The 72,089-nt window shown below is 39.9% G+C and overlaps 1 protein-coding gene and 1 long non-coding RNA gene across 2 annotated transcripts; both read left to right on the top strand.

The window, feature by feature from the left end:
* The first annotated feature begins 4,188 nt into the window (after positions 1–4,188).
* On the top strand, positions 4,189–8,054 carry MED10 (mediator complex subunit 10). Its single transcript, XM_074825542.1, has 4 exons — positions 4,189–4,365; positions 4,638–4,721; positions 5,908–6,010; positions 7,126–8,054. Exons 1-4 carry the CDS (start codon positions 4,244–4,246, stop codon positions 7,219–7,221), a joined length of 405 nt encoding a protein of 134 aa, XP_074681643.1. The 5' UTR covers positions 4,189–4,243; the 3' UTR covers positions 7,222–8,054.
* A 26,929-nt stretch (positions 8,055–34,983) lies between these two features.
* Positions 34,984–53,672, top strand: LOC141933384 (uncharacterized). Its single transcript, XR_012626076.1, has 4 exons — positions 34,984–35,087; positions 48,425–48,520; positions 48,719–48,841; positions 49,324–53,672. It is a non-coding gene; the product is annotated as an uncharacterized LOC141933384 (long non-coding RNA).
* The last annotated feature ends 18,417 nt before the right edge of the window (positions 53,673–72,089 follow it).

Here is a 72,089-nt window from a genome sequence, read left to right as displayed (position 1 = left end):
GCTGATCACCGAGTTGATGTTTTCATGGAACTTTCTATTGCGATCCTCGAGTCTTGCTCCTGCATGGTAATGGTCAAGAGTCCATGAATCTTTATATGAAACTAGGATTTTTTTGCTTGCTATGTGTAACGCTTTACATTATCTGTCTGAATTTCTTCCGACACTTTGTTGCCCAGCCACCAAGCCTTTTCAGGTCCTTCTACAATTTCCTACAACCTGTATTCATCTTTACTTCACTAGATAACCTTCTCATAAGCCAATTTTCTCATTTCACCACCTGATCTATTTTCTGGGTCATCTATGAGCACATTGAATGGCACAATTTTCAGCCCAGTTCCCTGTAGAACTCCTCTGGGAAAGACGCTCCCCTGCAAGAATTAAATGTTTGCCCCTATCCTGCATTTCCTATCTGGCAATCAGTTCTTTATTCCGTCTAGGATTTCTTCCCTTATTCCATTGCTTTAGTTCCTTAAAAGGCTTTGGTTAAGGATTTCACCAGAAGCTGATGGGAAATTCAAGTAGATTGTATCAATTAGATCACTCTCATCTACATGCTTGAAAAATTCATTAGAGGTTTACAAAACAGGATTTTCTTTTACGTAATCTGTGCTACTCTTCCCAAATGGGTCATATTGATCCACATGGCCTCTCATTCTATCTTTTATTGCAAACCCTACTTAACTGCTCAGTGCAGATGTCCAGCTTACAAGCCAGTAATTGCCCGCTCCCTGCATGGAAATCCGGGTAGGAGTGCAATATGGTTACTTACATCATGAACCATGAAATTTTCTTTCTAAATCTGTCTGTCTCTATGTACCTATTGATTGACTGAGTTATTTGTAAGACTTCCTTTCTTTTCTTTTTCTTTCCTTCTTTCCTTCTTTCTCTTTCATTGGAACACAAGTTTGTTTTATGTTTTTTCCCCTGAACAGGAAAACAGTATCTAAGTTGGTGATCATGAGAAAAATTGAACAACTGGTAATGTATTTATAGCAATTTTTAATCTTAAAAGCCCTGTACACATTTACCTAACAAAATTAAATAATCTAACCAGCCTAGCAAATATAGCTTTAAGATGAGCTGGATATCTCTACATTTAATGTTCAAATTCCGTTATTTTTTTCTGTCAGATACTTTACCTGAGTTAGATGTGGTAGTGGATGTCTATCAGATTTCAGCCATCACAAGCAAGCTAGAAGTCATGTTTGCTCAGTTCCAACAGTCAAAGGCTTTCCTACAAAGAGTAAAGAGAGGAAGTTTTACCTTAAAGCCCACTTTTGTTACTGAATTTAAAGTGAGTTATTCTGCTCCGTACTTCTGCTGAATGTGTTTTCCCATAAGCAAAGATGGATATAAAGCAACTCTTTTGTTTGAATCTCAACCTCTCGTGCCTGCAGAGCCACATCTGACACAATAGCATGTATTCAGACTGTTCTTTCAAAATTTGGCCCCCCTGTTCTTTATAGTCAGATCTCATCTCGTAAGTGCACAATATTCTACATTCTTCCTTCCTAAGTATTAGAAAAACCTGTTCTGTTCCTCAGACCAAGATCTCTCATGTGATCAGTGCAAAGCACTTGTATTAAAATCTTGTAATCCTGGGACTTCTGCTGTCCAGAGAATGTTCTGCCAACTATGGAAACAGGATGGTCAGCAACTGCTGATCAATAGACCACAGATTTATTTTATCATAGGATGACAATACTTGTCAAGGCCTAGAACTGATTAATTTCTTTTGCAGCCTAGGATTGTTTTTACAATTTCACATTTGTACAGTACTCTATTTTCCTTAATATTTAGTGCTCTTTACAGTCACTTGCTTTTTAACTTTGTGTTAGCATACCTAATCTTATGAACTCCTGAATAGTGCTTTATATTTAGCAAAGACCCAAATTTCTGCTACTGAACTAGCATGGTAACCCAGAACAGAAACTGACCACTGGAGGGTTTTTTACATTTTTGTTGTTGTCACTAATATCATGAATGGAAAAAATATAACTAATAAAAAGGTACATCCAAAAAACTAAGAATTGTTTATTTTGATGCTTCTCATTGTGGAACAGAAATGGTCACAAGTTATAGCTACAAATGCACAAAATACATTAATCTGTTTATTGAATATTGTATCTATTTTAGTTTAGTTCTTATTTCAAACATTCATTCAAATCCTTCATTGCGAATCAATGCATCAGATTCTTATCTGCTGACATTACTGGACGCATCTTCTCAGATTCAACTGAAAACAGACATACTGGAAATAAGCTATTTATAAAACATACAGTTATTGTGATGTGCCACGGGAATTTGAGCATGTCAGATAATCTTCCCACAGGGAAAATGATAGATGGATTATTTAATATAGACTGATATTTTGTCATTCCCCAGATAATGGCATTGTGGTTTTCATTATCATGTGAACCTCTGTCTATTACCGCTTCTATTTCTTACACAGTTTAGAAAAAACACTCATAATTAGCCGATGTAAGATAGGTGGGGAAGATAATGACCCCTTGTCAGATAATCAGTCACTGGTTCCTCCATTTCTGTTTGTGTGGTATGCCAAACTCTGTCTTCCCATTGCTCAAGCAATACTTAATTTTTGCACGAAGTAGAACAGCCACAGGGACTGAAAGGGCCCCACTGCCAAATATATCCTAACCTCTGAGGTCAAGGCTTTTTGTAGGCTCTGATCCTTGCGGATAAAAAAGAGGGATTGAAATCCAGGTATCCTGAACTCCGGGTGACCATTTTCATTACCAGATAAAAGGGAAGTCTGAGGGTTCCCTTTGTGAGAGGGATCAGGCATGGGCTGAGCATATCTACTGATCAGACACAGGGAGTGAGACAGGCAGAAAAATATCTGCTCCTTAGATCTCAGCAGCTACCCATATCCTAGTTGCATGTGTGACCTTTACCCAGAAGTTAGGGCCTTTTGTGCTAAGGACTTCACAGAGATGATCCCTAACCCAGAGCCTGTACTGGCAGGCAGAGTGTGCAGCTGTGGATAACGAGGCAAGTAATTTAATGAGGATTTTGATGGGACACAGTGAAGTGATAGGATAGTCACAGGCAGCCCCACTTAACAGTAAAGGGCAGCATGGGAAAAAGCATGAAGTCACCTTTTTTGACAAGCTTTCAAGAAAGGCATGGGCTCAACACTGCAAATGGATCAGGACTAGAGTTCAACCTTGGTACAGGGTGGGGGCGGTAAGTGAATTAGAGCCAGACACAAGTCTTGAATGGGTCTGAAAATGAGGAACAATTTTATGTCTATGCAACAGAGGAAGGAGAACTACTCAAAAGCAGAAATTCCAGATGATGGTCTAAAAATATAAGCAGTGTGCTAATGTTTGTTGAGGACAGAGAAAAGGATAATTAACAAAAAAAAAAAAAATCAATGAGAGTCAATTATAGCAGTTTTACAGGAGTGGATTGCCATGAAAGACTATGTCTTCAAGAAATCAAGCAGAGAGACACTTCACAATCTGGATGCAGCAGTCCATGTCTGGCAGGCCATAGCAATTAGTAGTGCGTCTTCAAATCTCACCATTTTGAAAGGGGTGCTGGCAGTTTTTTCAAAGATGTTATTCATCACATTCTGTGCTTCCTGCTCCACCAAAAAATTCCTAGAGATGTTATATGGTAACAAAAGAAAGAAAAGTAGTGCCGAGGGCTACTGAATGATCTATAGTGTCAGACTCCAATTATCTAGCATTTCTAAAAGATGCTAATTATAATTTAGTATTTATTACCTTCAGGGTAGAAAGTATTTCTCATCACTTGCAATTACATATTTGATAAATCCAGAACGCCCAAAGCCAACACCGATTTCTGCAACTTAGGGTTTGTAGATCTTATTTTCGCCTCGAATTCATTTCCCGCCCGCTGCGCGACCGCCGAGCCCAGCATCCTTCCGTGAAGTGGGATGCCTGGTTAAAATAAAGCCGTCAGAAACGACAAAACGTGCTCATGCTCAAGGCGGGCGGGCTAAAATTCTCGTGTTGCCTCGGGGTCTTTGTAGAGAATGCGCAAATGCTGAATTTACGCTCCCCTCCCGCCCCGCCGCGACCCCGCTCCCGCCGGCGGGGTGGGAGGGGGCGGGGCTTGTTGCGGAGGGGGGCGTGGTTTGTGGCTGAAGGGCGTGGCTATAGGCGGGGGCAGCCCAGCCGCTCCGCCTCCCTCCTTCCGCGCATGCGCGAGTGGCCGGAAGCGGGGGAGGGCGGACGGCGGCGGTTCAGCGGTAATGGCGGAGAAGTTCGATTCTCTGGAGGAGCACCTGGAGAAGTTCGTAGAGAACATCCGGCAGCTTGGCATTATCGTCAGTGACTTCCAGCCCAGCAGCCAGGCTGGTCTCAACCAGAAATTGTGAGGACGCTGGCTGTTCCGCCACCCCTTTTTCGTTACTGGGCCAGGCCGTGGGGCCTGTCCCGCCACCCCCAGCCTGGTGCCTCAGGGGTACTGGGAGGTCCTGGCCGGTGGATCTGTCACCTTCCTGCCGTAGTGAGACGCGGGAGGAGCGACAGGGGGTTTCGCCGGGGTCTCCCTCGCTGGGTTTCGTGTCGCTGGCCCCGCGGTCGGGATTAGGCTTAGCGCAGTACCGCCGGTTTTGGCTATAACGACCCGTTCTCTCCTTACAGGAATTTCATGGTGACGGGCTTGCAGGATATCGACAAATGCCGGCAGCAGCTTCACGATATCAGCGTGCCCTTGGAAGTTTTTGAGTAAGTAGCTCGGTACCTGGAAGGGAAGGTGCTGTAGTCGCTGTGGTTTGGGGTGGCGTGTCTTTGCAGCATGGATATTTTCCCTGAGGACTGCTTGTTTCTTAAACTCCCATCTTCGAAATGCCTGACAAGAATGTGAGCAAGCAGAAGGAGGTGAAAAGTACCTTCAGCCTGTGAGAAGGTGGAAGGGTAAGAGAAGTGATAAATTATACACCAGCTTTCAGATATCCTTTTTTTTTTCCTTTTTTAAATTTATGTTGACTTTACATATGTAGGCAGTAATACAGATTCTGCTGAATCTAATGATTTAGTAAGCAAGCCTTTGTTTTGAAAATATACTTTTACACTATGTTAGAATCAAGATTTAAAGTCAGGTGAAAGTAAATTAGGCCAGTGGTTAGGTTTAATTTCAGTAGCAGCAATCTTGTTGGCAGAGGATTACAATGTTAAAAGCAAAATCATGATTGTAGAGGGAGAGCTGTACAAGACAGCTTTTACAGTATGGCTAATAAGTTAATTTACTAGTGTTTCTCGTAAGTCCAAATATCACAGATTTGCTATATTCTAGTGGAGTATTGGCTATGAAGGACTTTCTCAGTTGGGCTTTCACTCTATCTGTAAATCTGTGATAACAATCTTAAATTTTCTGTTTTCTTTTTTCAGTGATAGAATTTTCCTTTGTCAGGCACTTACATTGCAAAGCAAAAATACACTTACAGGTTTGCTAATACAGCTGTGTTAATTTTTACTATGGTATGTACACTTCTCCTTATCCTTGAACTGCTGGGTGCCGTATTCCTATGTGCTTATTGCTCACCATGTACTAAGAAAGCAACTTCATAGTTGGTGCCCTTCCAGTTGCTTGGAAAAGGACTCTCTTCGTTCATGTGTACTTATCGTGTGTGAGGAGCTGGGTAGTTATATTTTTTTCTTGCTTTTAACAATTTTTGCAAAGCACCAGGCTTTCTGGAAACAAAGATTTAAAACGGCGTACCTAGACAGCTCTTTGGCCACGGCCTGGTCCAACTTGAGCAGTCTTTTGAAAATGGCTGTGTTAAACTGTTTTTTAAAATACACATTTCAGAGAATAGTAGTAACAAAAAGACAGCAAGGTGAATAGTTCTGTACCTTGGAGAACATCCTAGTAGGAATATGATCATTTAGGTAGTATTTTTTCTATTTTCAGATACATAGATCAAGGCCGCAATCCCCAGCTTTACACTAAAGAGTGTCTGGAGCGAGCTTTGGCTAAAAATGAGCAAGTAAAAGGAAAAATTGACACAATGAAGGTAAACCAGAAATAATGAAAGTAATAATGTATTTGATAAGGTTTTCATTTTCTGTGAATGTATGGGTTTTTTTCATTTGTGCAGTTATTAAATTCCCTTATGAGGTGATTTGTATTAGGAATTGCTCTGCCTCTCTATCTTAATGGATACTAATATAGCCTGTTCTGGAAAGGAGACTTGTAATTCATCCCACAGTTGGAGATGCACATGTTGCTATGATTTTATTTTGGTTAAAGTTGTATGTAGCATTACAGATTTTTTTTTTTTGTTGTTTTCATTTTGAATACTAGTGAGTACCTCACACTGTTATAGATCTATAACTGTGATGTATGTAAAATTAGAAGTAAGCAAAACAGAAAGGGTATTTTTCCAGTCTTGAGTATTAAAATGTCAAACATGCTATATAAGCATGATTTAATCTTTATAAAATTACTTAAAACGTATGTCAGTGTTTCGGTTTTTCTGAACTTGTGCTTTCATCTAGTAACTCCTGGAATTACTGCTGAAAAACAGTCAGAAAAGGAAGTTTAGTGAGATTTGAGAAAGGGTTGTTTATGTTTCAGAACGTTCTTGGGCTGAACTTAAAATTAGTGTGGAGCATGGCAAAAAAAGCTGCTGAATGAAGATCTGCCTCCATCAGTTTTAAGCTTCTCTTTCTTTTGATCTGCTGTGTGCTTGTAAAAGTTGTAGGAAGAATTACGTATTTCTAAGCCAGGTGTGAGTTCCTTTTTGGAGGTGGAGGGGATTCCATATCAAACTGAGAGGGCATGTTCTTTATCAGCTTTGCTTAATAAGGTCAGACAGATAGTGATGGACCAGAGTTAACCAGAGAGATTCAACTACTTTGTATTTCTTAGCTGAAAATGCTAGTTAATTTATGGGACATTAAAAGCATTTTAGTTTGCCTGGTGCTTTCCTAGCAGATTGAGCATTTTCTGTGAATTTTGTAATTGTAACTTTGTGTGGTTTTGAGGTCTTTTGGGGGTACCATTTCTTGGGTCACTGAGATGTAGAACTGTATTGTATACAAACATTTCTGTTCAGCAGATAACATTGCTTGATGAAATCTAAATAAACTGTGCAGATGATTTATATGTATTTTTTTCTCTTTCCAGAAATTTAAAAGTCTGTTAATTCAAGAACTGACAAAGGTGTTCCCAGAAGACATGGCAAAGTACAAAGCTATTCGAGGAGAAGACCCTCCTCCTTAGGCTGGCCTTTGATACCACTGAAAATGTCAATTCCATAAACTGACACCGCTCTATAAAAACATTTATTGGAGAGAGGTGGAATCCAAGCTGTTGTAACAACTATACTAAAAATGGCAGTGATGGATTGGAAAGGAGCTTGATGATTGCTGATTGTTCTGGTCTGAAGCTGTTGAATCTTTCTGAAGACTTTTCCTCAAAGATTGCAGTTGAAACTTCCTGTGGGAATCTGTTCTTCTTTCCTGAAAGGTTTTGGAGATATAATTGCATACAGGTCATCAATACATTGCATTTCCCACAAAGTACACTTTCAGACCTTTCATGTTTTTTGTCTTCTGAAAAGTGTGCTTCAAGGTTGAGGGCTCGTCTCTTTTTAAGAGAAATGTATTTATTATACTTGATTATTTTTCATTTGTAGACTGCTTTTTTTTTTATTACCGTACACACTTGACTGCTTTCATCTTGCTAAATTCTGCTGAACAGGAGCCTGTCAAGGGCTGCAGTTCTCACGTGTTGTAATGAATTGCAGCCAAGAAGACCTTCAGCTAATCTTGTTTTGTTCTGTGAGCTGCAGTGCAGATGGCTGAGGATATAGAAAGTGAGCATATTTGGGGACTAGCTCCTCAACAATGTTAATACTTTGTATAGTATTTAATGTAAGCTTTTGTTTAATTCTATTCATTTTCTGTAAGCAAGTTGTTGAATAAAAATTGGAAAAAAAATCTAAATGCAAAGGTTTTTCTATTGTATGCTACTCCTTGGAGAATGAACTGAAAGCTGTGAAAAACAGCATATTCCTGTGTCTCACAGTGATAGAAATAAAATGTATATCAAAACCTGGCTGTTAAAAGGTTATATCTGAAGATAATGTCAACTTGGTATTTTGGTTTTGTGGGGAAAACTTCCTTTTTAGTATCCGAAGCAGGAGATTTTGGGGATCAGTGATTGTCATGTGAAGCGTTTCTGATCAGCTGCCAGCTCATCTGTGAAGTCTCTGTTCGTACCTAAGGGTGGTCCCAACATCAACCCGCACGCTGGGTGGCTCCCCAGGGTGCAGTGCATGTGGAGATTAGATACACAGTGGAAGCAGAGGGACCTCTCTTAATCTTGGGGATTTGTGAAAGTTGAACCATTTGTCCTTCCAGGTGTAACTTGCCTTTTTTTTTTCACCAGCAAATGAATTTATTGTTAACTTTCTTTTAGCCGCTAAACGTAGTGGTTTTGGGCAGGAGCTCCAAAATAACGCTGTATGCGTGTGCTCTGTAGTAGACCTACCTACTCCATTAAAGACCTTAATGGGGATTTAGGTAGGTTCATGTTGGTGCTGTCGTTTCCACACCTGAAGTACTGCCTGTGCTGTGTTACCCAGCCCAAGCAAAGCCCGTTCCAAATGCCGACCAACCCTATGCCTGACCAACCTTTGGCGTAACAAAAGGAAAAACAGAAAGCTAGCTGTTCTTCTGTATCAGTTATTTAAGACTTGTTTTAAGTCTAAATTAATCTAATTGCTGCCTGTTATATCCTGCCCTGCCCTAGTCTGGACACTTGGTTTTCCTTGTACTTGTTCTACCACTAATCACTCTTTTCCTTTCACAGAGTGACTGTACTAACCTGGCAGAAAACAGCAATAAAGAAAGAGTGCACCCTGTTTGCCTTTTGCTCTGCTTGCGTTGCCAGGTCCCTGGGAGTTGTTGAAGCAAGGCTTGTGACTGGCAAGTGGGATGTACGCAGGACATGAGCAAACAGTATTTTTCAGGTATCTATAATGTGATGGACAGCAGAGCTTGAGAGCAAAAATGTTGGCAGCAGGCAGGTGGAACTGTGTTTAAACAGTAGCTGAGTGGGAACACTCATGGGACAGGAGGCCAGTAGATACTGGTCTGGATACTGGAGTATTCTGGCTCCCAACGCTGACACCTGTTTGTGTGTCAGACTTGGTGGAGTAGCACAGTTTAAAACTGGTACTTCCAGGAAGTCTTATTTTTATTCCAAAATATTTTACTCTGGTTGTGCAAATTCTCTTAGAAACTCATATTAAAAGCAAAATCACGTAGATAGATTGTCCTTGTTATTTGAATTTTTGTATCTGTAAAGTTTACAGGGTCAGTCTCCTACTGCTTTAGAACATCCTTGGTATCTTTAATTTTTGCAACACCAATTTAGGAAAAAAAGAAAGCACTCAAGAAATCAAATGAAAACAAACCACATAAGATTCCTCAGTGGAGCAAGCTGGCATTTTGTTTGAAGACTCACTGGGGAAGCACTGGAACAGGTTGACCAGACAGGTGGTAGAATCTCCAACTATCTTCGGAGGTTTTTAAGACTTTTAAGACTCAACTGGACTAGGTCCTGAGCAGCCTGCTCTAACTTAGCAATTGGCTCTCCTCAGAGCAGGAGCCAAGGTAGGTGAACTAGAGCCTTTTTCCAATCAATATGATTCTGCGATTCAAATAATACATTTTGTAAGTATAGAAAGGATAAAGGGCAGGGTCTGAAATTGCTGAAATAGAAATTTGGACTAGGCGTGAAAAAACGGTCTAATTGTAAGTCTAGAAAAGCAATGGTATAGTTTTCACATTGAGGAAGAGGAGTTTCCATCAGAAGAACACCATGAAACATTGGTATAGTCGATCCTATCTTAAAGCGGGGGAAGAAACGAGATGACTTATTGAAGTTAATTCCAGCCCTTTTATTGACCATAGGATTTTGCCATTCAGAAAAAAAAATCTGTATGGATTAGTGTAAAGTATTTCTTGAAAGAGAGCAGGAACGGAGAGCGAGGAAAAGTACCAGTGAACTTGAGTTGTAAGGAAGGAAATCGGATGGACAGAAGGAGTAAGTTCTTCACTCTGTGACTGGTTTAGCACTGGAACAGTTTCTCAGAGTGGCTGCAGAATTGCTGTCCTTAGAGATTTTCCTCTCTTGCCTGTACAAAGTTCCAAGCAATTGGACATAGCTTAAAAATTAGCCCTTCTTGGGACAGGCAACTGAACTAGATAACCTGCGGAGGTCCTTTCCAACCATTTTTTTTTCTGCTTTCTATGACTATTATCTCACCGTGAAAGGTTTTTGGCTATTCAGTCTCAACACTGAATTTTTGTTGCAGTATGCTGCAGATTGATGATAGGTGTTTAACCAGCGCAGGGACCTTTGCTTTTATGTAGTGCAAATTGTTATTAGCACCTGTGCCTGTAGGTGAAGCACTGAAGAGGTGTTGCAAGAAGCTTTTTCATTTGCTTTTCAATGCATTGGGTTGTGAGCAAAAATGGTTTTAAAGATGCGTGGGATCAGAAACAGTTTCAAGTATATGCTAAGTCCATTTTACTTTGAAACAAAGGTGAGGCTTCTGGGGGAACTGAACTCTCGAAGTAATTCTGCCTGTCTAGTGCATCTTTATTTCTAAGCCTACTGCATTTAGTGGGCATCTCTGTACCTGTTTCCAATTCCTCACACTAACTATGATTTCCCTGTTAATAACTTTAGAGACATTAATGTTGTTACATAAGTGTAAGTTTTTCAACCAGGAGAGACCTTATCTTTTTGATTCTTTAATAAAAACAAATACTTAGTTTTACTTTCTGTTTCTTCCTTTGATTCAATTCCTTTGCTGTGATGCCACTCAAAAATTTTTAGCTTATAGTTTTTGATTTAAACACCATATTCTAAAAGGTAGTCCTCATTTTCAAATTAGTTTTTACACATACAGTTACTTTAAATTTTGGGCCTAGTGTATTAATTTATAACAGTATCACACAATGTCTGGCTGGTACTGTGAAAATACTGTCACAGGATTTACATTCTAGATGTTCTGTGGAGCTTAGCATCACATATGTCCCCATCAGTTTATATGCTGACCAGCTCTGTGTTGATCAGCTTGGAGCTAATGAGCTTATGGCTTTTATGTAATGTGCTCTTTTAATATCTATATTCCATGCTATATATTCCGTAGAAACTAATAATGGATTATTAGAGCTTATAACATGCTGCTGATAGCAAAAGACGGCGTGAGAAGAAGAGGGATACTCTCATAGATTTGCTGGAAAGAGGATTTGTTCCTGGAATATAAAAACACTGAACAGAATTCAAAATTTAACTTCCTGAATATTAAATATTTTTGTGCTGAAAATTTCCTTTCCTTAACAGGAAAAAAACAGGTTCTGTGTGTTGTTTCAATGCGTCACAGCTGCCCTCTGCCTGCTATGCAGCTGAATCATTTCTCCACAACCCTGCTACTTTCTACCTCTTAAGAGCACCAGCAGGGTAGGGCGAGATGAGATATTTTTGGCAGAGGATGGTGAAAGAGAAACTCTGTTCACAGAATCTGTGAATTTTCTGTGCTTTGGTGGGCTTAGTGTGGGAAGCCCTTGAAATTAGTTGAATTGTCCAGTAAGCATCTTTTCTGTCTCAGCTACAGGCTTCACATCACTCCACACAAGGATACCAATGTGCTTTTGCATTAGGAATTCTCCTGTACCTTGTAGAAAAGGCTGTTCATTTTGCTACCGTTATAACCCCATCATCCTTCTAGAAATACTGTACCAAGGACTCAGACTAAATCTATGCATTTGATTTGTCCATGAAGCATTGTTCAATTTTGGCCATGTTCTCCCACTATTGGCACCACGTTATGGATTTGGTTGTGCCAGCTATGTAACACCTCAGCAAGGCCTCGTGGTTTCTCTCTTCTTGCTGCTGTTAGTGCTGTTACAGCAACATTATTATCATAGAATCATGGAATGGTTTGGGTTGGAAGGGACCTTTAAAGATCATCTAGTTCCAACCCCCCTGCCATGGGCAGGGACACCTTCCACTAGATCAGGTTGCTCAAAGCCCCGTCCAACCTGGCCTTGAACACTTCCAGGGAGGGGGCATCCACAACTTCTCTGGGAAACCTGTTCCAGTGTCCCACCACCCTCACAGGAAAGAATTTATTCCTTATATCTAATCTAAATCTACCCTCTTTCAGTTTAAAGCTGTTACCCCTTGTCCTATCACTACACTCCCTGATAAAGAGTCCCTCCCCATCTTTCTTGTAGGCCCCCTTTAAGGACTGGAAGGTTGCTATAATGTCTCCCTAGAGCCTTCTCTTCTCTAGGCTGAACAACCCCAAGTCTCTCAGCCTGTCCTCATAAGGGAGGTGCTCCAGCCCCCTGATCATCCTCATGGCCCTCCTCTGGACCCACTCGAGCAGGTCCATGTCCTTCTTATGTTGGGGGCCCCAAGAGCTGGACACAGTACTGCAGGTGGGGTCTCATAAGAGGGGAGTTGTGAGGGAGAATCCCCTCTCTCAACCTGTAGCCACACTTCTCTTGATGCAGCCCAGGATACGGTTGGTTTTCTGGGCTGTGAGTGCACATTGATGGCTCATGTCATTTCCCATCCACTAATACTCCCAAGTCGTTCTCCGCAGGGCTGCTCTCAATCCACTCATCACCCAGCCTGTATTTGTGTTCGGGATTTCCTTGACCCATGTGCAGGACCTTGCACTTGGCCTTGTGGAACTTCATGAAGTTTGCACGGGCCCACCTCTCAAGCCTGTCCAGGTCCCTCTGGATGGCATCCTTTCCCTCCAGCGTATGGACTGCACCACACAGCTTGGTGTCATCAGCAAACTTGCTGAGGGTGCACTCATTCCACTGTCCATGTCACCAACAAAGATGTTAAACAGCGCTGGTCCCATTACCATTGTAGTGATGCTAATATTAAAATAGTTGGGTAAGTTGATTTTTGCAGAATGAACAGGATAACAGAGGATTCTAACAATTAACAACTCTCAAGAACAGGAGTGACAGAGGATTCTAACAAATAACAACTTTTATACTTCCAAAACCAAAATCATGGTAGCCTCTAGTGTCTATTTTATAAAAATACAATAGGATTTTTATTTTTAAATTTTATTCTATTGTTATCCCAATTAATAAAGATTCTTCTATTCTGAATTCTAATATTTAACAATTAATTTATAGTATAAAGGGTAATATTTTCCTCAGGATGTGTATTTCCTTCTGTGTCTTGCTTTTCTCCTCCATCCCATAAGAATTGTTACCCAAATATATTTAGTGGGCATTAATGAAGAATACTTTGCCAAAGCAATATAAAGTATTCTTTTCTTTACACATTTTGTGATGAATGAGTAGACCTTATTTAAAAATTGTTTTGTTCCTTTTGGACACTGGATCTTTTTTAACTGCTTTGAGCCATAGAAGTGAATCTGCTTCTGGCTTCTCCATGGGTTATGAGACCTGCCTCCACAGATTCCTCTTCTGCAAGGGAGGGTGAGCAAGGGAGATGGAGCAAAATATAGCCAGGCTCCTGCAAGTGGGTATGCGCTCTGCAGCACGCAGTCATGGTGTCTCCAAAATGACAGCCAGGTCTGACAGGCTGGCTAGCTCCTCTTTGATGGCCTCGGTCAGCCCTCACCTTTGGTGAACAATAAGGGCTTGTTTTTCCCATGCAGTTTCTGCAGCCAGGTTTATAAACTTGAGTTGTGCCTGTCAGCAGCCAGCTGAGGCCCTGCCGGGGCTCCAGCAGCAGCTCGACCACAGCTTAGCAATAATGCCCCCCCCTAAAACAGCTCTGAAGTGATGAGTAAGTCATCAGGGTGCTGGAACAGGGTTCTGGTCAGGGTGGTCCATACAGGGAGTGGCACAGTTGGAGGCTGTTGGTGAGAGCCAGGGTATTTTAACTGCTGAACAGCTAATGCCTGCCTGGTATGTCCCTGAGTAGGCAGTGAAGATTAGCTACACCTGGTTGATAAATGACCATATCCCTGCCCAACCCTCTCTGAATGGTCTGGGGAGCTGGGAAGCCGGCATCGCTCTGGGTGTGGGAGATGTTAAGAAGGCTGAAGGTCTGCAGTCTGCCCCTGCATGCTGGCCACAGCTTTCCACAGGATTCAGAGGTCAGCCTGGAGCAGTGAGAGCACTGTAGGGAGCAAGCAACTCCACAGCCCTGAGGCCCTAAAAATGTGTGAAATGTCTGCTCCTTAAGTGTATAATTTGTTATTGTTGTTAGTTAATAAAATAAGTAAGCACCTGATGCTGGCCACAGTGAAGATGGTTACCCTCCTAACATTGACGTCCATGCTTGCTGGTGGGAGGAAAGTCCCAGGCTTCCCCGGCTCAGAGAGGTGATTTACAGACAACACATGGACCGTATACTTCCCCTGGATATCCAGGTGGTCATGGTAAACATGGTGACTGGGACAGTTAGTGGAGATGGAGGATTAGGGAGTAATAGTACTTATAGATGACATCATCATGGGATCCCAGCAGTGTGTGTTTCGTGGGAAGTGTGTCTGTGTGAGAAAACATTTTTTTTGCTTGGGGGATATATAGATATATACATCAGGAATAATTAAAAAAACAAACAGAAAAAAACTGCTAAACCATCAAGTTTCACATTCTGCTCAGCTCCAGTTCTAAATTTGTGACACTTTCTTATTCTGTTATTTTATGTTTGCTTCACTTACTGTTTCTAGGCTAGCCATGCAAAATATTGCTATTGCTGCAACTGTCCCAAACAGTCCATATTTAGCATGTAGAATGTTACATCTTTGCTCTTTCCCATTCTGTTACCTGGATGGCATGCTTGGAGGTGATCTGGAATTTTATTTAAAAATAACCTCAAAATAACATCAGCCAGGAAACAAAGCATCTAGAATAATGAAAGGGCAACACAAATTTATCTAAAAGGAAGGTATGAAAGCCCATAAACATTCAGAATTTCAAGTGCATCTTTGAATTTTAGTAAGATTTTGGAAATAACAGGGAATATGTAATTACAGGTAATTGCTTATTTTTTAAACCATTATCCTTATTATATACACTACAAAATGAAGAGACATTAGATAACGCTGCTGGGCACACACTTCTTTAAGATGGAGAGTGTGCTCCTGTACTCCATTTAGGACAAACAAAGACAGTATAGGATTCTTTTGTTCGGGCTTGAAAGGAAACTGATCAAGAAGGTGCAAAGAATTTCACTGCAACCTGTTAAGGTCCAGCACCCTCTCTGTCCCTTTTTCTACTGGAAGTAGAAGCAGTTGGGTGCCCAGCCTTCCCCCAACCTCTTTTTGTTGAAGCCTCCCTATGTAGAATGCCTAAGGTAAAGCTGTGAAGTCTGACAAGTAAAGACATACCTGTTACAGGAGTTACATGCTGCAACTGATCAGCTGTTTGTATATCTAACCCGTAGCTCTCGCTAGGTGTTTTCATGTGGATCAAGGCATCTTGGTTAGTCAGTTCTCAGAAGTTGAAGCACCAGTGCGCCTGAAGCAATCTGTTACTCTCATACAACTCAGCAAGAGAGTTTCCTGATGCAAGAAATCATTCTAGGCTGAGCAGTTTAGTTTTCATTGACTGACCTTTCTAATTCAGTTGGTTGATAAAGTACTGCTAAGTGGTGGTAATGGTTTGATGATTTGCCAAATATTTTATATTGTGATGTCTTTATAAATTCATCTGATGAACGCAGTTCCCAAGTGATTGAAAGTGCTTATTGTATGATTCCAATAAAATCATCCCAGGCACTCCGTAATCTCATTTTTGACTCTCCTATGATCCTAGAAATAGAGAAGATAAACCATGCAATCTATTTCTTTTTGCTCTGAGTGATCTTTGAGATTTTAACTAGATCAGTTAGAAACTACTAAGTGAACTTGCAGTTTTAGTGAAAACTCTCTAAATCAATCTATTTAAAAGGTAATTTATATAAACAAAGACTAAAAAAAATGTGTAAGAAATGTTCCAAATACTGAGTTTAACAGAAAGTTAATAAAAGAGAAATATCGCTGCCAAGAATATTTCTGGATTCTCATCTTTCAACACAAAGTCATTTCTTACTTTACTATGATTAATAGCTGTAGCATATCTGGGCAGCTGCCAAACGTCCTTCCAGATCTGCAGAGCGCAGAGTCAAGGTGACATGAGTATCTGTCCTGCTCTGAGAACACGGTGTTTACTGCATGTACTTCAATTGCTTCCATATGCTTAAGGTCCTTCTGTATATTTTTTTAATTAAAATAATGGAGTAGCACACATTACAAGATACTTCTGTAACAGCTCTTGTAATACTCTTAATTCAAATCTGGAATCTGTATTTTCTGTATTGTGACACATTTCATACCGAGAACTAGATTGTATTTAGTCTCAACAAGTTATAATGCAGACAGTAAAAAAGAAACATCTTTCTGCACAGTATGAAAATTTTCAAAACAATTCCTTCTCTTCTCCTGACAGAAAAGTCCCTTTATGTGCTAAGAAATAGCACATAATATTCCCATTCCTAAAGATCTGACCTGAATCTAATTTAGTTGCTATTTGTAGTTTGGACATTATATTAAACAAACTTCTCCAAATATTCCTCAAAAGAAGATGAAGCTATTTTATATATAATCTGGGAAAAGGCGATTCAAAATTGTTGTCATATTGCATTATCTAACAAGTTACTTTGTGGGAATCTGGGCCATATTTATACCACTGCTGCTGCAAAAATAGCATTTACTTTCCATGTTAATTGTTGACATTCATAAAGTTTTATTTGGAACGTTGCTAAGGATTCAGAATTCCTGTGTTAATATATTGATGTAATGATATATATCAAGCAGTCATGTACCATCATGGGAATTTTCAGTCCTCGACAGTAAACAAAAAGAAGTTTATAATTGTCTGTTACCGAAATCACTGGTAGGTGCCATTTTTGTAGGGAAAATGTTTTACCCATAGGCACCTTAGAAACACCCTGCTGAAGTAAGAGATTATCATTTAAATATATAAGAAATTCCATCTTCAAGCTTATTATTTGTTTCAAAGTATTATTATCTTTTAAATAACAGACTATTATATATTATTACATTTGACCAATACTTTTTTGAGAGATTCTCTTATATGGTCAAAGTCCAAGACGCAAGATGTTTCAGCAGACAAAATGGCTTTGAATAGATCTCTTATCAAACATGAGATGTTACTTGGTCTAACACTATTTAATATACATTCTGGTCATCATATATTAGGTTACAATACCTAAATGAATAATTAAATAGACATCTGGTACTCAGTTAAGCAAAAGATGGATTCAGTGATATAGCAGATATTTTGTTAAGAGAAGTATGTTAAAAAAAAAAATCAATAAAATTTCTTCTTTCAGAGCTCTTCTTCCCAATTAAGAAACCCAAAAAACTTTCAAATCAAGAAATGTTTTCTGAGTACAATAAGCATAAATTATGTGACAGATTTTTTTTTTTTCTTTTTACTCAGGCTGGGAATTTCTTCTCTTATGCCACACTTTGCAGAAGACACATAACTTCATAGATGCACTTTTTCCTTGGACAGACCTTCTGCTTTTATGTAAATAAACTTCCTGAGGCTGCTCAGCAGATGTGTAAGCTTTGTCATCTCTAGAGGTTGATATTCATGGTTGTACAGCATTAAGATTGCAAGAATTATCTAATTTGCTGCTCAGCAATGATGCTCTAGTTTGATCAAGTGTAGGGGAAGGAACCATTATGATTACATGTTGGAACTCACTGAGGTTATGGTGAAAACAAAAGAAAGGAAGCAATTAGTAAAAAGACTTCTTTCTCTTGTTTATTGGGCTCCAAATTTTACAAACCATTCAGTTACAAAGCTTGTCACGGAAATATTGCTGTTACTGTTACCTTTATTATTATTTGAGGAACACAAACAGCCTCCAGAAACATGATAGACATGCGTGAAGAGAGGATTCCCAGGCAGAGAAAATTGTGACTCAGAACAATGCGGCAGTACACAGGTGACTCTGTAAATTCCCCTTGACTCCACTGATTTAGCATGTAGGGACATTCTCATCCTGATGTGTATTACCTTTGAGCTTTATAAATTTCGGTGGATTTTTTTTTTTTCCTCTATGAATTTGTTGGGCTGCACTTTGAACTGCTTTAAACTTTAACATCTATAAAATCTCATGGTGAGGAGTTCCACACTTCATATTTGCACTATGTGAAGAAGCGTCGACTTCCATTTTTTTCAAATCAGCCATCCACTAATTTAATTCTTAGTTCTTGCACTAGAAGAGATAGGAAGCAGGCATCTCCTATCTCTCCTCTTCAAGTCGCTTGTGGTTCTACAGATTACTGTAATATTCCCTTCCCAATCATCTTTTTTTCCAGGCTGAAACCTACTTTGTTTAGCTGCTCCTTATACAGAAGCTGTTTTGTACTTCAGTTCATACTTGACATTCTTCTCTGAACTGTTTGCAATTTTCATTTCTGTCCTTTTAAAACCTGAGATTCTTTAACAAGGGATCTTGTTGAAGGCAATCAGGGAATCCAGAGTTCATCTATGCATCTTTGATGTCCAGAAACTCACATACACCTTTAGAGAACTCCAACAGCCTTCCCTGTATGTATGTAAAGTCTTCCCTGTACCAAAAGCTGTGTTAGCTTTTCTCTAATATATACTTTCCCTAATATGTAATCTTGCTTTTGCTGTTCCTGGGTGACTGAAAAGTTCTTTATAATTTTGGGATTAAAAATGTAGCTGGGCAAGTCAGATTCCTGTCCTACGAAGATTTCTGCACACACTGTATTTATCCAGAACCATGTCATTTAAGGAAAAGACAATGTACACAGCTTTTAAACAAACATTTGCATAAAGTATATGCTAATTCAGGGTTCATATACAAAATTCTCATATTTTTTCAGAGGATTAAATTATTTTTTGTCAACATCGATAGAATGTTTTAAAATCCTCTTTTATACATGATGGCAAAGGACAACAAGGAGCGTTTTCTTCTTCTTTGCTGCATCAGGTACATGTGCTTTTTAAGAGTAAATATTAAACTGAAAGATATAAAGACATCCTCCTTTGCCTGGGGATCCTCCAGCATAAAATCACATTGCTTTGTCTGATATAAAATTAAGTTTACTTTGAAAACAGCTTAATAGACTAAGTTTTAATATTGTATCACGTTAACTCATCCCTGTAAACCACCTGGGAATTAGATCAAAATGCATTTTAAAAAAGACAGAAAAAGGAATGTCTATCTCACAGCTTTGGCATTTCCTTTTCTTATCTATAACACACTCTGGGGCTGTTCAAGTAAACACAGACATATGTAAATGAATATGTAAAAGTTCAAACTAGCATGGCCTGCAGTTATACAAACAATCATTTGAATAACCTCAGATGCATGTTAGCAATTATGTGTAAATACATATAAAAATGGTATTTAATTATACAGGTATGAAGTCATCCAACTGCACTCAACCAGGAAGCGTGCATCCTTCAGATTCTGACGATTTAACCACCATACTGTACTGTACATACCACACCGTACTGAAATTTTCTCATGTAAGAGCATAGAAGCCTATTTTTGAACTGTAATTCTATATTTTATAATAATTTATATTTCTATAAGTGAATATATATACTCTGTGCTGCAGTATTGCACATTCATCAGAAAGTTCTGCTCATATTGTAGCTCCATCAGGTGTAACAGCTGCTTTCTTGGTGCTTTAGTAATTTCATACAGATTAAAGCTACAGCACAAGAGAGCTATTAAAACTTGAAGTGAATTATAGTAATTTTGTTAACCTGTTTTCTGCAAGTGATCTGGTACACTGAAGAGACAGAAAACTGCAGAACACTTTCCATGCAATTTTGTTCAGTTATCAGCAGAATAAGAGGACACTGAAGACAGTCCTAATAATCAAACACATGGTTAATTGGATATGTATTCCCTTCAAAGAAGGCATCCTGAAGACCCATCAATAATTATGAATTGCTACAAATTACTGGAGTCGATTTATCTTCTGGGCATAGCAACAGAAAAAAGTATTGCACAAGCAGCGGTATTTTGGGAAAGGTGATATTAATTTGAAGGACAGGCAAAAAGGTTACCCTGATCCATTTTTATAGTAGTTGTCTTTGCAACAGTCCTGAGGCAGCACCAGAAAGAAGGGATGAAAGATTTAGATCTAGATTTGCCTGAAGAACTGACAATATTCTCCCATTGCTCTGAATTGACACTGTAAGGCAGAATAAAAATCTTGTTTAATTTTGCAACTTTTGCAATAACTGTAGAGCCCAGGGACCTGAGAGCAGGCATTGATTTCTCATTTAGGTATGCTGACCAGCAAATTGCTTGCTAATTTTAAAGGACCAGCGTGTCTTAAAGGAAGATGCTGCCCCAGCACTGTGGAGAGAATATGCAAATTGATTGGATTTTTTTATGCAGTTGTAGCTCTTATACAACACCAGCATTTAGTATTATTGCAACTAAGATAAAAATTACAAAACCAGAGTGACTACAAACATTAAACCAAAAGAATTAGAAAGCAGATAAAGAAGCTTTTAAAAAACTGCTTGCATGTAAGGCCGGAAGAGACTAGGCCATCTTACCAGCCTTACTACATTCCTGCCAAATTCTTAATATTGGAGACCATAAAGTTTCACTCAGGCATTCTTAGACCAAGTTATAAAACTTGAGCTAGGTTAAAAAACTTCACTAAAAATCAGGCAAAGTCCAAAAGTAGGTGTTAGACACAGCGGCTCTGATGTAACTTGAAAACTAAACCTTACAACCCCCTAATTTATGAGCAAGCTGTATCAGGTATAACTGATCTGAGCTACCAAAACAATGATTCACCATATCCATGTTTTCTCTCTGCAAGAGACTGATCCACGTTGCTAAAGGAAGACAGGAACAAAGCCAAAACTGTAAGTCTTGTTAACGGCATGCTGGGAATAGCCTGTGAGGGACAGAAGTACATCCTGATGTCCTTGTCAATATCCCAGGTAAACACTATTAGCTGCAAAGTATTCTATTTGCAGATATGCACATGTAACCCAAGGTACTGTGTGCAGGTATGTCAGGCTGCACGCTGAGGGGTCCTGTAGTGCTTTTAGGGTCCTGTCTGCAGATATGTGTTCCCACAACATCCCCACCCCATATCAGTAAGAGGCCCTGGTGTGGTCTGAGTCTACCATATATACACCCCATACAGTTTTTAAGAGTAAAAGTCTCCTTGGCAGTCATTTATGTGAAGCAGTATTTTAAAACTGAATCCTACTGCATAAACAAACTACCAGTCCACTGTCATCAAGAAAATAATAAGAGTGAGGGTGGAGCACCAACAAAGAGCAGTGCAAATACTAATTTTCACAATATTCCTGCAGCTAATGTGGTTCAAGTTGCAGAATTATAAAGTGAATCAGAAATATAAACATAGGCCACAGGTGGAGGAAATGTAGGAACCAGGCTGCAGCTGCCTCCATGCCTGCTCCTCAGGTAGACTAGAAATGCTTCACATGTGCAGCACAGATAATCAAAAAACATGCCAACCTTAAACTGAAAGAATGCTGAACTGATAAAGATGATACAATATTTTGAAGCAGCATTAGCTTGCAGAGCTGCTCAAATCCATTTCATTTAGGCTGTGTTATAATTAATTTTAATGCGTTTTAGCAAGTGTGTCAAAAGAATTCTGAGGGTAGAAGTCCACAGATACAAATCATTCATCAGACCCAGAATGAACGGTTTTACAGTCTGGCTCATAAAACCAGCTTTTGTCTGTTTAGCAAGTTGACCCAGGAACCAATTTTCTGGAGCCATTGCAATTGCTTACTATGAAAATTATAGGTTGTGTTCAAGAAAGGGTAAACACCAGAAGAACCTTTGTGCATTTGCTCCACTTTCTGCTGAGCAGCTTTGGCTGCAGCTTTCTGAGCATCGTATCTCATTTACAAGGTGACCCAGAACACAAAACCTTTTAATTAGCCTGAAAATCCAACCTGCTTTATATACATGACTGTCAGCCCCCTTGCCTTCTGCTGCCCTTCGTTGCTATGGCAGCACTCTCCCAACAAAGGAGGATATCTTGCAGAAGGAGAAAAGCATAGCCAAGATGCTCAGAGCTTTTGCATGCGGCCGGATAAATATTCATGATGCAACTTCGTGCTTAAGAGCTGCTCTTTGAGTAAGTTCTAGGGGCTATTGTTCACCCTCAAATAACACCCAGAAGAAACTTCTGCTTATTAAAAAATAAACAAATCCCCAGGTAGACTGCAAATGTTTAATCACCTTCCTTCCCCAAATAGCAGTTGGAAGTGCCAAGTGAGGAGATTGCTCTACAAAGAGAAATGAATCAGGTGCTTCACCAGTGTAAATCGATCTGTTGAGATTTGTAAAACCTCTACAATTTTTACTAGTTGACAGTTATCATTTGGCCCATTGTATTGATGGTGCAATCAAAAGCAGAATCATTTTAGCTGATGAGAAGTTATGTAATGGTCTATGTATTACTCTCAAGTATGTGGTACATATACAAAGCACAAAAGGACTTAAATAGATACTTACATCTGAAAGTGTATTAAGCTGTTGATCTTCTTTTAAATGATTTCCCCTCTTATCCTGTGTGGCTTTCTCTATGGCATCTTTCTTCACGTCACTAAATTATTTTGTTTATCTTGAGGTGGTAGAACAACCTTCAAAATGACTGAACACACTTTGTCATGTATTCCAGAGCTACAAACTGGGAATGGTTTTAATATGTCATAATTTAGAAAAAATAGTATTCTGGAATGGTTTCAGCAGCGTTTTTTGAAATAGTTAATGTCTATGCTGACCAGGACTTATTTTAGCTCATAAATCTCATAAGCATCAAACAAGATGCTGTGCCTTCAGCAGGACACTGATTACTATAATACATCTTTCTGTCATATACTAACAGAGATGCAGATACCAGAAAAGGAGGATTGGAGTGGTAGAGACCAGCTTCAGGTTTGGTGACATTAAAAAATCTCAAGGAAAGGGAAAAAATGGAGGAAAGAAGGCTGCTTCTACCTGGGCATCCAAATTTGGATTAAGGATTTTATATTTCTTAACCAGTGTATGAAAACATTAATGGCAGGTAACTGTAAAGCAAAAGAGTGAGAAGTACTATATCACTACAAAGTAAATTCTGTTTTCCTCTAAATAATAGACTGTAATTCATTCTTTAAATGACAAAATTTACTTAATCTTGAAATGAATAACTATTATATAGTTGCTTAGCAACTCAGACAATACTAACATCCTTGGTCAGGTGGTATCAAATTCCTTTTCTGAATTTCTGACAGTATCTTTCCATTTATTTACAGGTCTGTAATAACTTCCCTGCCTCTTATGCTTTAAATCCAAGACTGTCCCCTTCCATTTCTCTGCACAAGAGATAACCTTGATTTAGGGGAACTGATTCCATAGAATTGAAATCTGTAATGTATTTGATATATCTCTGTGTCCCTATAGTCTCTTAGAATCAGTTATGCAGAAATACAGCTGAATCCTGTTTTCATTAAGTAATTTGGTTAATTTTTATTTACTTTTTTACCTGGTCTTTGTCCTGAACCAGACACATTGCTGATGTAAATGGGATAGGGAAAGGGGACTTTATATGGTACAGCAGCAAACTTCCCTTTCATGCTGTGTTCCAGGAAGACATGAAGCCACTTGGAGTGAGCCTGGTAGAGGGCCACCAAGATGGTCATGTGGCTGGGGCTGGGGCTGGCTTATCCTGGAGAAGAAAAGGCTAAGAAGGAAACTAACTGCTCTCTCAGAGAATCTATAACTGGGTTATAGAGAACAGTGCATCAGACTGTTCAGATGTGCCCTGTGAAATGACAACAGGAAACTTTTCCAGCAACAAGGTGCAAGAAGAGAGATGCCAGTGACGTGTAAGGAAACAATTCTTCCATGGTGAGAGTAGTTAAACACTGAAACAGGTTGCCTAAAGAAATTGTGAATTTCTTTCCCTGGCAATTCTCAAGACTTACCTGGATGACTTCCAGAAATCCTTTCCAATCAGGTTTTCTGTGATTCCATGCAAGGGACACATTATCTGTGTTTTTCTGTGATTTTTGCACTGGGACACAACATAGGTTACATTCCCCACTGAAATACATAGGGAGATGACTAGGCCCTGTCCTAAAGCTTGGATAATAAACAGACCATGAGAAAATACTGAACATAACAAGAGAAATTGCCATACATAACAAATAGCAGAGTGAGCAGCTGACAAACATTACAGTGTAACAATACCATGAGAAATGGCTGTATTTCACAGTTCATTATGGGGAACTATGTGAAGAAGGACAAGCTCCATAGGTAACTGGAAGGGAATATTGGGGACTTTTTGGGCACTGCAATCTTGGAAGGAAAACAGTGTCCCGGTTAACCTATCAATAATACTGTGTAAGGCTGAGATGTTATAGGTAACAGCATCAGAAATACCAAATGTGGTTATGGGTGTAGCAAAACCAGGACCAATGGGAAAAAAAGTAACTGGAGTGGGTTGTTTATTTGGGAGGAGACAAAGGTGGAAAAAGAGAGGGATCAGGATGGATTGGGGGAATTACAGGCATGGGAAAATGGAGAGAAGTGGGGAAGAAAGAGGACAGTCATGTATAAGCAAGCTTCTGGTCAATACTGTTGTCTGCTGAAGTCCTGCATCGACTGTAGTCTCACTTATTTTCGTACTAAATCCTATTCTTAACTACTTTTTCCTGTGTAATCTCACTCTCTAGCCTGTACTTGTGCAGAGAGGTCTAAGTGTCAGCAACTGGAGAAAGGGCCGTGAGTCATAAGGGCCCATAGTACCAACAGCCGGACAGCACGGCATGCAAACATTGCTTAGATAATTTCAGCCCTGTGGGTATGTGTGTATGTGCAAACATGTATGTGCACTTCAGGCTGGACTGTCTGGCAAGCAGAAGACCCACATCTGGAAACACTTAAGGCATGAGCCAATGACTGGTTAAGGGGCCCCCGGCCCAAGAGTGGGTATCAGGCAGGCTTAGAGCTTGTGCTAAGATCCAAGGAATTTGTGACTGGGCTGTGCTTGTGAGCCTAAAGAGTGAAGGTGTGTGTATGCTTGCGTTGGTAAACTTTAAGCCTGATAAACTGGAAAGGAGGAACAGGATCTGGCTACCTGTATTTATGTTCATGCAGGTGCCAGTAAAGGTGCCTTTGGGCCTGCGTCCGGCTGGCCCCATTAGTTCTGTGCATGCTGCATGTCTGTGTGTACCTGTGTCGGGAGCCCATGGTCAGTCTCGCTACTGGCCAGACCCACAAACAGAAGAGCATCAGCCACAGCCATTATACTGGGACAGGAGAAACCTCCTGGGCTTTGGTGGGGGAGGGAATCTCCGGTATCCCAGAGGCTACTGGATGCCTCAACTCCCTTGATAGGCCCTATTTTGGGTCATGTAATACCCACAAATTAAGACAAAAGTGAGGCTGGTGTTTAGGACTGTGGCTCTAGAGAGGCATACATCTTCCACCTCCCATGGAGCCCATCTACCCGATGTAGTTGGTTTTTGGCTCAGTTGTCTCATCCAGCATGAGGGAGTCACAGGTTTTGGAGGGAAGCCCAGTCCAGCACAGGAAACATGAGTTGCTAGCTCTATGATGAGAGGAAACAAGGTTAGGGCTGGGGCCTATGAGCTGCAAGTGTGAAGTGGAAGACTTGGCAGATCTGCTTCTAGGAAGAGCTGTTTGCTGATACCTGGTAGTTACAATACTTACTCCTTAGTCCTCTCTCATCCCAGGTTAGACAGGATCAGACTGAGTAACTATAGCTTCAGCAGGAACAGAACTTTCAAGGGCTGGAGATAAAGTGTTTTGCACTGTTAGATAACATGACTCTTTTAACCTTGACATTTTCTGATCCAGACGTCATAATATATATTACTAGCAAACAACAAAAAAACAGGAGAAGGCTGAGGGAGAGAAGTATGCAGCAATAAGCTGTTTGCTTATTCTTTTCTAAATTGCTTAGCTGCCATGGAGATAAGCATAGCACAAATACCAAGAGGGACTACTGTTATTCCTGCACATGTCATTCTATAGCACTGTATACGTTTATTAATTTAGGAATTGTGAACCTCAGAGCTTCAAACTGTATTGCCTTTCAAGAGAAAAAGAAAACTTCAGAAAGCACAAGGCTTGAGACCAAGGGCTGTCTCTCCATATTTGAGGTTTTGAAATGAAGCTTGGAGAACAGGAATCTTGTCTGTGTTGCTATAATAATTTATTTTATTCTACAGGTTTTCTGTGTTTTATTTTCTTCTATTTCAGTAAGCCTTAAGCAGCTGAGTAAACAGGGGGAGATAGTGGCAAATTAATAACACTTTATTTGATATTTGATTCTTCTTTCCATAGGGAACTCTTTCAGAAGGAGGGTATCTACCCTTGACATCTCTGGTCTGGTTCCACAGCTGGAAGGAGTATATCTGCATATATAGACTGCTGTTCTTGTTTGAATTAGTGCCTCCAGAAAGCTAGGCTTAATAGGAATACATTTCTTTTGGAGACTGGACCTAGCATGGCTTTGTAAAAGCACAGACTCCCTTGTTTCCTGCATGCACTGTTCCCTACAGATAAGAGTGCAGAAAGCCCAGCACCTCGAGCTCTCAACAAATGTTGAGGAGAGGCATATTCTTTAAGCCCTGCTCTCGAAGTCTGTCATGACTTCACCCAGGTTGGAGAAAAACATGTAACCTGCAGTCAAGATTCATAACTTTGAATTGCTTTTGGACAGTTTTGCTTAGGAAATACAAAACTACTTCTGGGGTACATAGGACTTACTTTGGTTTCTCTTGTCTTCTTGAGAAAATCTGAACACCCTGCCAAATCAATACTGTGTTACCAGGATACCAGTTACTCTGAGAGCAGGGGAAAGTTTACAGCCCCTTCTGATAGCAGTGCTCCACTTCACACTGAAGTGGAAGCTGATGAACTCGTGAACTGAACATTCATCAGTTGAGAAAGACAAGGAGTTTGGCCAGTGTTGCAGTTAAAGCACTCGGCTGTGATAAAGGACATGCAAGGATTTGTAACAGAAATATACAGATTGAGATAATGGCATGAACAGAAGCAGATTTATATGAAAGCATCACAAGAAACACTAGAGCACAGGTTGGAAGAATGGCAGGCATCAATAGACATTGACATCTGTGACAGCAATAAAATCAGTAGCAACCAAGGAAGGTGCTGCTTGCACCAAGACAATGGTACAATTGACTCCTCAGCAGAAGACCTGCACTCTGACAGCAGGAGGATGGCAGCACAGTTATAGCACATGGGTTGTGCCTTTCTTCATTGTGATGTTCCAACAGGAAAACAGACTGCAGCCACAAGTAACCCAAAATGAGGAAATAAAAAAAAGGCAGCCACCTCACCTAACATTTTTTGGAGGCTATCATAAGCAAGCTCCTGAGGCAAAAGACTGTGCTTCAATAACTGGTGACTCCTGAAGGGTACAAAATAACTGCCCCAAAGCACTTAACTGTCAACAGCAAAGAGATTCAGAAGACACAGTGAGGACTCAATAGCAGGCACCTCTCGTCCTCTGTGTTATGCACAAGTGACCCATCCCAAACTACTAATACACATGTCTTGATCTTTATACAAGTAAAACTGAGGAAGGACTGATTGGACAGGTAGAGATTAAGTTTTGTTTAAGATAAATATCACCTTCTCTTTTCATAAGGTCTTGTATTGATTTTAATTGCCTTAATTTGAAATGGTTCTAGTCCTTGTTTAGTGAATACATCACTGTCAATATATTAAGTATTCAGCAGCTTCTAGGCAAGTGCTCTAAAAATTAAGCTATAGTTGCTGCAAATATCTTACTTAATAGCCAATAATTATTTCATACAAAGTAGGACAGGTTGAGATGCTGAGGTCTTTTCACCCCAGAATACCTTGTCTCAAGATTGTTCCACCAATTTTTTTTAGAGGGAGGGTAAGATCTGGCAAACTAAAGGTGAATATGCATGTGCAAAGAGTTGGACTGAGGGAGCAAGGAAAGAGCTGCTGTCAGAATGCAGATCTTCTGCTGAGGAGTCAATTTTACTGTTGTCTTGGTACTCCAGTTCTATTCCCTCTACTCTTGCTGTAAAAGTCTAAAATTACCTCTGACCCTTCCCCCATTTACATGCATTTATCATGCCCTGTGAAGCGCTTGGTGCAGAGAAAGTCTTCTGCCATCAGCAGGATACTTGCTCTTTCTTGCAGTCCAAATTAGCCTATGAGCTGCCACTTGAGAAACTGCCATATAGTTTCATAGTGAGAATGTTCAAAAGAAGCTTTAGATCCAGATTTCCACAGGCAGAGAAACAGCATCACTGCAGTGTGACATCAACCTCAAGGTTCTTCTATAAGAGGGATGACAGCAGTGCTTCCTCTACTTACTCTTTCCTCCTCAGCTCCTGCCTATGTACTAGGTAAGACCATCCTCTACAGGTGTTTACAGAATGTGAAGTGTCAGCATATAAATGTTGGCACTTTTAGCCAAAATTTTTAGGGCTTAGGCATCAAGTAAACAGGACTTCTGAGAATCTGAAATTTCAATCTAGGCACCAGGAGGGATAATTGGATAACAGTGAAATGAATAACTCCTGTAAATCTTGCCCCACTAAAATTATCAATACCACTTCTTCCTTCCTGCACTTTGACCTTCTAGAAGGTCATCTAGTTATTCCCAGACCATATTCCACTTATGAAACAAGAAGAGAGGCCAAGGTGATATATATACATGTATTCATGCTTAACACAAATGCAGTGCTACTAACCCTGTAATTCAGAATACAGATGGAAATTGTTTAATTTCCTCCTTCTAATGAAATAACTCATTTTTACTTCTACTTGAACACAAAGAAGTTTAAATAGCAACTCTAGTTCCAATGGTTAGCTATTTCATTATACTTTTCCTATGTAAGTAAACGTGCAAAGGGAACACCAGAGGCTGTAGCTATAGAAATCAATGAATGGAACACAGTAACTTATTCCACTACTAAATATATATAATTTTATGAATCCCTAACTCACCTTTGCAACAGTCACTAGTTTTGTTGTAAAGAATAATTTGCTGGGAGAATGTCTTTGCTTTGTGAGAAAAGCCACTTGTGGATTACAGTCATAAGCATTTTAATTCAATGTGTACAGAAACAGTAAAAGAAACCAGCAAGTAATATTACCTATGGACAGGCAAATACATAAGCAAAAAGGTAAACATGCTATAAGAAACACCCAAATATCAATGATTCTACTGGAAATTGAGTAGAGATCCCAGACCAAAAGCTGTCTATGAAGATACACATCTCTGCTCACACAGACACTGCCCCTTCTCTGTTTAATGGGATGGATTAAAGGTTTTATTATCTGGCCTGGGTAAACTCTAAGACTGTAACATCTGGAATATGGCTAGCTGGTTATGACTGTCCTTAGTTTGCACCTTCCTACCACACCTTGACTGGAGAAACCAGATTCAAATAGGGGATTTATGGCTCAGGATACCACCCACACACTGGGCCCCAGGAAGAGAGAGGGACATCATGGAGGCCTCTAAGTGAAGACCATCAGGGAGAGAATTTTATAGTGTCTGCCTTATTCACCTGTTAGTAAACACAGAGGAAGAGGATTCCTGCTGTTTAGGTTTAGTAGGCCTCAGTTTCATATGCTGTGTGACTGGTGTTGGTCTTCAGAGAGGAAAGGCTAAGAAGGAGAGATAGAGCTTCCTCACTGTTAGCTCTAGCAAGGCCTTGAGAGGACTTAATCCCTTGGGTTTATCCATATCCCTCAAGAGATGCAAGCTCCGGCAGTCCCCAGGGTGGAAGCTTCTTCCCTGAAAACACCTTCAGAAGGCATCACAAACTTGTAGAAAGCATCATATTATGATAGGCCTCTCAAATAGGACACAATCCTGGGCCCTGTATAGTCAGAGATGTGCTGGAGGCTGCTCTCTTACTCAATCCTAAAGGACTGTCTCCTAATTTAAGAGGAAACATCTTCCCTTGTGGAAGTGCTCTTGCTTTCTGATGCCTGCCTAATATTGTTGGTAGCAAGGAGCACAATTTCTTCTTCAAGCTGTATGGTTATCCTGAATGGCAGGAGCAGAATTGCTCAGAATTTTGCTTTGCTAAACTGATGAGAAGGGATAAATAAGCATCCTGTGTAGGGCCTTTCAAGGAGAGATGGTGGAGTGCAGGCAGGAGAATTTAGATTCTCTGATGTGGCATTACATTCTAGATTCTCTCATGTGCAAAGAGAAAGCACACCTTGTATACAAAGACCAAGAAATTATTGCTAGTAAAGCTGAAATCTTAACAGTCTAATTCAGGAATCATCATTAGTCTAGATCAAATAATTACAGAAAAAAGAATAATAATGCAGGTAGAGTACTTGTCTACAGGTAAAAAGCTGTAGTAATAGCAGTAATACAGTTTTAATAGTAATGCATACACATTTTAGTTTCTGCCTTTTTCCTGGTATTATCCTCACCCTTCCACTGCTCTTCTGGGTCTGAAGGTCAGTGGTTTCATGCTGGTGCTGGCAGGTGATGAAATATTGCAGTAAGTGGACAACATGTAGAGTCCTTTACCAGGACAAATGTGATCATGTTGACAGTGTTTTTTCTTCCTTTCTTCTTCCATTTTTTCTTCTTTTGCCTATCCTTTCTCTTAGTTCTTTTTTATACACACATATGTGTGTGTGTATAATATACGTAAACTGTATATACAGGTTGTATGTTTGCTAACATGCCTATACACCTTTCTCTTTCTTCCTTGGTCTGCAGCTCCAGGTTACATAGCACCTTATGTACTAAATTTGGATTTCTGTTTGTTTCATACTATTTCTTTGTTATATACTATTTCTTTGCTCTTCCTCCTAACCTTAAACTCACTTTTGCCCAGCTCCAGGTCTGCAGTTTAACTGGTCATTACTGAATTGTTTATAGCATGGGATCTCCGGTACCATGTGCCCCAGCTTTTCTCATCCCATACCTGTATTCTCTATGGCACATCTTGTGTCTCCACATGTAAGCCTCTGCTATCATTGCAGACCTGCATTTCTCTACTCAATATAATTGTATCAGAGTTGTAAAAGTCTCAATCTACCTGGAACAATTGCTTGTTACTGCCACCTATAGCAAACTGTGCTTGTATCACACAGAGATAAACAAAAGAAATTGGATATAGATATCTGGGCAGTTAGAAAAATTGCTGCCACATCCAAACCAAGTAAAATAAAGTGGCAGGCAGGTCAAAAGAAATTAAGACAGAGCAAACCTGAGAAGACTCAGTCCTGAGTCCTTACAAACTCAATACAAAACTTATGGCATGTTACCAGTAGTGACAATATATTACAGGGCTACAGTTACACTGGCATCATGCCCAAGGAAGAAAAGTGATTAGGCAAAAGCTAAACAAAGGTATTACCTGAACTCCCAGAACAGTTATGACAGCTTCAAGCCTTTTGATGGCAGGAGGGTGGCCTCATGCCACACAAGGCAAGAAGTGCTAGGGAGCAGCAAGAACAAAGCTTCTTCACAAGAGAGTTGACCTAGGAGCTGAGGATGACCACAGCACAGGCAGGGACAGTGCCCTCTTTGATCAGGACACAGATCTGCAGTATCCAGGCACAGCAGGTAGGGTATGGTGCTGGTAGCAGGCTCTTTTGGCATTCCCAGGAAAAGTGAGGTGGCAAATCAGGTCCAGGGTGCACTAAGAAAGCTGACCAGGAGCAGCAGGAGATGAGGCTCAGATGGAAAGCTACAAGTTAGATCTGATGCCCACACAAAAGAGAGGACCAGAGGCAGAACTAGAGACCAACTACTTAGAACAGAGATCTAAGAATCAGTCAGAAAATAAGTCCAGACACCAAACTAGAAGCAGATACACCTACAACATAACTTAGAAAAGAGCTAGAGGCCCAGGTCTGAGCTTAAATGGAGCTCCAGATGAATGGGTGGAATGTGCATTGATGGAGATCCCAGGTGAGGCTGATAAGGTCAATTTGGGACTATTAGTGTCCTCAGGGCCCCTGACAAAAGAAATAGCCAGAGGAGAAAGGAGTATGTTTTCTTCTGCCCTCTGATAGCCTGTCATGGTTAAAGCCTATTTCAAATGGGTCCAGAGCAAAGACTGAGAAGTAGATCTTGCATAGCTCTGGAAGATAGAGGGGGGACTCCACTGGGACAGAAAGTGTTGAAAGTACTCTAACTGAGAGGAAAAGAGCCTATCCCAACCAAAGTGAGCTTCTTCTGAAAAACTTACAGATGTGTGGGATGGGTTTGTGAAGGGATGAAGAGAGGAACAGGTATATGGGTGGTTAGTCCAAGAATTTGGGGGAACCTTTTGCTGATGGTGGAGTGCCTAAAAGAGAAGCTGTATAGCTTTGCAGAGGTCTGCCTGGTGCAAGTTGTCTCATAAGTGCTGAGTAGTGAGACTAGGGGTGGGAAAGCAGCTAGGAAAGCTGACAAGTTTGAATCTAACTGTTGACTCTCCAAGTTGAGAAGTCAAAAGTTGAGGTTGAATAGCAGTTTTCTTCCTCCCCAAGGGATAACATAGTTCTCTATTTGCTTTGGTGGTGGTTTTCCTTTTTACCAGCATCCTCTCCTTTTCAGGTCTTTTGTTTCTACTCCTTTGAAGTTATTCATGCTCCTGGTTTCATGACCCTCTTGTTTGTGGGTAATGACTGTCTGGTGTGCTTAGACTCTGAGAAGAATTTATGCTTTTTCTTAGGTTTGAGGGAGGTGCTACTAAAGGAAGGAATGCTGAGGAGGCAAAGGTGTAGGGACAGTGATTTACTGTGATCCTCCAAAGGACACCTTGTCCTTCTTCAAAATGGGTGGAAATAGTGATGGAGAACATGGCAGAGAATTGATAGGGAAGGAAGTCAACACTGGCACACAGAGGTGGCAGAGTAAAAAGGGAAGGTGTGGGTCAGCTGCCAGCATGGGAAGAGGTCTGTTCTGTGGTTGTGTTTCCTGCTGTTGTCTTCAGGAGTCAGACAGCTGGGCAGCTTTTGCCCTGGATGAGGAAATGATTTCCATATGCTGATGAGAGTGTAGGTCTTGCCATGTGGAAAACAAGCACCTGTACTCTATGCCCACATTCAGTGTCTCACTGCCATCAAAAACCACCCTGAAGTTGGTGGCTGTTTCTGAAGGAAACTACTCCACTGAAACAGGAATGGTCTGTTCAAGCTCATGTGAGCATGTATGAGGGCAGAGCGGGCCGCCCTTCAGGGATGAATGTGCTCCTTCACCTATAGAGATCTGTAGCAGAGAGCTTCAGATGACCTCTTCTGGAAAGTGAAGACACTAAAAGCAGTGGTGAAGAAGGTCAAGAAGATCAACGGTAAGTGTTGATGGCACCTGACAGAGCAGGTTCTCAAGATGCCAGCACATTTCCATGCAATGCCTTGAGGCACCCAGATGGGGAAAGTCTAGGAAAGACAAAAAGAAGGGGAACCTCCACTCAGCCAAAGAGCAAGGACAGATTTCAGTCTCCAGTCAAATGCTTCAAATCTGCAGGTGTGATGTTGTCAGTGATTCTAAAGACATGTCTGGCTATTGTCAGGGTGAACAGGGGCTCAGAAAGTTTCTTCTGATATTTTCAGTTTCTCATCCTGTTCTTGACACTGTGTTTTCCCTCTCCTCATCTGTGGTGTTACTCCAGGTGCTGGGCCAGTCCATATCCACTCAGCATCTCCTTTTGTACTGCAGAAAACTTTCCCTTGCTGAATTGCAGACATCCACCAAGAGATCTGGGTGCATACCATCGCTTCTCTGCAGCAGAATAATCTGCCAATGCAATGAAAATCTGTCTTATTTTTTCATGGAAATAAGTACGAGAATATTTTCCCTATATCTGCAGCATGGCAAAGCCATAAGTTGACACACATGATTGTTTATGTAAATTTTTCTTTCACTTCAAGACACTGTGGTCACAGGCTGCTGAGAACCCAGGTGCTAACTGGTGGAAGTTCTACAGAAATTTAGCAGATGTAATTTTTATTCTTTAAGTCAAGAGAAGGAAGACTGTTTTGAAAGGTCTGATGAGTGCTGAAGGCAAGGTCAAAGTTATCCACTGCTCTCCCTTTGTCCACAAATCCAGTAATTTTATCATAGAGAGCAATCAGATTGTTCAGGCATGACTGACCCTTGGTAAACCCATGTTGACTCTTCCTAAACACCTTCTCCTGCATGGGCCCAGAAATGTGCTCCAAGGGGCTTTAGTCCATGATTTTTACAGGGGAAAAGGTGAAGCTGGCCAGTCTGTAGCTCCTGATCCTTGTAGTCACTCTTGACTCCCCTGGTCTCCCCTGGCAGTATCATTGGTGGCCATGTGCCCATGGGGTTGTTTAATCTGAAGAAGAGGAGGCTGAGGGGAGACCTCATCGCCCTCTACAACTACCTGAAAGGAGATTGCAGAGAACTGGGGATGAGCCTCTTTAACCAAGTAATAAGCGATAGGACAAGAGGTAATGGCCTCAAGTTGCACCAGGGAAGGTTTAGACTGGATATTAGGAAGCATTTCTTTACAGAACGGGTTGTTGGGTGTTGGAATGGGCTGCCCAGGGAGGTGGTGGAGTCCCCATCCCTGGAGGTGTTTAAGAGTAGGGTTGACTTAGTGCTGAGGGATATGGTGTAGTTGGGAACTGTCAATGTTAGGTCAATGGTTGGACTAGATGATCTTCAAGGTCTTTTCCAACCTAGACGATTGTGTGATTCTGTGGATAAGCAGCAGGGAGTAATAGCCTGAGAGCCTTGGCGGTTTCTCTGCAACATCTTGGATCTGAGCCCCTGGCAAGCAACAAATCATTCTAGATAGCAATCCAAGTAGGCAGATGGGGGCTTCTGTCCTCCACAAATGGAAACTTACCACTACTATCCTTTGCCATTTCCTCCTGTCGATAATATGCAGTTTATGCTTGGACAACTCTGATGCTTCCCCAGGTATGACATTCTGCTTCTCTCCTGCTACCAGGACACTGAACCTGTTCTGCAATTGTAGATCTGCAAGTGGAAAAGGAGCCATCTTTCCATGTGACAAAAGTCAGGTTAGGTGAGTCAATTATATTTAATTCAGTAAAGATTCTTTCTTAATTGTCTTTGCCTTTGATGATTCATATTACAAGGAATAAACTCATGGATTTATGCTGCACTTCTACTTGTGACCAGTCTTGATTTCTCAGTCAAATAATGACAGGAAAGTTAGTCTACAATTTCCAAAAATACATACAAATCCTTGAATAGCTGAATGTTTTGCTGTCTCCAGCATTAGAATTGTGGAGGAAGAGGAAGATTATTCTAGACAATACAGGGTGTAAACCTGATGGTTTGTACTCTCCTGCGGTAAGAAGGCTCTGAATACTTGTCAGCATGCAAGGAATCATCCTAAAGATTAGTAAACCAAAAATACTAAGGACACTGCATAGCGTGCTTCAAATCTGGCTGCTCTTGTAACTGTACTCTTCCATTAAAATCAGTTTGTGAAGTTTGAGGATTATTTTTATTGTTTACTTGGTTCTCATTTAGTTGCTATAAGTTAACTGCATAATAAATTCTCCACAATGAAATATTTGTGGACTATTTTATTCATTTTATGTGCTATACCTGCTTTTAGGGGCTTTTCACACATTTATGTTCTTTGCTAAATGAATAAGACAGGAAGATTTTAATTTGGATCCCTGGATGTGGGGCTGGCCATGAAAAGGTCTTGCAAGAAAATCTTCTGAATCTGGATAAACGTGGGAGAAACTTATAGCAAGTAGGTTTGTTCTTGAAATTCCCTGGTTACACAAGTCTTACCTTCCCATTTTGTAGTACCATATGAACAAAAAAAAAAATGCTGCAGAGCTTATATAGAACATTTTATTATTTTTAAAACCACAAGACCATATTTATGGAACTTAAACATAATTAATGCCTGATAGTGAAAACGAAGTGTACAAAAACCCAAACAGTTCTCTCCCCACTAGAGCAGGTGCAATTTTTTATTGAGGAAACCAGTCTGGTGCAGTCATTCCCCATGTACAGCAGCCACATTCTGTTACTGGCTGTACACTGGCAACCTACAGAGACAGTGGCTAGCATTATAATTATGTTTTTCCAGGACACCTCAGATAACAATGTTTACAGTGCGTTAGGTTCTGTGATAAAGCCATGCCTGGTGCCTGACTAGCACAGTCTGTCCTGTCTTCCCATTAAACTCCATTTATAACTCTTTTGCTGGGTGCGGGGCTCCCTGTTCTGTGTGCGTGTGTGTATGTGTGTGCATGGGGGTCTGCGTGCAGCAGCTGGGGTATGGCCATCAGCCACAGGGGTCCCCATGTCTGTGGAGCAGTGACCAGAGCAGTCAGAGCATGTGTTAGTGTGCTCTCTTCCAGCTGCCTTCCAAGCAGTCTGTAATTCCTCTTTAAACAGCGCATACTTCCAAAAGGCAAAGATGGGAGGTGGCACTCCTCATCCAAACTTTTCCTCCTAGCTGCTATGTGCCAAACAGCCTGTGGACTAATGATTAGGACACTTTCTGAGGAGACAAGAAGATACAGTCCTGATTCTTGCACTTTCAGGCAGAAGAAGAAATGAGCCTGAGTGCTGAATTATGAGGGACATTTTCTACCCACTCTTCCAGAAGAATGATAGAATAGTTTTCAGTGTTTTTTTGTTTGTTTTGTTTGTTTTGGTTTTTTTTTTTTTTTTTTTTTTTTTAAGAGTAAACTGCATCTTTGAAAGGAAGGATTTACGATCATCATCAACAGAGAATCCAGCTAGAGGATTTTATGTAGATGGAGATATTTCCTAGAAGCCTCCAAAGAAGTATCTGAGAAGACTCAGACTTAAGAGTCATATGTATACAGAATATTAGCTGTCAGCTTACTCTAGTCAGACTTTAGCTGTTTCAGGAGGATTCATTTGACTAAAAGAAGATGGATACGATTTACATATTTACATCTGAGCTAACCACTTCAGGCTCAATTTCTTACCAGCAGAGAGAGGTTGATTCATATTAATTTGAAGCAAATACTCACAACAGGTTATCTGTCTGAGCTGGCTGTTTAGAGTTGCATTTGCATGCACCTTCTCTCCTTATGCTCTCTGTAGAGAGCCCAGAAGCTCAAAACATGCTCCTGAGCTCCACATTGGAAATGAGCTGCTTTTCTTAGACTTGCACAACTGCTTTGGGGAATTTACCCATGGCTTTGTTTTCTGAAAGTAGACTGACATTAGTTGTGCACTCTTTGGGAAGATTGAATGCATGAAAATATTCAAGGCTGTGAGAAACTCAAATGTTACAGTTATGTTTTGAATAGCAGACTAGAGAATCAGAGAATCACTCTTTGGCCTGTAAAATTCAAGTCATTCTTGTCTAACAACTAGGAAAAGGTCATGTCATATGCTACAGGAGTGATTTCTCTTCCTTCTCCTCTTTCCCTATTCCCTCCTCTCCCTGCTCCATCCCAATATAATTCAGCTTCTAACTGCATTTTCTCCCTCATCTTGAAGGAGGTAAAGGGACAAATCTATATATGTCTGTGTTGAAATCAGTTTAGTGGTGTTTTGTGGTATATATGTAGCTGCTGAAGAAGCTGTTCTGCTGCTTCTTCAGTAAAGTCCTTGTCTTTACAATTTCTGTGTTTCTACATTGCCAGGAAAGAAAACAACTTTTTTTTTTTTTCTTAATTTTTTTTTTAATTTTATTTTAAGGGTGTTAACTAAGTTTTCAAAAGATTATGCCATAACATTGTCTGCAACAGATCAGGATTTTGGTCTATGAGACTCTGTATCTTTAACCTTGTATTTCAAAAGAATGTCATGATTCAGAAGTATGGACAAAATGTAAATGCAAATAATATTAACAACTTCAAATTTGTAATAACAGAAGTGGAACAGAGGCAGCAGATGAGAAGGTTATACCTAAAAATCTTAATAAAAATCATAAAGTATAAAACTGGCTTTTTCCCATACAGTTCAGGTTCCTGTTTTCTTTCATCTCTTTCTGTACTGTTGTTGCAAATTGCTGTAACTTTCATACTTTAAAAATTCTGTAAGCTCTTCCAAAAAGAAGTCACCCCCAATTGCTTGACCAATAAAACTACTTATTCTGTTCAAATAACGCTGTTCTGCGGAAGAAGATTTACATTTCTGGAAAAAGCTAATTCTGCAGTGGATTAATTTGTTTTGAATTGCTGCTGAAAGGAAATGAACCTGCAGAGAGACAACTGACTTGCAAATTTCTTGTCTAAGGTTACTTAAGGTCTCAATGTTCATTCTACGCAACTTCCCAATGTTGAACAGATCAGTATGTACTTAACTGAGCACACACTAAGCTAAGTTACTATGATTTTACTAAAATGGCGATGCATTAATAAGCACAATAACCAAATTCAGGTAAAAATTTAAATATAATCCATAAATCAGCAGTTTCAGTTAATCAAACACCATACAAATGCAGCAAACAATTGACTAAACTGGTGAACCAGAGAGACTGCATTGTGCTAGTCTTGTCTTGGATAATTGCAGATAGATTGCTTTCAGTACCTAGACACAGTGTCTTGGTTGATTTTTATCAGCAAATAGCTGTGCTACTGTCAAAAGTGTTTGACTCACTTTTTCACATGAAATTATGCTAGGTATAGGATTTAAGCACTAACCTTCAAGAAAGGATTAGTTTCTGCACACATAATGGTGGCATGATGGTCTGCACACAGTTTCTGGACACATAATGTAGGCATAACCTACTGAAACAGTTTTCAAATAAAACTGTTTTTGAATCGATGGCTACATTGACTTTTTAAACACCAAATTTACCTTTAGAAAATTGGTAAATTCTATGCCATTCCTCTGCTTCTAATTTATTACCTTCAACAAGTGGAAAGTACTTCACCACAGCTTGTAAAAGAAACAGTGTGGTCTGCCTTGTTGAGTTTCTGGTTGTTGAAGTGAGTCTCTCCAGTAACTCATGACTTTCATCTCATCTTTATTCGCCAGACATTCACAAGCAGAGAAAGGCTTGGGGCTTTATAGGTCTTTGAGGAAGACAGCAAAAGCTACTTTGTCTCTGCAGGATCTCTGTTTCTTCTTCAAGTGCCATTGTTTATTTTTGTACTGTAGTGACATCTCTGTGCAAATGGTGTTAGAAATGTAACTCTTTACTTTAGTACCAGTTCACCTTCTTAACCTTCGAAAAGGGGCTTAGAGCACGCTTACTTCTCAACACTTCTTTTCAGCTTGTGCTCTGTTGGTGTCAGATTGCCTTGTCTCACAGTTTATCTACACTCTCTTTTGATACCTTTGCAAGCAATCTCTACAAATCCTTGACTTCAGTTCTAAGACAGTCTTTTAAGTTGTGTGCTGCTGATATGGCTTCAATCTTCCTACCTGCTTTCAGAATGCTTACAACCATAGATCAGATGGGGTAGCTTGGATATGAAAACCATCCTAAAACTGTAAAGATGTTATTTGGAAGGGACCTCTTCGAGTCTCTACTCCAGCCTCCTTCTTGAAACAGGACTGTGGCTGTGCCAGATTAGGTCAGCCATGGTTTTGTGTAATGAAGTCTTGAAAATGTTTAAAATCAGAGATTCTAGCCACTCTATGAATAACCTGTTTCAATGCTGCACTACCCCCCTGGTGAACCTATCTTTTTCTAAAGTTCACCTTGAGCCTCCCAAGATACAACTCAAGTCCATCACTGCTTGTGTTATCACCAGCTTCTGCAAAGAAGAGTGTAGCCCATCAGCTTTTAATTTATATAGCTGTAGGCTGATGTTAGATCACCTCTTCACAAGACCAACAAAGTCCAGCTCCTCACATATGGTCCCAGACCATCTTAGCTGTTCTCTGCTGGACCCTTTCCAGTTTCTCCATGGGCCTTTTAAACTTAGGGACCCATATCTGCACACAGATGGGGATTCATCAATAATACCAAGTAGAAGAAGCCAATAACTTCCCTCAGTCTGCTCGCCATGATTTTAATGTGGCACGGTACATAATCTGCCTTATTTACAATAAGACCACACTTTCAGCTTATATTCAACCTGCCATCCCCTGTTACCTCCAGGTCCTCTTCAGCACGACTGCTGTTCACGCAGCCAGTTTCAATGCTGATTCAGTATTTTGCTCTTCTCCTTGCTGAAATTCATGTTTCTGTCCTCCCTAATGATTAGTTCAGTGTTGAAGTTCTAGACATTTGTCACAGTCAGCAAAAATCTCCTTTTATAAAAATATCTAACAACTTGCTGAACACATTCACTTTATGATGCCTTCTTTTATGACATTCATACAAGCATTCTTAAGCTTTCTGGGTCTTCTAGCAATAAAGCTTTTAGGATGCTAATAGAAATTAATGACTTGTCCTATTGGCTTGCACCTAAAATACCCTAGACAACCCTACTTCTATATTCTGTCAGAATAAATCCTATGTCCAATTACATCACTACTATTTGCCTTGAGCTAGCTCAAATCTGTGTGCCTCGCTGAAGTGTCTCTTCCCTAGTCTATTTTATTCACATGAAACACAATGTTCCTGTTCATCTCAAATACCAATGGGTTAAGCAGAAAAAAACTGTGATGTACTCATACACTTCAAAAGAACGAACTAAACAGCTTCCTATTGACCTCTGTAGACAGCAGCAGTTTTCTGATGGTTCCTGAGGACTTTCTGTCCTCAGTTCAAAATGTCTCTTCACGGCTCAACTACATTTCAAACACATTAAGTTTATTTTGAGCCCCATCTGCTACCTGGTTAGATGTGTCTGTAGGGGCCAAAGAACCGGCTCCCTATGACAATCTAGAAATATTTTCTCTGTTCTATTTATGAGATGGTCATGGGAGTGTCAAAAGTTTTATTAAAGTGAAGATGTCACATAAACTACTTGGTTCATCATAGTGAACTGTTAGGAAAATTTTCATTTTGTAGTGATGCACAAATATTGCTCTTCAAAAGTCCAGCAAGGATGCAAGAATGCTGGTTTGTAAAAATAGTTGTGAGTGTAAACACATTATTAAACTCTGACTGTAACTTTAATTAATTGCAAATATATAGTGCAGGCATAAATGGAAAACAGGTGTTCTCTGCTGCTTAGACATCATTTCCCACTTTCCTGATTTCTGTTTTATTTGCTTTACGGTTATTATAATGGCTGCCACCAACCACTCCCACTTCAGTGTGCTAACCATGACTCACATAAGTGACTAATAAATTACATCAATGGGAAAGCAGATGAGCACATGAAGAGGAGGTGCAAAACTCATTAGTCATGCAGTCTCCTTTTCTGGGGACTGAATTGCCTGACAGAAAAGCACTGTGAGTGACTTGTGCATCTGTCAAGTCCACCAGATGCCAATCTTACTCTTGCAGTTTTTGTGAAAGCTATTAATCAATATGCATTATTTAGTATTGTAAAGCAGGACCTTAATTAAGCAGCCAACTAAAGCAGAAGGAAAAAGGTAACCACCCAATACACAGTGAGTTTCTTCAGACAAAGAGAATAATGTAGATTTTGCCACTTGAAGTAGTATTTAGATCACAAACCATTTTTTTCTTTTTCATACGTTATCTTGTATAATGATGCAGCTGAAGACAGATATTCTGGAACAACAAAGTGAAATGAAGAATCTCTGTGTGCTAGACATTGATTTTGATCAATCTGCATGAAATGAAATGAATCGATGTACTAGATCAAAATCAGAAAAGGACAAAGTATTGTACTCTGTACATATTGCTGGGGATGAGCCATCATCTTCATTATGATCTGTGTGATTTCAGGGATTTATAGCATACCTATAATAATTCACCTAAGGCTGAAACTGTATAAAATCTCCATGTAGCCTTTCAGGACTCTATTTGGTTTCTTTTCACAGAAAGGACCCTTCATTTGCACAGGAGCACAGCACATTAAAAAAAAAAAAAAAAAAAAAGTCCAATTTTTTTAATCTCAGCAGGTGCAAAGATGTTTTCTTTATGAAAGAGTCTCACTAAACTTGAGAGCGGAAAGGACTGCAATCTACTACAGCCATTCTCATAAACTGATCTGTTGGTCAGATCAGACTACCATTTATTGATAAAGTAAAAATGAAACCTGAAGACTGTACCAATGCTAGCAAGTGCCAAAGCAAATCTACACTATCCCTTAGCAAGGAAAAAGATTTTAGAAGACCATTTATGACAACCTGAATAAAATAAATTGATGAACATGAAGGCTTTAAAGTAACAGTAGCTAGAGTACAGACAAAAACCCCACAAAACAAACAGAAGAGCTGACCCCCATGAAGAGGTGTGACACATAGGGGTTTGTCTATCCTGAAGCCTGCTCTCTGAACAGAGTGCAATGCCATTTTTGATCCCAGGACAAGAGTGAAAAATATGACTTTCTATATGAGGATGCATTGAGTCAGAACCATGTCTAATCTGTTCAAATGCCTGTTACTTTTATAGTGTAATATAAACATGCTTCCCCTACTCCCAGCACTTGTCTGCACTCAGGCCAAATGCAAATATAAAGCAGCTGAATCAGGTGTCAGCAGCAGGTCCCCACAGCAGTTTCAAGAGTTCTCTTGTACCAATTTATCCAGCTATCTGACTTTACATTCCAGCTGAGTTGTCTTGTTTACAGCTAACATGGATATGTCAGTATTTCTGCAGATGTACCCAAAAGGACAAAGCCATTTGAGTCCACTTTTAAGTATGCATTGTTCAGATTAGTGCAGGAAGGTCTAACTAGATTAAATGGACTGCAACACCTAGGCAAAACAAGAAAAAAGGTAAATAATCAGAAAGTGTTTTTCGCTTCCTGGTATCTTTTGATTCTCCACAGTTTTCACTTCATTTTTGTCTCTTGTGCACTAATACACTCTTAAATTTGTTTCTGTAACTCAAGAATGGAATGTGCACAGAAAGTTTTGCAGGTTAAGATGCCCCTGTGTAAACCAGTCTTTTCTTGCATTCATTCCATTATTTTTTTCAATGAGGATAGCAATTTATCTCCAGAAATTTGTCATGATTCTACTCCTCATTGTAAGAAATGTCATATGAAAAAATTCAGTGGCTGAACTGTGCACATGTGATTGTATTATTAGGAACACTCAAGAGAAATGCAATGGTAAAATAGAGTACCGCACAAGTTAATCTTACCATTGCAATAATAATGATAATAGAAAAAAACCTGTTGATGAGCAGGGGACTTCCTTAGTAATAATCAGCAAAGTATATGCACATTCTGCATATTTTATGAGTCTGCTTTTGCCAAATTAATAGGTTGACTGCTTTGTATGCCACAGCAATTAATAATATACAGATTTACAACTGCCATCATTAAGACCTGAAAACGTAACTTAAATTTAGCTGTCAGCTAAAATGTTTTCTTGGGAGGTGGGGGGTGTTGTTGTGAAAATGTTCACATCATATGTTGTTTACAGGTCTTACATGAAAAATGCTCTTCCTCATAGCAACTGGAACTTGTAGGAAATTTTCAATGAATAAAGCAGGTTGCAGAAGGAGACTTGTTGTGAATGGATAAATCTTTGCCTTCAAAACATTAAGTGACGTGAAAGCTTGATGAATACATAGTTTAGGAGAGCTCAAATTTGTCCCAGTGTGGAGGAGCTGGCGCCTGCTAAGGCCAACAGCACCCTGGGCTGCATTAGGAGTAGTGACACCAGCAGGTGAAGGGAGATGATCCTTCCTCTCTACACAGCACTGGTGAGACACGTCTGGACTGCTGTGTCCAGCTCTGGGCTCCCCAGTAAAAAAAAAAATGGAGTTACTGGAGCAAGTCCAGCACACGGCCACAAAGATGATGAAGGGACTGAAGCATCTACAGCATGAGGAAAGCTGAGAGAGGCTGGGGCTGTCCAGCCTAGAGAAGAGAAAGTTCAGGGGGATCTTATCATTGTGTACAAATACCAGATATGAGTGAGTAAAGAAGACTGTGCTTTTCTGAGTGGCATCCAGTAACAGAATGAGAGACAATGGACACAAATTAAAATACAGGAAATTCCACTTTAATGTAAGAAAAGCTTTTTTCCTGTGAAGATGGTCAAATGCACTCAAACAGGTTGCCCAGAGAGGTTGTAGCCTCCATCCTTGGAGATGTTCCACACCTGGCTGGACAGGGCTCTGAATAACTTGCTCCAGTTTACCCTGCTTTGAGCGGGGAGAGTTGGACTAGATGACCTCCAATGGTCCCTTCCAGCCTCAATGGTTGTATAATTCTGAGTCAATAAAAAAAGTCTATTCAGCACCCACTTTCTAGTGCATCTAGGCACCTCTCAGACAGTGTGGCTCTTCCCAAGGCACACCTCCTGATAATGGGTCTGATACAATCCTCTGACAGTAGCAGCAGGCAGTAATGACACCTTAGAGCAATCTCTGTGGCCATGGGCTTGCATGAGACAGGCACCCTGGGACTGCTGGGTGTCTCAGAAGGGTATGGGTGATGAGGTACAGTGTGCCAGTGTGAGACAATGCATTCCTGCTGAAGTGGAGGAGGGATGTGGTCCTGACCCCCAAGGAAACCTGGGTGCTCTGCCTTCTGGACAGGACTCTGGCATGCTGTTTGCCCAGGAACTGGCATGTGCATTCAGAACCTGCCTTTGAAATCAGTGTAAGTGCAGCCTGAGAGTGCCGACACATCTTGCATTTTGCAAGTCATGTTTAAAGCGAACAAAAGAGGAATCAAAAAAGAAAATGTTTAAAGAAGGGAGAAACACTTTACCATCAGTAATTAAAATGTGTAAAACCCTTTTGATTATAAGAACTAAAGGTTTTGCTCTCAGCTTGATAAGAAAATCACACTTTCAACAGTGTCACTGAGAGTTACGGGCACTGACAGCTGTGTCTAAGGCTTTCTGTTCATCACAGTCAGCCAGATTCTGTAAAACCTCTGCATACAGTTTTCATCTGATATAGGTCATTCTACAGTCTTTATATAAAATACTTATTTGTTCTCATATAGCTGGAACTGCTTAAATGTCTTAGCATTCATCCACAACATTGGCCTTCCACATTCATTTCACTTATCTGCCTGATGATAGCTTGTATAAACAGAACTGAGAAAGGCTGGTCCCATGCAGCTGAGAGCAAGTGGACTGGTTGTATGCACTCTGCACAGACTTTATAGACTATGGGAGTCTTGAGCCACATGTCAACCCCTTGGCCCTAAGACAAAGTTATTAGGTATTGTGGGATTTTTCATTCAAAGTCTTCAGAATGCCACAGAGAGCTCTGTCACAGCTCATCAGAATGGTTGTTTCTATAATGTTGCTATAATGTATGGATGTGTGCTCTGTACCATGTCCTTGTGTCAAGGTGTCTGAGTTTGGTGGAAAGAGCTCTGCCATATTCTTACCCATATTTCCTATTTCAAGTGGTGGTGGGAACTGCGTTTGTATTTTTCTCAGAGAAAACTAGTTGGGCTTACTCTAAGACAGTGCTTGGAAACAAATGAGTTTACATGTGTGTATGCATTTTGAATGATCAGGGAGTTGGCATGGAGCAAACCCTGAAGCTATGTGACTGGACAGATCTTCCCAGAAAATATTTCAGATTATGTAGAGAGTCATGATTCAATACACACTGGGTCAGAAATTTGTGTCCAGGAACAAAAAAAATCCCTGAAACACCACAAATGTGGTTGTTAATTTTGCTGATAGAGCTAAATTATACTCTGTTCCCTTCTCTATTTAACACAGTGTGTTTGAAGAAGGGATAGCACATTTACCCCAGTGAAGCTGTCATTTCCAACAAATGGTCTTGGAATGGCTGATCTATAGAGAGAAACAGCAGAGTAAATGTTTAAATGCACATGAGAAGTCAGGCCCTTTTTATACCAAGTGTGAAATAAAGCCTCAGACTATGCTTTGCATAAAAGTTAAGGACAGGATTCCTCAAATCTATTAAGAAAATCACAAACTGACTTTTAAGCCTTTCAGGCTTCTCTTTGGCTGTAAACATCTGCCTCCATATTGAGACTTATTTCTACTGCGTGCCACACCTTGAGCAAACTCCGTTCATCCCCAGGGAAGGAACAATCTCTTGTTCCCATCAGGAGGTCCTTTCACTTATTTTTATGAGATCATAGTCAAAAACCAAGGTCAAACTAAAAATCTAGATATTTCTGTCACACCTTCCCAAGTGCACGTAAGTCATTTCATGAGTTGAAAAGTTTGTCTGAGAATGGTCTCTCTTTCTCAAGACTTCTGACATTTTTGCTTGGGGTCAGAAAACTATGGCTGGACCTTTGTGGTTTGGTGTGGGGTTTTTTGTGTTTTCCTGGAATAAGGAGCAGTAAGTATTGTGCTAGCCTTTGCACACATTTCCAGCACACCAGTTCAGTCTCTGTACTGGCCACTTCCATGATCCAGAGGTGGCAGCAGTTTCACATTCCTCTCCCTGTACATTGTGTCCTGGCTTCATGGTGAAACCTGGGAAGACACCACAAAAAAAGCAGCCCAGGTTTATATCCCATGAGCAATCTGGCCAGGTGCCAGTCAGGGTGAGGGGCTGATAAGCCCCTGACTGCACTGCAGGCTGCATCAGCAGGTAGGTGTGATTGCAACCCTTCTCCTGCACTTTATGAGCCCTCCTGGCCCAGAGCAGGCAACCCAGATTTTCCAGTGATTTTCTTACCGGTAACCCATCTGTGGTGTACATCATTAAAGACAACTTCTGAGGGAAATTCTTTGAGGTCTATCTGTGATGGAGATAGACAACTATAATATCCTTCCTTCCTTTGTCCCACAGAGGCTTGTTACTCTCCACAAGGCATATATCCATTGTGAGCTTTGCTGCCATTTACTTTCACTCAGGCTTGTGTTCTGCTGCTCTTTAATTTCCTGGCATAGGCAGAGCCACAAATTAAGGAGACCATTACATATTTTTATATTGTTATTGCTAGCAAGAGTCTGCTACTACCTCTAAGCAGCTACCTGGAAGCAGCTGGCCAACCCTCTCCCCTAAGGCATCTGTTTAGGTGTAAAATTGTCTCCTCTGAATAACATGCATGAGGCCTTTCATCAGGCATATAGAAAAATACGATCCTTGCCTATGGGAGAATTTAATGTCAGGGAAAGCAGACCGTGGCAGTCAATATCACTTCCTTCTGGCTCTGTTTGCTCTGTGTGTTCTTCTCTCATGTTGAAAAGGCTGAAGCAGGAGAGCAGGCAGGCAGGCTGCCAAGGTATCTACCTGCTCTGTCCTGGCAGCTGTCACTCTGCTGCAGGTGAAACCCTGCTGGGAAAAGGCTGCCAGCACCTCTCCTGAGCGTTGAGGTGGAGAAATGTTCTCAGGCTCAAGTCAGGGTGGGCAGAGCCAGGGTGTCACTGGAGCAGTCTGACAGGTCAGGTTCTCTTAGGGATCCAGAGGCATAGTGAGGTGTTTCCCACAGCTATAGTTTCTGTCATAACTTTGCCTGGACAATCAGCAGGGGAAAAGTTGTTTACAAAAGTTGTTTACAGTTGTTCTGGATTATCTCACCCAAAAGAGCTGAATTTTTACTGTCAGCAAAATTATTGTGTTCCAGTTTATGTCCTCTCGAGACCTAACTTTAGAGATAGAAAGACCTTTGGATATTTTTAGTAGGTTTATTTTAGGAAAGGTGCAAGCAGATCTACCCCAAGGTTCTGGCCAACGTGATACCCCATCATCAAGGCAAATATATTTTAACAGGAGCTCAGAGGCCAGGGCATGTAAAGAAAACCAGACTAGATCTGCAGCCAAGGAGAAGGCTAATGAGTTCTGAGAGACGGATATCAGCACTTTGGAGAGAATGACACAAATAAGGATGGCCGGAAAAAGAAAAAAAATAAAGCATTGTGAAAGGGGTAAAATTGTTTGGCTTTCCATGTTAAAAAAGAAGTATAAAACCTTAGCAAGATAAAAATGTAAGAAAAAAGTTCAGGTAGACACCATAGTTGAAGATAATCATTATGGTAAACAGTTGTATTCCATGGATATGTTTATAAAATGTTTCCGAATACCTGTAGCGGTCCCAGCTTCCTATTTTGCTGTCTAAGCATTAGCTCTTCATCGGTAAAGTTATAAAACGGAGAAGAAAATAAGATTAGTTTGGAAGGCCATATCCAAGTAGATGATTCTGGTACTAAGTTTGAAGAACTATATGATTTTAGTGATTTTTTTTTTGAACCGTTGTTTTAATCTAGAATTACAAACCACTGTAGCATTTAGTCTCACACCAGCTAGGTGGGTATGTTTTATCAGTCTAGTTTTCATTTACTGCATGAAAAGCAAAACATTCACTGTACCTGCAACACTGAATTAAGGAAATAATAATTCCAAGCTGATACGATGTTGGACATAAAAAAAAATTTCATGATACTAGCTAACCTGCACTGATATACCCAAGTCCACAGTACCTGACTAACTTTCACTCTTTGCAGAAAGTCTGAGATCTTTGCAGTGTTCCTGAAACCAAAAAGTTAAGACTCAGTTTGCTGAAATGAGAAAGAACATCCTTACAGGCTACTGAAATCCAGGTACTGTCTATATGAAGGCTTAGTGTCAACCAGAATGTGAACTCCTGTTTCTCATCCATGTCCTACCTTGCAGTCTAACCACTGCTGTTCCCATTTTGCTGCTTCATTGTTAAAGACTTCAAGTGTCTTCCAGGTTCATGTCAGTCATTTTACCCCACCTGAAAATTAGGATGCAAAACACTTGTTTTTCCTTTCCAGCTTGTGGCTTCCTATCAACAATCAAAACAGAGCATGTGAGATACAGAATCCTACCAGAAGTTAGAAAAAAGAGATAGCAGGATTTCTGTCCGTGGACTTCATGTGTTTAATTGCAGCACACAGGCAAGTAATCTGTAAATACGTTATGGAAGGTGAAGGGAAGGTGCTCACACACTAAAGTATTAGAGCAGCTTGATAGCTTCCAGTGGTCAACTGAAGAGAGTCACTGAAGACAGTCAACAAATGTAGGTTTCATTTCAGGGTAGATACGGACTAATTTTCAGGTTCTAATGCTTGAACAATTATAACTTATTAGTATCAAAAGTGAGAAGAAATTGATGGTTAATTTCTAGAAAACTTTTATTATGGAGGTAAGATGAAGCTCTAAGATAATAGTTTGTGACACATTCAAGTTATTGTGGCAATAAGATGAAATAAATCAGCACTCTGTTTTGGTAAGTGCAAATTTTTTTTTTTTTTTTTTTTGAATGCTTGAATGTATTTAACAGTGGACCCATCTCATACTCCTCTTGTTTATTAAATCTTTTCTTTGGGATAATGCCAGCATTAACCAGTTCCCATTTGTTGATGTCATTTTCTGTCAGAAAGGACCTGGGGATCCTCATGGGCAACATGCTGAGTCAGCAGTGCACCCCTGTGGTGAAGAAGGCCAAAGAATACTGAAACTGCATAAGCAAGAGTGAAGCCAGCAGGTAGAGGGAAGTGTTTCTCCCCGCCCCTCCTCTATTCAGCGCTGCTGAAATTGTATCAAGAGTACTGTGTCCAGTTTTGTGACTCCGCTACAAGAAAGACATTGGCATGCTGGAGCAATTCCAGCAGAGGGTCACCAAGTGGGTTAGGGAGCTGAGCACATCACATGCAAGAAACAGCTGAGCAAACTATTAGTGTTGTCTTTAGAAGGGAAGGATAAGAGAAGGATCTTGCTGCTTTCTTCAACTACTTAAAGAGAAGGTTTAGAAAAAAATGGAGACAGATGCTTCTTAGGGGTAAAAGTGATGGGATGAGAGGCAGTGGACAGAAATTGCAACATGTGAAATTCTAATTAATTGTTAGGGAAAAAATGTGATTATTGAGACTGCTGAGAGACTTAATTGAATTGCAAGCTTCAGAAATATTTAAACTGGTCAAGGCCCTGAACAATGTGATCTAAGCTGGCTCTGCTTTGAGGTAGAGTTTGGACCAGACGATCCTCATGGGTCCCTTCCAACCTATAAAATTCTATAATTCTACAGTCCTGCTAACTGATGCCTGCATAAAACATAAAATCCTTCCTCACCTCAATGAGGACAGACTATTTAGAGGTCAATTTTTTTAAAGCAGTAGGTTAAATTCTCTAGTGATATGGCTGTATAAAAGAATGGAATTGTATTGAATGTTCCTGAATTCTATGTAGATCAAGTACCACTTTTATAAATGGATAAATATTATGCTCGAAAAATACCTGTCTAGGAGAGTGTAATGTGGCACAGTTCTTTGTTTATATACTGTTTAAACCCTAGATGTATTTACTGTTTTTTTGTCCAACCAACATTTAAATATATTGGCAAAGTTGTGATTAACCTGCTTTTGAATATAAATTCTTATGTATGTTATTGCAGTAAATCTGGATTATATCTCAGAAAAGTCTTTCAGAATTCAGAATGCACAAAAACCTAATCTTCAATTTAGCCTCAAGCTCAGAAACAATAATGTGCACATTTTTATTGCAATTGTTCTTCCATAATTTATAGCGAATGTAATTGGACTGAGACTCTCATAATAATGTGAACAGATGTCTTGACTTGTAATATGTTGTTCCATATTAGATGCTATTTTTATTACCACTGAAATGGGCCTTTATTGCGTATCTCCTTCCCTTGAACTATGAAACAATTTAGAAGCCCAGGAACAGTATCCAACAGATAAAACAAATACAGATGAGAAGCAGAAAAATGTTGTGCCTCCCATCAGAGAAAAAGCCCTAACTTTATGAATAACGTATTTTATGTTGGAGAATGAAGCTATCTCCTCAACATTTCTTGGACTTCCTATTACAAAATCAACAGCACATTACAAGATAAACGAACCAAAACAACAAGGGTTATCATTGTCCACTGGGTATTTTCCATGAATTATTTTTGTCTTGATGGAAAATCAATTGTCTGTCAGAGAAGCTTTAGTGAAAAGGAGAAGACAAACAGTCATTAAAAAATTTTAATAAGACCTGAACACATACCTAAATGAGTTGAGTATTGCTAATATCAAGGAGGGGAATACCTTAGTCTGTTTTAGAAGGTGTTGGCGGAAGAGATGGGAAAACAATTTCAGACTCTGCCTTCTATGGTGATGCATAGATTTACCTAAATCAGACAGGATTTGGTGCCTGCTCCCCACTACAGAACTTCATAATTGCAGTTCATCTCAGCGTAATTAAATTCTTCCACTTGACAGGTCCACAGAGGTATTCTATATAAGGTAAAATGAGATCTCTGGATGCAGACATAGATTCTCCCAAAAGTAACACTGCATCAGTGCTCAGCTGAACACACTCCTTAGTTGTCCATAGCACTGCCAAGAACCAATGCACTCTTCATGTTTATGGGACACCACTGTGCATCGTACCAGTGCATTTGGAGAAGTCTTCTGCTTGCAATACAGTGAGAGGGAAGGGAATTACTGACACACAGTGAGCTGTTGCCAGAAGGAAAGTAGTAAAATCATTATTAGGTTTTTCATATGGAAACCCTTTGGGTATTGTTTTCAGAGAGATAAGAAGTTCAATTTAATTACTGAAATCACTTGTCCAAAACATGTTCCTATCTGTAGCACAGCAGAACTAGGTAAATGCTTATCTCCTGCTGTGGCAGCTCAGTGAATCAGAACAGTCAATCTCCCTACTCTCCATTGCTGTATCTACTATCCATCCCCAAAGCTGTCACAACAAATCAACATTAAAGGGAATGGGGCAATTTGGAAAGAGATTGAGAGGGCTAGAAGAACGGCTGTGTTGGCAAGACAGCAGAACTACTGAAAGCAAAATAATGAAAGGGCGCTGATCCCAAGAAAACACAATGAGTGTGCATGCAGAGTGCCACCGGTAGAGCTCTGGACAGGTAAAACGCCTACCAGGGGTGACAGACTCTGCTTCTTCTCAATTTATCTGTGACCTAGACAAATATTAGCACTTCTCATTTCAGAAGCAGGTACAGTTAACAAGTATGTGATTCATATGGATGTTTTGAAAATGTATTAGCTAGAGTTTGTACAGTGCTTTGCATCTGTGAAGTCAACAATTTCTCTTTGATCTGTTATTACTAAAATTTAGTGGGAACAAGGAAGAAACACCTTTAGTAATGTTGCCCTAGAGCTGGCAAAGCACTTATTGGTATCTATGAACAGGTGGGAAGCTCAATAAATAATATTAAAGTCAACTCAAGAGAATGAAAGATTTTTAGGACGGGGGTGTTCCGCTCTGCGGCCTTTTCTCCAGCTTTACTTTTTTGACTCTCTCTTCCCTCCTTTGCTTTCATTTTTCTATCCCACATGCTAGTTTTATTTGTTGGTTTTTTTCTCCTCAGGCTCTTTTTCCTTTGCATATTTTCCCTTTTGGGAGACTGGGGGAGGATGGTACTTGGTGTTATAAATAAGGGAAAGAGCCAATAAGGACAGTGGCAGATGCTTAGAGAATACTCTTATAATCTGTCCCCAAATGAGAGCTGCCTGTTTAAAAAAAACTTTTAAAGAATGCTACCTGGCTGAGTGGTGAACAAAAATTACAATGAGGCACTGTGGCTGCTCACAAACAGCTGCTACTCGCATTTTGGCACCTCAGGAGTCCTTTCCAAGTTGTCCCTGCAGATGGTTATTTTTCCCTAAGCCTCCACCAGAAGTGGTGCTAAGGAGTTAAGCAGTGAAGAGTGAAGCATATTAAAGAAAAAACTGAAGCATATTAAAGAAAACTGAATTGTTTTAGGTATTCTGCCTCTCTTCCACTACATTGCCTGTTGCAGTACACCCTCATGAACCTATAAATTGCTCTTAACTAATTTTGTCACTACATGCAATGTTTGGTCTGATGTGCTATATATACTTAAGGATGAAGTTTTATTGTCACAAAATGCTCAGAGCAATGGAGTCTGGTCACCTAAGCTTTGATTTCTAAACTGGTGTATAGCAACATAAACATTTGGTATAGACCATCAATACTGCAACCACTATCCTGTAGTGTGTAAGACCTTTAGTAGGATCTTGGTCATACTGGCAAGCTATAAACAGAGCCTGTTGGGAGGGGCTCAGTAAACAAAGTCATGCAAAATACAAAAGGAAAAGCAGAAATACTGCCAGCTCCTGAAGTCCTCTTGGGGTCACATGATTTTTGGCTAGAGCTGATACCAGTTCTGTGTGGAAAAATTCAGTCTTTCACAAAGGTCAGCTCTGATTTGCAGTTTCCTCTTAGCAGAGCTTTCCTCCTCCCCTGAGCAGAGAACACTGACACTTTTTCTCATGGAAGGGAAGGTAATCAATCAGAGCTATTACAGTCTGATCTCAGGATAGTACTTGGCTTTAGAAGAAGTTTTTTCTAGAGTTTTTTCTAAAAAGCATTTCATTGGTCATTTATTTATGGGTTAAAGACCAACTCAGCTATCTTATTTTACAGCATATATCCAAATATTCATGAGGCAGAGGAGGGCTTGGGAGAGTCGAAAAGTGGTGAGAACTAAAGAAAAGGGATTGGAAGCTTTCACAGCTGTACAACAATGGTGGTTTGCAATACATAGTAATACTACAAGTAAAGCTGCTAAAGTGGTAGTCTCTTGATTCCTATATATGCATGCTGATTCTAATGGTGAATATATTATAAAGAAATTCAAATGACAACTATATACTTTCCCAAATATACTATATATTCTAATATATAATATATAATACTATATATATATACACTATATATATACTCTCTATATATACTATATATATTCAAATGACAACTATATACTTTCCCAAATCAAAATAAAACAATTGAAAAATACCTTTGAATTGCATCTTACATTCCTGCATTTTGTTTCTCAATGCATGCGTCTGTGTTGTCAGTTACCAAAGTGCTCTTCTAACAGTCGAAAGGTAAAAACTTTTTTATCACTTACATGATTGCAAAGTTATTCTAAACTGAAGATCTGAAGGATAGAGCCTTCATACGGTCATGCCCTACCTGAGGGGGTGGTGTGGTGTATGGAGCTAGGCTCTTCTTGGTGCCCATAGAAAGGCCATCAATCACAAATTGCAACAGGGAGTGTTTTGGTTGGTCATAAGGAAGAAAATCTTCAGACGAAGTCCAGTTTAGCCTGTGATGAGATTGTGTGGAGAGGTAATACTATCTTCATCCTTGGTTATATTCCAAACTCACCAGCACAAGGTGAACAACCCAATTTACCTTTGAAGTTAGCCCTGCTTGGAGGTCCCTTCCCATCCAAACTTCTGTGCAATCCTATGCAACACTATTTAGTACAACAACAAGAGAGAGGGTTAAATTGACTTTGTGCAGGTATCCTCTCCTTTCAGCAATACAAAGTCTGAAAGAGACTAGGGAATCGTAATAAATTGGAAAGTGTGCAGTGTAATGTGCCAAGTTCTGTTTGGCACATGAAGAGGAACTACATTGCACAACAGGAAAAGAATAGGCACTCTTTAAGTGGTTCTTAAGCAACACAACACTCTATGTGCTATTTTGTTTGGCTGTTCTTGTTACTGAGTATTGACATCCTGAAGAGATTTGAAAGTGGAAATGTTAAAATGATCTCACTTCTGAAAAGATACATGACAAAATAAAGAAATAACAACCCATGCATCTTATTTAAAAGCCATGACTTCATTCTGCAAGTAGTTGAAACACAATAACACCAAAAAAAAGAGAAGCATTAATAAGGATAAAGATGTAATTAAAATAAAAGAATAGAAATTTAGATTGCAGTGCAGAAAACCTTTCTAGCAATGAGATATAGTATTGGCTGTCATGTTTTACTTTAACTCTGACAGAATTTAAATAAGTATGTAACTAGAGATGGGTTTTTTTTGCTGGAAGGGACCTAGAGTCATTTAACTACTTTCTAGCACTAGATTTGTATAATCATAGAATCATTTATTTTGGAAAAGATCTTCAAGATCTAGTCCAACCATTAACCTAGCACTGCCAAGTCTACCACTAAACCATGTCCCTGAGCACCATGTCTACACATCCTTTAAGTACCTCCAGGGATGGTGACTCAACCACTTCCCTAGGCAGCCTGTTCCAATGCTTGACAACCCTTTTGGTGAAGACATTTTTCCTAATATCCAATCTAAAATTCAATTAGTGAAATTAATTTTTAGTGCACTCCATTCAAGCAATTAGCTGCATAATACTCAATATCCCATTTCCTTTTATAGGTTTCTGTGTGCACTCTTCTTCTTCAAAAATAAGAGAATTACTTTTTACAAAGAAAAATGCCTGAGTGTAGTAACACTAATAATTTTTTCTCAAGAAGCAAAATAAAGACACATAATAAAATAATAAATAATAAAAAAGGAAATATAATATGGGATTTCTGTGTTCATCTTTGAATGCTGAAAACCATAAATATAATGAATGTATAATATTCAGGGAAGTTACTATATACTATTTAAAGCTGAACAACCATAAGCTTCTGTCAGAAATTTTTAGGCATATCAAGGTTTTTAAAAAAACCCCTGATTTTTATTATATTTGGCAATCACATTATCTGGTTTATCCGTTGCAAAAAATTTTTAAACATATGGGTAACTCAATATATTTTTAACGGTTGGGGTGGTGTTGCATTAGATGAAGCTATACTATTTTTTTCTTGCATCAACTTGAACGTTGTTATGTCCTTGTCCATAGTACAAAGCTTTTAACTTCTGAACAACCATCCTAAACTTAAATGGAGGCTGGATGTGTTGAGCATTTCCCAGCATATCAAAGCATATGGTTAAGTTCTTATGCTTTTCCGATTGTCTGTCTCATTACATAAGCAGATGGAAAATACTGTGTGCTTCTAAGAATTATCAATAAATCTAATCTATGCTATATACTACTAAAGTTATTTTGCACATTATCTTGACTACCTGTTATCCCATCAGAATTAAAAAAGTGTGTTTTTGCCATGCATACAGAATTTACTTCTTATTTATTTCAAAAGTTTTGGTCTTCCTGGCTACCCAAGTGTCTTTGCTACCTTAAGAGAGAGCTTGCATTATTCTGCCCATCTTTTGATCTTTGAAAATGTGAAGTAAATATTAAGAAGTTTACAAGGAAAAAAGGTTGAGTAATTCCCTTTTTAACATACAGACTGCAATATAAACAAACAAGGACACAATTATGGTAGAAATCTTTCTTGATAAGTATATTAAGTAATGCAGTCTTGGAGTATTAATGATGTTCCATGTGCATGTGCACATAATCATGTGTGATATGAAAAGCCACAGGTGTATTTTTGAAATCTGCTTTTGATTTTCACAGAATGGAAACTCAAATGCTCACACAGGTGGAAATTCATATTATGGCTATAATATAAATAATGTGATTAGGATACTGCTTTGGCTGTAATAGCATTAATATCTTGTGCCACTATTAAATTAACACAAAAAACAAGCTAAATGAAAATATAATGTAATTAACATCAGCACAGTTGAGACCCAACCCCCATTGCTGAATTATCCAGATCAGCTGTACTCCATTGATTATAACCATTAATCACTGTCTGGCACATTTTTATTTTGTTATTTCAGGACTACGTCCTTCTTTTAATCTCATGAATTTTTATTCTGGGAATTTTTCTGCTGGTTCAGTGGCAGCATTCATGTCTTAAATTTTAGAACAATTTATATCCCCAAATTGGATTCATGGTGCAATTTCTTGATACTCCCTGTGTTACGGTGGAAATGGTACAGAAATAATAAATTAGTGATAAGTATTTTTTCTGCAGTTGTGTTATTTTTTCTCTGTCTCTTCTGTATCATTATCACTTATTGTTTCTGCTGATTTTCTCTCTGCCTGCCATCTCCTGAAGCATTCAAAAAGGATTTATTGTTAGTTTTGGTGCCTTTTAAAAATTGATACTTGTACACTGTGTGGACAGTCTTAGGATGCTTTTACATTTAATCTAGCAGTATTGATCATCCTTCCTATTTCATCATTTTTGAAGGATCATAGTGGTACTTGCTTTTACTTGGCTCTTTTACACCACTGTTCAGCCATGCTAGCTCCTTTCCAGTCTTTCTGAAGTTCTTTCCAGTAAGTGGCATGCATTCTGGATTTCCAGTGTAATCTTCAGAATTCTCTCCATGCTGCCTGAGAGGGTGGTTTATTGCATTGATAGCCTCTTTTTAAAAAATCGTAGACTTAGAGAAGGATTTAGGCTGGAAGCTCATCTTGTAGAGTCACCTGCTCCAAGCAGAGCTAACTACAAAGCAAGATGAGGTTGGCCAAAGCCTTGTTCTGGGCAGTTTAAAAAACTGCCAAGGACAGTGATTCTATCACTTCTTCGGGTAGTGCTTAAACCTGCTTTTAGCAAAGATTTCTTTCCCCCAGTCAAAATCTCCCCTTCTACTACTTGTGGCTCTTGTCTCCCATCCTTTTGCTGCACTCTGAGAAGTTCTGTTCTGCTGATGGCATCCCTCCTGAAACTGAACGGATGCAGTGGATATCCTTGTTGTTCCCACACTCTGCATATGTTATGATCACTGTCACAGGATGACTCTTCAACAGCAATATTCTGAAGCAGGTCCTCATGAGCTGCCCAGAACCAGGCCAAAAGATCTAAATACTAGTCATAATCCACGATATTTAAGTAGGCTGTATGGTCTATTGTGTTTCCTGAGGGTGCTCATGACCCTTAATGTGCCTAGGTAAAGTGTCTGGCCAATACATATTCGAACACAGTAATCCTCCCTCTAACTAAAACAAACCCATAGCTTTTATTTGAGATAGTTTCCTTTCACAGAAAAAACAATAATTCCTTAAAAGCAACCTTTCCCCCCTGTTTTTGCAAATACAAGCATATTTATTGCTGTATTGCAGGTGGTAAAAGTATCTGAAGAGAAGGACAACAGACCATATTTTAAATATCCAGAAATAAATAAGCTGGATCAATATACTGTAACAGATTGTTTTACTCATTAGAAGGTAAAAATAAAAAGGAAACTTGTCAATCTACCAAAAATCTAGCCTTTCAATAAGGATATAATTGGAACATGCTGTCAAAACCAACTTTGAAATTAAATTCACAGCATCTGGTACTCAATACATTTCATGACAGGTCATCAAAGATAAAAATTTACCTCTACATGTTACTTCTTTCATCTCTGTCAGATATTTCAAAATGTCCAGGATTTTTAAAGCAATATTAGCTTTTTCAGGTTAGAATAACACACAATTGTGCCTTTATCTTAATTGAAGTGTTTTCCTTTGCAGGAAAACCAGAAAAAGCTTTAATTAAAGAGGAATACTTCACTCTAACATTTGCTACTGTGAGTCACAATCCTTTTCTAACCCACACCTCATAGCCTTGCCTAGTCCTTAGCTTTGTTGTAGCTTTTCAGTAGCAAATTATCTCTTTAGTAATAGATTATTTGCTTCCTTCACTATAAATAATACGCAATATTTAGCCATATTTTCTATCAATCAACAGACTGTGGATACCATCTTACGTGTGAATGTTTCTTAAGCACCCAAACATACAAATCCAGAGATATTTAGAAAGAGGATAGTATTAACAATTACATCCGATAAAGATCACTGCAATTCTGCTCTGCAGCTCACTATTAAAAAAATTATCACCTTTTTCATAATACCCTAATTTTAAAGGAACAACAAGTGATTGTTTCTTTTCCACCTGGAAAAGTCTCTTTTGATGTTTTCTACCCCTACAGAAATCTAGAATAGTATAAAATGCCTCAGGTGACTAGTGTCCTCATTTGAGATAATCTACAATTTCATACAAAATAATGGAAAGCTGAAACTAGAGAGGAAAGAAGTCCTGCTCCCCATGGGTAGCTGTCATGCATCTGTTGGAAGATTGCTAGAAGACCAGTTGGTTAGGAGGATTCCATACACTCCATTCTTCTATCATCAAGGTTGTTGAATGATTAAAACTTGCCTGCTAACTATTTTCTTACTCACACTCTTGTGTTTTGTACCCATCTCCATCTTGTGCTGGGTCACTTTTATTAATCCATTTTATTATTTGCAAATAAACGTAGTCGTGGGGAGGATATGTTACAAAAGTGGTAAAGAACGAGAGCTACCAACTGAGGTCTGCTTTGATCAGGAGACTGTACAAGAACTTCAGAGGTCCCTTCTATCATAACTCTTCCTATGAATTTATGAAAGTGTAGAAAACTATTTCAAAGAATAAGCTCAGGCCAGGGCTCCAGACTGAACTTGCTGCAGTTCGTTACTCATAATCGGATGGGTGATATTACCATTAGGGCTGTCATGATGCTGCTTTTTTTTTTGTTAATCTTGAAAATTTCAAGTGTTTGCTCCTCTCACTGCTGTTCTGTTGTGTGAAAGAGTAAGAAGTAATGGGTAGGGTTGGAAAAAAGTCATTGCAACTGCACCCCCTGCACCCCTATTGTGTAGTCATGCCAGGGCATCAAAGTTCATAAGGGAAGGTGTAATCTCAGAATTACTGTAGACCTGTAAGCCCTCAGGAAAACTGAAGTTCTTAATAGTGAACTGGGGTCTCACTGTTCAGGCTCTTTTTATGAATAAATTAGTAAAAACACAGTGCTTTTGAAAGTCTGAGGTCAATACTACAAATGTCATGTTGCAAAGTCACCACTTGAGCTGTCTTAGCAATACTAGTTTCACTAATAAAAAATCCTCAAATAATTTAATTGGCATTTTAATTAATTAAAATTTATTTTTCAAAATATAGATTACTCAAGAACTAAGCAAGTCTCTTGCTTTTCTCTTATTATGTTTTAAGAATAAGACTGCACTTTATTACACAATTCATCTAGTAGCTGGGTAACATTTTATGGGAAGGTCTGTTTCATCAGTACTGAAAGTAAAATATACTTTTCAGTGAACAAGTACAATATTTAATTTTTGTCAGTTTCAGTTTATTAAATATATATGCCACAGAATGAGATTTCCTCTTTGTTTTTCCCATAAGTCCCTTTGCAGCTTTTTGTGGACTGACTTAGAACTGCAAAATTAAGTACAGAGCTGTGTTCTTTTGACCTAAAATCTCTGATCTGTGAGATAAAGTGACATTGTTTCTGCTTGAGGACCAGTTCAGCTAATTGTTGAGTGATGGCTGTGACACAGCTGGTACACGATTTTGTTCCCAAGGTAACTCTCCCATATGAAGTGATTCAGAATCAATCATTTGTTTTATAGGGATACAGCAGGTGTTATGTGCTGCACATGGGGAAAATAGACATTTTTACTGAGAGGGTCATCCTTTTATTAAAATATCCTTTCATCTCCCTTTGTGATGTAGACAGAACATTTTCAGTATTATAGCTGGAAGGAACATAATGTTTCAATTGGAAGGATACTCAGGAATTTCTCCTTTGCTTAGCATGAGTTCCCTGGGACTACTATGAACCTAAAAAGCTGTAATAAAACTGCAGAGAAATACCTTTTTATTTTCTCTTACCTTCAATAAAATCATACAGCCTTTCCCTGTGCCTCGACACCCAAGAGCAATAGAGTCAATAATTCACAATAATAGTCAATAAGCTACTTTATATTTACAACACACAGCAGAGACCACCTTATTAAATAGGAATGTTAGTTAGAACACAGTTCATCTCCCAGCAAAGCCTGCTGGATTTCTGTGCTTCCTAGTCAGGGGAGCTGGACTGCATTTGTAGCACTGGAATTATTGCTGAAGAAAGGAAAAAATTCCACACAGTTACATATGCCTTCTTGTTCTTGAGACAACATCAGAAAAAAAATGAGGTAGAATTTGTTACTCTTACATGCCTTGTAAAGCCTAATTTTTCACATGTTTGAACAAGAAACGCTTTTAAACACAGACCCTAGCCCCAGGTTATCATGTATCTGAATAAAAAAGAAAAGAAATAATACCTTCTTCAAAGCATTGAGTTATCTGTAAGGCTGAAACAATGACATGGGCTTTGAATTGTTACTCACTTTGTAGCTGTGCAAAACATTCCTTGATTTCCATGAGGTTTTACATGAAGGCAACCTCCCCTTATTATTTCTAAGAAAAAATATAAAATTTTTGACATGGCACAAAAGAAGTATTTTTAAGTTTGGTGAAAAACATTATTAATAGCTGCATGTAGAGTTACTCTTTGAATTATTTTCTCTTTTTGTTTTTTAAGAATATTACAAAAGGTTTCTTCATTTATATTAATTCAGGATATTTTTGCTCACAGCTGTGAAGAAAATCTGTGATTGAATTTCATGAAATTGACTTTTCTCTTAAAGCTAGTTCCTGCTTAATCCAACCACAAACCAGCATTAGCATAAATTCCTCTGAGACAGAGAGGATCCTGTCAGATGAATTTAAAGCTGTGGGAAATCCCTTTCAGATTTATTGCCATTTTACAAGTTTAAAAATTAGTGATAATTTTTGGCTGCTCTATTACTTGGTAATATTCCTTATAATTTCAATTACTTCCTTGATTTTTTTTTTTTTCTTGAAGGAATGACTTTTTTTCTTGAAGGTTCACATAAAGTAGCATGTGGGGGTTAGCCTTGGCTAACAGCCAAACTCTCACCCAGCCACTCACTCCCCCTGCAGTGGGGTAGGGGAGAAAATGGGAAGAACAGGAACGAGAAAGCTCGTGGGTGGAGATGAAGACAGGGAGATTGCTTACCAATTACCTTTGCGGGCAAACCAGACTTGATTTGGGAAAATTAGCTCAATTTCTGGCCAATTAAAATAAATATTTAATTACTGATTTAGTAGTGGAAAACAAAAAGACAAACATTAAAACAACCCCTTTCCTCTGCCTGCTGCCCAGGTTCAACTTCACTCCTTGAATCCTGACTCCTCTCCTCCTAAGTGGTGCAAGGAGTTGGAGAACATTGTCAGTCTGTAGCAGTTCCTCTCTGCTGATTCTTCTTCCTCACACTGCCCTCTGCTCCAGTGTGGGTCCCTCCCACGGGCTGCAGTCATTCAGGGTAAGCCTGTTCCTGTGTGGGCCGTTCACAGCCCGCAGTTCCTTCAGGGCTTGTCCACCTGTTGTGGTGTGGGGTCCTCCACGGGCCGCACTGTGATCTGCTCCATTGTGGCCCCTCACTACAAAAAGGACATTGAATGACTCGAGCGTGTCCAGAGAAGGGCAACGAAGCTGGTGAAGGGTCTGGAGCACATGTCGTACGAGGAGCGGCTGAGGGAACTGGGGTTGTTCAGTCTGGAGAAGAGGAGGCTGAGGGGAGACCTCATTGCCCTCTACAACTACCTGAAAGGAGGTTGCAGAGAGCTGGGGATGAGCCTCTTTAACCAAGTAATAAGTGATAGGACAAGAGGTAATGGCCTCAAGTTGCACCAGGAAAGGTTTAGACTGGATATTAGGAAGCATTTCTTTACAGAACAGGTTGTTAGGCGTTGGAATGGGCTGCCCAGGGAGGTGGTGGAGTCCCCATCCCTGGAGGTGTTTAAGAGTAGAGTGGACATAGTGCTGAGGGATATGGTGTAGTTGAGAACTGTCAATGTTAGGTCAATGGTTGGACTAGATGATCTTCAAGGTCTTTTCCAACCTAGATGATTCTGTGATTCTGTGATTCTCCAGGGGCTGCAGGGAAACACCTGTCCCACTGGGATCTCTCCCGGGGCCGCAGGGGCATCTCTGCCGGGGCACCTGAAACACCTCCTCCCCTCCTCCTCCTCTCTCCTGTGTGTCTGCAGGGCTGGTTTTCACACTTCCCTCCACCCCTTACTCCTCTCTCTCAGAGCTGCTGCACAATGTTTTTACTCTTGCTTAAGTAGGTTTTCCCAGAGGTACCGCCAGCATTGCTGAGGGACTCAGCCATGCCCTGCAGTGGGTCTGTCTGAGCCGCCTGGCACTGGGGCCCTGGCATCTCCTCCCCTGCAGCCCCCACGCCAGCACCGGGGCACCTGTGCCCAGTGCAGGGTGTGACCAGTCTTTACTCAAACATATATGTGACTTAGTGACTGCATTGCATTTGGCTAAAAAAAGATACTGAATGTCTTGTTTATAATAAAATCAAATCTATTATAATAATTGAAAACCTCTCAAGATTTGACCAGTTGACCAGTGTGTGCAAATCCAAAAGTCTTTTCTTCCCTCACGTATCAAACTATTCTGCTTCCATTACTCCTGTGCAAGTTCATCTTCACCATATGTCCTTACAGACATAGTCAAAGGTCATCGGGGCAGGAATCCTAAAGCAGAGGGAGTGTGTTATCAGCTGAAGTCTGGTGTGGCAGCCATCCTGGTGGGGGACAGAAACTGCACAGATCCCAAAGGCTTCTGCCCTCACCTCTGTCTCTCTCATGTGGTAGACTGGGTTTTATTAAGATTGCCTGCATAGTAGCATATCACATCAGACGAGTAATGTGGTTCTTGGTCTGTTTTACAGACAATTTACTGGACCTTTTGGCTCACTGAAAAGCTAATATTAAAAGCCTTGCAATTCAGAAATTTGGCTCCTTTGATAATTATCTCATTTTAAGTTAGAGGCTTTGTAATTCTGCACTTGCAATTATTGTGTTTCCTTATTTGTAATAAAAGCTTATTACAACTTTTGCTTTGATTCACTAAAGTGAAAGTCCTGAATATAAAAGCAAACAAAATTTTGCATTTGATGGGATCAAAACACTGTCTGGAGATGATGCATCTTTCAAGATTAGGTTTACAAAATGTATTTGCAGGATATTTAAAAAAACAACCAGGATATGTAAAACACCAACCACCCTGATGTAAGATGGGACTCAGTCATTGTTAGGGTTAAGGAATTCTAACATCTAACAGTCATTTAAGTCAATAGATAGATTCGTGTTGATTTCAGTTAGCAAGGCCCTGAAGATTCAGAACAGAAAAGTCTATAGCGCTGAAACACCCAAGACCTAAGACATCACAGCTCATCCTAGCAAAGACAAGGCATAACCTTTAGACACAGGGAGGACCAGTGCCTCAGCAGATGAGAGGCAATTTAGTCCTACACAGTCTGCTATTAGGCCTGTGGCTATAACTACCTGTGGCTATATACTACAGGAAGCTTGATTCACATGCATTTGAGGGTTAAATCTCAAGCACTTACATGCTGAAGAAGATTCTGAGCTTATTTTTTATTGACACTCACCAAAATAAAGAAGCTCAACTATAGCCTGCATAGCAAACAAACTCCAGAAATTTAGGGGAGCAAGATGTTGGTTAATAACAGTTCTCCTAAGAGTGAAGCTCTTGACACTTGACATTGCTGTTTAGTTTAGCTGTTTCCTATGTATCAACTCTAAACAATGGTATAGCAGAATTAATATATGCATTTATATATTAATTGATAGATGAAGTATTGCTAATCAGTATTATTATCAATATTAATAATTAGCTCACTATTCAAATGAATTAATGTACATATAAAATACATATAAAGGTATATTGATTTTGTAGTAAAAATCTTTCTGTAGTTACTTATTGAAGACTCTCATGCACTTCTATTATTCCCTTGACATAGCTGCTATAATTTTTTGTGAAAGTTCTAGGCATTTGCAAAAAACTACCTTAAAACAAAAGATTAAAACATCTAGCTTCTCATCCATTCCAGATGGATTTCTATATTAAAATCTTTTTGTCAATCTCAATCTTGCTTCAGTCACTTAGAGGCTGTCTTGTGTTAAATAATTATTTTCTAGACTTTTCTGTAACGGCATATGTATGATTCTGACTGCATTTTGGTTATGCTGAAGAGATCTAAAGATGCACTGTATCTATCTTTTGAACTATCAGAACATTAAGTATAGGCAAATCAAAGAGACAGGTGAAGTAAAATTCAGTAAAGAAATGTGTTTCTATTATATGTCAACAGTCTCAATAGAAAAACAAAACTTTTTTTTATTGACAAAAGTAATTGTCAACTGGTTTTTACCCCTCTTGCCCTTACAGAGCCTGCAGTATTAAGATTAAGCCCCTGATTCTGCAAAACACCATTGTAAATTAAGTATATCAGTAATTAGATCAGAACTGCAAAATCCATTCTATATTCTTAGCATCAGCACTATTTATTTCTTTAAAAACAACACCGTCAATATAGCCTGGCTGAAATCCATAGGGCTGCACACATTATGGATAGCTTAAATAAACCTGCAGAGATGTTATTACATTAATGAGGCCTGGCTCAAATGGAACTCCTATTGACTTAGCTTTATGACACTGGAAGTTAAAGCCTGTCACCACTACATTTTTTCCCAAATGCACAAAGCAAGCTAAGTTTTAAGAATAACTAATATACAATTTTCAGTGCATTTTTATAGATCCTTATTTCCTATTTCTTTACAAAGTAGGACATTTTAATATAATTTATGAGTTCTAGAACGTATTGATTGTTGAAAGATGGATTTTTATAGAGGAAGAAACAATTCTAGCTGTACAGAAGCATTGATACTGACATGATAATCTCCTGAGAATCCCCGCTATAAAGGACAAATTTTCTCAATATGCCACTCACAAGAGACATCAGCCCTTTCACCTTGATGGTTTTAAATGTCTTACATTTACTTTGTGCTGCCTTTTCTATCACCAAATATGTATCATTATATGAAGGCCCTATTAATAATTTCAACTTTTTCCATATTCGATTCTTTCATCTTACGTGCTTATTTGCTCTCTTTTTTGTTTCTGGTATATCTCATCTGTCACAAGTGCCAGCAATTGCAGTGATTTCTTCACCTCTTCTTCCCTCTGCCTCTGACCTTCTTTACTGATGTTGATAGGATGCATGTATATATATTTTTTTTAAAAAAATAATTTATATTCTCAGAGAAAATGTTATGTTCTCAAATATTTATGTTCTTTAAAAATTCTATTTTCATGCCTTCCTAGAAGAGAACCACAGAGTCAAAGTCTTCTATTAGACAGTAATAGATCAACTGTAACACTACATGTTTCAGATATCATATATGTACTTATTAGTTACTGCAAGCTGTAAACATATTATTCCTCAGCATAAGACAGTGGCCTTGAGCAATTGCTGCTCATGGGAAAGTAATTTGAGTGTTAGGGTTGTTTTTTTGTTTTGGTTTGGTTTGGTTTTTTTCTTTGCAGTAACAAAAAGTATTTCTTATTACAAAACTGATGAAAATTGAAATGTGGGCAATTTTCTGTGGTCTGTTAAAAGTTTTTTTAAAGATTGATGACCGGATCTGCAAATTGTCATGAATGGCTAAAGAAAGGAGGAACAGAACCAACAAATGAGTGTCTGTCTGATCAGCTATGTGGAAATGAAAATGCCATCACCCTATGCAATATCAATTGCATTTTGTTATTTTGATCAAGCCATCACCAGACTGAAGGAGAAATTACAGTATTTTCAATTAAATTGAATTTCATATATACCTACTGAAAAGACTGCTCCTTTTTTCTTCTCTTTCAGTGCTTCTGGCCTCCTGTATACATTCCGACCCTTTAATAGGGTCATTAAAAAAAAAAAAAATAGATGCCCATGAATATGGCTCCCAAGAGAGTAACAGTTATTAATTTCATTAGGTTCTTCAGCAAAGGCTCCACAGCCTCCGCAACTTTGCCGTCTTATTTTACTCACTCTTACCAATGATATTTGCAACATATTTCATTGCAGCTTGTGGCAGTTCAGTGTAATGGGGCCCATATCAAGACTACCCAGGTAACTCAGCCTTAGACTGAATAGGAAGTTCAGTCAAAAGTCTTCAGAGCTAAACATTAGCTCAGAGCACTACCTCAGCTGATAGGATACAGTCATTTGAGCTTGACACTGTCAATGCACATTGCATTTTAGCAGAGCTAAAAAAGAGACCTTCACCCAAAGCCACAGAATTAGGGATGGCTTAAAAAATTAATAATTTTTTACTTCTAGATTTGAAAAATAGACTTTCCTCAATGTGGCTCCAGAATAAACAGCTAATTTCTTGCTTGGCCCTTTGTTTTACCTTTATCTCTTTTTCTGCTCTCATTGTCTTTGTTTAACAAAAAACCCAAGCAAATCAATGCATTGATTTTCTACCAAAGACTGAGTTTCTACCTGATGTTTCAGATGCTTTTGAACTGAGAACTGTAGCACTTGATTTTTTTTTCCCTTTAGTTTTTCATGTAAATAAATCATAGCATTCTCTGGTGGTCTTGACTGTAAGGGAAAGTAAGCATATCCTTTAATTTACAATTACATCAGCCAACAACCTCAGCACCCATGGGTGCATCCCATCAGGTCACGTGGATTTTGACACTGTCCTGCACAACATCCCTGTCTCTAAATTGGAGAGACACGGATCTGATGGACAGACCACTCGGTAGATAAGGAATTGGCTGGATGGTCACACTCAAAGAGTTGCGGTCAATGGCTCAATGTGCAAGTGGAGAGCAGTGACGAGTGGTGTTCCTCAGGGGCTGATGTTGGGACCAGTGCTGTTTAATGTCTTTGTTGGTGACATGGACAGTGGGACTGAGTGCACTCTCAGCAAGTTTGCTGATGACACCAAGCTGTATGGTGTGGTCAACACACCATCCAGAGGGACCTTGACAGGCTTGAGAGGTGGGCCTGTGCAAATCTCATGAAGTTCCACAAGGCAAGTGCAAGGTCCTGCACATGGGTCAAGGCAATCCCAAGCACAAATACAGGCTGGTCAATGAGTGAATTGAGAGCAGCCCTGCAGAGAAGGGCTTGGGGGTATTAGTGGATGAAAAACTCACTATGAGCCAGCAGTGTGTGCTCACAGCCCGGAAAACCAACCGTATCCTGGGCTGCATCAAGAGAAGTGTGGCTACAGGTCGATGGAGGAGATTCTCCCCCACAACTTCCCTCTCATGAGACCCCACCTGGAGTACTGTGTCCAGCTCTTGGGGCCCCCAACATAAGAAGGACATGGACCTGCTTGAGTGGGTACAGAGGAGGCCACAGTGATGATCAGGGGTCTGGAGCACCTTCCTTATGAGGACAGGCTGAGAGAGTTGGGGTTGTTCAGCCTAGAGAAGAGAAGGCTCCAGGGAGACCTTATAGCAACCTTCCAGTCCTTAAAGGGGGCCTACAGGAAAGATGGGGAGGGACTCTTTATCAGGGAGTGTAGTGATAGGACGAGGGGTAACGGTTTTAAACTGAAAGAGGGTAGATTCAGATTAGATCTAAGGAAGAAATTCTTTCCTGTGAGGGTGGTGAGACACTGGAACAGGTTTCCCAGAGAAGTTGTGGATGCCCCCTCCCTGGAAGTGTTCAAGGCCAGGTTGGACGGGGCTTTGATCAACCTGATCCAGTGGAAGGTGTCCCTGCCCATGGCAGGGGGGCTGGAACTAGATGATCTTTAAAGGTCCCTTCCAACCCAAACCATTCTATGATTCTATGACTTGCGTCTGTCCAATTTGTTTAAATATTCCCTAAATTGATAACTCATACGACTTTCTTGCTCTAGACTTTCCCACTGCTCTTGGGGGGGTTGGTGTTCCCAAGACTGGTCTTACCAATAAAATCTGAGGCAAGATGCACTGAGTACTTTGTTCTTTTCTGTGTCCCCTGATTTGCCTCATGCAGCACTGGGCCCTATTTTCTCTAGTCATCTGTTTGCTGATGATACATCTGTAGAAGCCCTTCTTGTTGCCCTTCATGTCCCTTGCCAGATTCAACTCCAGGTGGGCTTTGTCTTTCCTAACGCCACCCTTGCAGCCTCAGACAATGTCTCTGTATTTCTCCTGGGTAACCTGTCCTGCTTCCACTTCTTGAACACTACCTTCTTATATCTGATTTTAGTCAGGAGTTCCTTGTACTATGTCCTTGTATTAGTCAAAAGCTCCATGCAAGCTGCTGGCTACTTTTGCTTGAATTCCTGCATGTCAGGATGAACTATTTTTGAGCTTGAAGCCCAGGGTTGTGATCCTGCCATTTGTCTTGTTCCGTCCTCTCAGGATCCTGAACTCTATCATCTCATGGCCATGGCAGCTAAGGCTGCCCTGACCTCCAAATCCACAAGAAGACTGTGAAGCTTTCAAAGACCTGACAGGCTCAGGCTACTCCTCCTGTGGAAGAGAGACACCTAAATGCTGGTACAAATAGCCAAAATACAAGAAAATACCTCAGGTGTTTTGCAAATATTGTAAAATCATGGTTTTACTTCTTTATCAGTCTCAAGATGCTATCACTCTTTGGACACACTAAGTAGATATAATCTTCAAGAAGTTTAAGATAAGTTATCTTTCTTGCAGACAAGTGTTCTGGCTGCATTATTAAAATTGACAGCTAATTTTCACTTATACACTTGCTATAAGATGTGCTTATATTTTGATTTTCATTGTGTTGATATTGTTAATAAAAGCTACAGTTTTTATTCTCGCTTATTTGTGTTTATTTGACCAGAGTTCAGAATTTAGCTTTAAGACTTCTTACTATTGCATTAAGAATGTCATGCCCCACAAGATACAATGCCCAGTTCTATTATAAAATCATTGTGCCAAATCCAATTAGCAAAGATTTTTTGATGAATTAACCTTGTCACGGCAGAATATACACTGCACCTGCTGTTCTGCTTTAGCACCAGACTTTCACCCTCCTACAGTTAAGTCCTAGGTTATTTTGCTGATCCTTTCAGCTCACTTTTTCCTCCTTGTGTTCAGAGGTCACTACCTCCAGATGTCCAATATTTTTCTGTCTCATTTATATGCATGATTGGCCTCTTCAGTTTGTTCTTTCATCATTCTCAGTCCTCTCTTGTTGCAGAACTCTGCAACAGATGTTTGATTTTCCCCTTGTACTTTGCTTTCCCTCCAAGGAGCCTTGCTGCTCCAGACAGGAGAGAAAGGCTGATCATTGCAGCCCATGAATGTCCAAAACAGAAGGTTATTTTAACAATCTAGCTGGGGAAAGAGCATTAACAATTTTTATTTTCATGCTTAAAGGATCTGATCCCCAGGGTAGCATAAATCTCCATTCTGGGGAACTGAAAAGCAGTGTTCTGATACTGTGGTGATTCACATGTTCCCTCCACTTCTGGCAGTTACCTGTGAAGAAAAAGCACAGGATAAGGAAAGAGTTTGCTTCTGCTGCATCTTCGTCGCTGCCTGGAGGGACACAGAGTGACAGTATGAGGAATACAGACTATGAAGCAGCGTCAGGGTAAATTTAAGAAGTCCATAATGGGCTTCAGGCAGGCTAGAGACCTAAATCACAGAGCTGGCATAACTTGTCATGGTTGACCCTACTCTGCTAATCTCACCAAATATTTGGTTGTGAAATTATTCCCTGCCTTTGCGTATGGAGGGTCTACAACACCTCCTATCCTCCTCAGTCACCATTGTCCTTGGCCAGAATCCTGGCCTACAGCATCAAAGGGTGCCTCTTTTGGGGCTATTTCTGGGTGATCTGCTTTTGATGCAAGAGGAGTCACAGCTCTCCTGCTCCACCACCACCACTAGAGGCATCTGCCTTGAGAACAGAGGCAGGTATTGTAAGTATCCTTTTCCATCTTGCTGATAAGGGAGGGAAGAGGATAAAACTTGGACTCATTTCTGGGATCAGATGCTTCATGATACTGCGCAGCAAACACAGAGGTTTGAAGTGTGGACCATCTGTCATCTCTTCAGCTGACAGCCTGACACAAAAAAAAAAATCAAAGCATTAGTAGCTGGAGAGTAGGTTTGCATGGCCAGCATCCATATCAGATGGACTGCTGTCTTTCAAGTACAAGGAACACCACTGCAGCTAACACAGCAGGGCCCACATGTCTCCTGACAAAGATCAGCTCTGGTGAAACATTCATCTGGTGTTCACAACTCCCGTCTCCTCCTCCTGCTCCCAATATGGCAGTCCCTCCATCTCCAGCCACCCAGAACAACCTGAGCAGAGTCCAATGGGTCCCTGACATGCACAAGAGATGTATGTCAGGGTTCACACCTGACCCTTAGGTTTAGTGGCATGTCCTGTCTACCTAGAAAAGGAAAAAGGAAACATGGCCTTAGATGGCCAGACAGCATCATTGCACAAGCACGCCCCTAGCAAATGGATACAATCTTCCTCCATTTCAAACATCTCCTCTGTTCCTGCACCTGAGTTATGAGCATTCCTTTCCTTCTCCCAAGAAACCTGCCTGAGCCCTGGATAAGAGCCCTGGATAAGATCTGCCAGGTATGCCCCAAAATGGTGGGGGGGGCAGCACAGCCTGTGGAGTGTGCTCAGTGACCACAGGCCATCACTGACAAGCCGCTGGAAGATAGAGTTGCTCAAGAACTGAGGTGGACAGCATATGGTGAAGTGGAAAGGGACCCATTCCTAGAGTTGAGGGAGACAGAAAAGACAGGAACTTGCAGCGGGGTTGTGGCTAACATTGGGTGTGGGCAAGGAGCTATTGTCATGCACACTGCTTCATCCAAGTGGCATCATGCAAATCCAGCAGAATTTGTTGCTTTCTAGAGAACCTCTTCCAGGGCAGGGAAGTAGAATCATTTGGGTGCTGTGTCTACCAAGCTTGATCTTGTCTACGAGATGAACATATCTAATCAAATGGGTGCTTAATAGCACAGCGCATGAACTAGGAGGGAGGGATGGTACCCTCTTGTATGACATAACTAGTTGCTATGCAGCTGTATGCCTCTGCAGCTATTGCTTTCACTGCTGCAGTTGCTATAGGAGACTATCAGATGAAGTGATGAAAGACTTTTCCCCTCACTCACCATGGCATATTGCCTGGCTTTGTGTATACTGCATACCAAACATCTGATCCTAGCAAAAATCTATCCTTGCTTTCTTCCTTCTCCCCCGCTGGAAACCATGGAAACCAATCTGACTTGATTCTGCCATGGACAAAGAATAGAGGGGTGGCCCAGAGACGAGGCTCTTAACTCCACTGAGCACTTAGCTCCCATTCTTTGCCAGGAATGCTCTCACAACACAGCCTATAAGAAAGAGTTAAGGCTTTATTTAATCACATCTGTAACTTGGTTATACTGGTATTCTAATTTGAGATACCATTTAAGAATATTCTTTGATATGTTACTCACTTTTGTATATTCACTGTCATCACACCAGGCATTCCCATCCACCAGGGAGTAATATGTGGACTAAGACCACTCAGATCCATTGCAAGTTTCCAAGGCAATGTTTGTTTTTAAATACCCAGATGTTGGGCTGAGCCACTTACACATCTCCTGATTAGTCCATTAGGTGGCCAGGGAGTTTCAAGGCTGGTACTTTCCGACTGAT

This window comes from Strix aluco, chromosome 1 (genome assembly GCF_031877795.1).
Source record: "Strix aluco isolate bStrAlu1 chromosome 1, bStrAlu1.hap1, whole genome shotgun sequence".
NCBI classification, from domain to species: Eukaryota; Metazoa; Chordata; class Aves; order Strigiformes; family Strigidae; genus Strix; species Strix aluco.
Note: the sequence above shows the minus strand (reverse complement) of the source record. Positions and strands in the feature narration are given on the sequence as shown.

What these genes read in the sequence shown, in the direction of transcription:
- MED10 (XM_074825542.1), top strand. Translation starts at nt 4,244, where the DNA reads ATGGCGGAGAAGTTCGATTCTCTGGAGGAGCACCTGGAGAAGTTCGTA. An exon ending in GTGCCCTTGGAAGTTTTTGA is followed by an intron (nt 4,722 to 5,907) that starts GTAAGTAGCTCG and finishes TTCTATTTTCAG; the next exon opens with ATACATAGATCAAGGCCGCA. An exon ending in GAAAAATTGACACAATGAAG is followed by an intron (nt 6,011 to 7,125) that starts GTAAACCAGAAA and finishes TTCTCTTTCCAG; the next exon opens with AAATTTAAAAGTCTGTTAAT.